We start from the raw sequence: 72,089 nt of genomic DNA on the forward strand, positions 1-72,089 counted from the left end.
ACCCATTTATGATAAAAACGCTCCAGAAAGTAGGCATAGAGGGAACTTACCTCAACATAATAAAGGCCATATATGACAAACCCACAGCCAACATCGTTCTCAGTGGTGAAAAACTGAAACCATTTCCACTAAGATCAGGAACAAGACAAGGTTTCCCACTCTCACCACTATTATTGAACATAGTTTTGGAAGTTTTAGCCACAGCAATCAGAGAAGAAAAAGAAATAAAAGGAATCCAAATCAGAAAAGAAGAAGTAAAGCTGTCACTGTTTGCCCATGACATGATACTATACATATATCCTAAAGATGCTACCAGAAAACTACTAGAGCTAATCAATGAATTTGGTAAAGTAGCAGGATACAATATTAATGCACAGAAATCTCTTGCATTCCTATACACTAATGATGAAAAATCTGAAAGAGAAATTAAGGAAACACTCCCATTTACCATTGCAACAAAAAGAATAAAATACCTAGGAATAAAGCTACCTAAGGAGACAAAAGACCTGTATGCAGAAAACTATAAGACACTGATGAAAGAAATTAAAGATGATACAAACAGATGGAGAGATATACCATGTTGTTGGATTGGAAGAATCAACATTGTGAAAATGACTCTACTACCCAAAGCAGTCTACAGATTCAATGCAATCCCTATCAAACTACCAAAGGCATTTTTCACAGAACTAGAACAAAAAATTTCACAATTTGTATGGAAACACAAAAGACCCCAAATAGCCAAAGCAACCTTGAGAAAGAAAAGCGGAGCTGGAGGAATAAGGCTCCCTGACTTCAGACTATACTACAAAGCCACAGTAAGCAAGACAGTATGGTACGGGCACAAAAACAGAAATATAGATGAATGGAACAGGATAGATAGCCCAGAGATAAACCCACGCACATATGGTCACCTTATTTTTGATAAAGGAGGCAAGAATATACAATGGAGAAAAGACAGCCTCTTCAATAAGTGGTGCTGGGAAAACTGGACAGCTACATGCAAAAGAATGAAATTAGAACACTCCTTAACACCATACACAAAAATAAACTCAAAATGGATTAAAGACCTAAATGTAAGGCCAGACACTATAAAACTCTTAGAGGAAAACATAGGCAGAACACTCTATGACATAAATCACAGCAAGATCCTTTTTGACCCACCTCCTAGAGAAATGGAAATAAAAACAAAAATAAAGAAATGGGACCTAATGAAACTTAAAATCTTTTTCACAGCAAAGGAAACCATAAACAAGACAAAAAGACAACCCTTAGAATGGGAGAAAATATTTGCAAATGAAGCAACTGACAAAGGATTAATCTCCAAAATTTACAAGCAGCTCATGCAGCTCAATGTCAAAAAAACAAACAACCCAGTCCAAAAATGGGCAGAAGACCTAAACAGACATTTCTCCAAAGAAGATATACAGATTGCCAACAAACACATGAAAGAATGCTGAACGTCATTAATCATTAGAGAAATGCAAATCAAAACAATAATGAGGTATCACCACATACCAGTTAGAATGGGCATCATCAGAAAATCTACAAACAACAAATGCTGGAGAGGTGTGGAGAAAAGGGAACCCTCTTGCACTGTTGGTGGGAATGTAAATTGGTACAGCCACTATGGAGAATAGTATGGAGGTTCCTTAAAAAACTAAAAATAGAATTACCGTATGACCCAGCAATCCTACCACTGGGCATATATCCTGAGAAAACCATAATGCAAAAAGAGTCATGTATCACAATGTTCATTGCAGCACTATTTACAATAGCCAGGACATGGAAGCAACCTAAGTGTCCATCGACAGATGAATGGATAAAGAAGATGTGGCACATATATACAATGGAATATTACTCAGCCATAAAAAGAAACGAAATTGAGTTATTTGTAGTGAGGTGGATGGACCGAGAGTCTGTCATACAGAGTAAAGGAAATCAGAAAGAGAAAAACAAATACCATATGCTAACACATATATATGGAATCTAAAAAAAAAAAAAAGATTCTGAAGAACCTAGGGGCAGGACAGGAACAAAGATGCAGATGTAGAGAATGGACTTGAGGACACAGGGAGGGGGAAAGGTAAGCTGGGACGAAGTGAGAGAGTAGCATGGACATATATACGCTACCAAATGTAAAATAGATAGCTAATGGGAAGCAGCTACATAGCACAGGGAGATCAGCTCGGTGCTTTGTGACCACCTAGAGGGGTGGGATAGGGAGGGTGGGAGGGAGACGCAAGAGGGAGGAGATATGGGGATATATGTATATGTATAGCTGATTCACTTTGTAATTTTTTTTTTTAAAGATGTAGACCCCTGTAATTCTTTTCTTTTCTTTTCTTTTATTTATTTTTTTGGCTGTGTTGGGTCTTCGTTTCTGTGCGAGGGCTTTCTCTAGTTGCGGCAAGCGGGGGCCACTCTTCATCACGGTGCGCGGGCCTCTCACTATCGTGGCCTCTCGTTGCGGAGCACAGGCTCCAGACGCACAGTCTCTGTAGTTGTGGCTCACGGGCCCAGTTGCTCCGTGGCATGTGGGATCTTCCCAGACCAGGGCTCGAACCCGTGTCCCCTGCATTAGCAGGCAGATTCTCAACCACTGCACCACCAGGGAAGCCCCCACTTTGTTATAAAACATAAACTAACACACCATTGTGAAGCAATCATACTCCAATAAAGATGTTTAAAAAAAAAAAGAAAATGGGAGAAATAATAGTATGATTGTATGTTTATGGGAAAGAGTAGAGAGGGAAAATCTGATGCTGTGAGAGAGAAGGTAGATTTACTGGAGAGATGTCCTTGAATAGGGGAGGGATTGGCTTTAGTCATGACCACAGATGGTTTATCTATAATCAAGGAGGTAATACAGAGTGTGCTGGCACAGATGTGGTAGGTGGGAGTCCAGGACAGTTCTTTTTTGGCAAATTTCATTTCCTCAGTAAAATGGGAAGCAAGGTCGCAAGTAAAGAGTGAAGCTAGGGCTTCCCTGGTGGCGCAGTGGTTGAGAGTCTGCCTGCCAATGCAGGGGACACGGGTTCGAGCCCTGGTCTGGGAAGACCCCACATGCCGCGGAGCAACTAGGCCCGTGAGCCACAGCTACTGAGCCTGCGCGTCTGGAGCTTGTGCGCTGCAACAAGAGAGGCCGCGATAGTGAGAGGCCCGCGCACCGCGATGAAGAGTGGCCCCCGCTTGCCGCAACTGGAGAAAGCCCTCGCACAGAAACGAAGACCCAACACAGCCAAAAATAAATAAATAAATAAATAAATTTATTAAAAAAAAAAAAAAAGAGTGAAGCTAAAGAAGGTGTTGGAGGTCTGAGGGGAAGACAGGTGAAGAAATCGTCATTCAGGGCTATAGGATTAGGATGTATTGGATGATTGCCTGGCTACAGCTGAGATGTGCTTGAGGTTCATGTCACAGATTTAGAGAGAAAACAGTCAGCAGTTTTGGATCTTTTTCTGCAGCCAGGTTCAGGTGAATGAGGGCAGGTGAGGAGTAGGTGGAGGGCTGGATTTAACCTGGTCTGTCATTTTTCTAAGTTAGTATCACAAAGTGAAAGAGGTGCAAAGGAATTAGATTGTGATAAAGAGAGAAATTATAAGAATTGGGTGAGGAAATTAAATTTGGCAAGGAGGGAAGAGGGGACATCTAGGGATCTAGGCACTGGGAAAGGTGGTAGGATCAGTGGATCTTAGGTCATTGTGGGGCAAAGCATTGCTGGAGTTTGGTAATGGGGGAGTGAGCTAGAAATATAGGAGATGAAGGCAGAAACTGGGATGCATGACTGAGATTGTTGGCTTTGATTACTGGTGAATGTAAATCTACAGAATGATTATGAAATGCATGGTGGAGGAAGGGTGGAGAACAAAATCAGGTACTGAGAATTCTGGGTGCTGGAGGGACGCTTGCCAGCTCCCCTGGCTCAGGATCCCAAGAGTGGTGTGTGTGTGTGTGTGTGTGTGTGTGCTTTCCTTATCATTTTATTAAAAATATAGAATACTTTAAATATGTAGAATCCACAACTCTCATATAAGCAAAAGAATAATCATTCTCTGGCAAGAACTACCTGAGTTGGAATGTTGGTTGGTTTTCCTCATGCAGGTCTCCAGCCAGCTGTTTAAAGTGTGGATCTGAAATACAGAAGTGAAGTTGGAGATCTGGGAAATAGCTTAATAAAAATAAAGATAGAAGCAATGTGAATAGACAAGTTTGTCCAGATCTGTTCCTGCCTTCCATCAAGTCCAATCCACCACAGAGACCCCGTCAAAATGTGGTCAGCTACAATCTCTGCAAGAACATAATATAAGGGTGTCAGTAGAACAAGCTATGGTCCCCACTGGTGCAGCTGGTCCCAAAACTGAAATTGGTATTTATCATCTCCTTCTCCATCACCATCATAGATTTCCCTCTTTGTCGCCAGCACTTTGACTGGTGTGGGTTGGTTGCCTGGTGGGGAGACCTAGTCCTTCATCCCAAAGGATCTGAGCCTTAGCTACCTTGCCTTTGTCGGGCAGTGGTTGCAGTAATTGACTGCTCACCATTATCACTGGGCATGGAACCTCTGTGTTTCAGCTGTAGTCCTTCCGTCCCCCATCATATAGCTACTCTAGCTCTTCATGGCTTTCAGAGTCAATCATCACTCCTGCCTGCCCGTAACCTATCCTTATTGGTCTACCAGCATGGGATTCCCAAGGGTCCAGGTAGTAGGTGTAGCTTCAGACCCTATGGTATGCCTGTCTGAAGTTTTCCCCTCCTTCCCCTACTATGAGAGCCAGATCTTCTGATACAATAGAGCATAAGGCTGTAGGTACCGGAATCACAAAGTCTGAAAGTAGGCCACTGGGATTGATGGTGGGAGGGATCAATCCCACTTCTCCCTCTTGGTTCCTGGATGCATGTTGAACAGCTACAGAGGAAACAACTCTGTATATCATCCATTGGCCAGTGCCTATACCTCATCTTAGAGGATGCACCTCAACCCCACAGGGTGTTGCCCTGAAACCTGTGCCTTAAATGAGACTTTAACAGGCCATTCCAACATTCTCTTCCGATGTTTGTTTCCAGATGCTAAGAACACAGTAAGAGCAATAGATCCTGTGATCCTATGTCCATTTCATACTTCCTTTGCCATAAGATGGGTTCCTCGTTCTGAAGTAATGACGTGTGATACATCATGCTAATCGATAAGGAATTTTGTAAGCCCGAAGTTGGAGGTACTGGTGGAAGAACTACAGGCAGGGACGGGAACCAGGGAAGATGCTGACCTTTGGGTGGTAAAGGACAGTCAGGTGGAAATCAGTATGATTGTTCTGTGGCCCCTGGAGGCCTGGTGCAAGTTCCTTGTGCCATCAGTTTGCTTGAAGGGCCTTCCCTTCAGGACCTCAGAGAAGATGACCCACAGGGAGCGTGTGGCCACGGCCTCAGCCTCCCTCAACTGGGCAGGGCTACTGCGTATGGCTGCACAGGCTGTACATTGCACAACACCAGGGAGGGCCATTTGCAAAACTGTGACGTGCATTGAGCCACCTGGAATTGCACAGTGCGGAGATCCTGTACAAGAGCATCCCATTTCAGCACTGGTCAGTGTCAAATGTGTGCTGCGGAACAGTGTCACAGATACGATGCTAAGTGAACCCCGACTATCAGCTTAATCTGAGGGCAGAGACAGGGTGTAGGTCTTAACATCTGCCCTTGCCTTGAATCTCCCAGAGGTCCTGCCACCCCTGCTTACCTCCAGAAGTCTCTAGGCCTTCTTGTATTCCTCCACCCCTGTTTCCCTCCCTGCAGTGGGAGGGGTGGAAATTGATTAATGCAGAGATCTTTACGTAACAGTCAATTTTGCGAGCCACTTTAGTAGGTGGAATAGCTCCGGGAATTTTAGCAGCACCTCTCCACCGAGGAGCTCACAGTGCTTACACTTTATTCTTACAACCTCTCTGTGAAGGTAGTGGAGGATGAACAGACACACTCCCCATTTCATCCCAGGAGAAACCGAGGCCAGAAAGGAAAAGTGACTTTCCCAGTGTTAGGGACCAGATGTTTGTGTCCCCTTCTAAAACTCATATGTTGAAATCCTAACCCCCAGTGTGCTATTCTGAGGTAGGGTCTTTGGGAGGTGATTAGTCATGAGGGTGGAGCCCTAATGAATGGGACTGATACCCTTATAGGAAGAGACACAAGAGAGATGATCTCTTTCTCTGCCATGTGAGGATACAGCAAGGAGATGGCCGTCTGCAAAAGGGGACCTTCACCAAGAATTCCACCATGCTGGCACTGATCTTGGACTTATAGCCTCCAGAGCTGTGAGATATAAATGTCTGCTGTTTAAACTGTCCAGTCTATGGTATTTTGTTATAGCGGCCCAATGGACTGAGATACCCAGGATCACCCAGCAATTTGGTAGCAGAGCCTTTTACCTCAGTGCATCACCACTCCGACAATTGCTACTTCTACCTGTAAAAACCCCACATCCCCAAACCCCACAAGGGGAATGTATCAGTCAGGGTCCAGTCAGGAGACGGAAACCACACAGTGACTCGAACAGGGAAAGTTTAATACAAAGAATCATTAACTATAACAGGGGATTGAGATAAAGGCTGGCTAGTAATTGGTGGAGAAAACTCAGATGAATACAGTAGTAGCGGATATAGGGAGCAGTCACTATACCTAGAGCTGAGAGAGACAGAAAGAAGGAGCAATCTGCAAGAGGGTCTCCCTCCACAGGCTGGGATCCAGACCTCACTGAAGAAGGTGCAGCCAGGGCTCCTTGGATGGTGAGGTCTGCTGAGGTGCTGTGCTAGCTGGAGTCACTGAGGAACAGTTCCCTGGGGGTTTGAGGGGAGCTGCCCAGGGAGAAGTGCCGGTGCTGCTGGCTGCTAGGTTCTACAGAAACCATGCATGTACCTGGACAAGGTGCTGCAGAAGCCTCATGCTGCGGGAGACTGCCCAGGGGAGCACACTGGAACCTGGAAAGCTGGCCCCCTCCTCCCCCAGTCTCTTTCCAGAGCCCACTACTGAGAAAGCTTAGCATCTGGCCAGCTGGCAAAGGAGAAATATTTTAAGGTCCAGGTGCATTATCACCGAGGAACAGTCTTGGAGCTGAAAGGCAATAACCTGATAACTGGCACATGGAACAGAGAACCTGGAGTCCCTTGATTGAGAGTATTTTAACTCCATTTGGTAGCTCTCAGCTCCAGACAGAGCTTCCAGAAAGGAAAATTTCTAGGCTCAGGGAAGAGGAAAAGGACCCAGTAATTCCAGAAGACAGATCAGCAAGGGGAAACGTGTACCCAGTCAGGAAATACTGTTGTGGAAGGGAAGAACCCATAATAAATGTTTTTGTGCTTTTTAATCGAGGTATAAATTATATGCAATTAAGTGCACTAATCTTAAGGGTACTACTTGAGAAAGTTTTGCATATGTATAAACCCACGTGATCACGCCCCAGATCAAGAGAGAACATTTCCAGCATCCCAGAGGGCTCTCTTGTTCTATTCCTAGTCAACACAGAAATTCCACTATTCTGACTCCTATCATCATAGATTGGTTTTCCTTGTTTTTAATTTCACGTATATGGAGTTATATAGTATCTGCTCTTTGGTGTCTGCTTTCTTTATCATTGTCTCTGTGAAATTCATACAAGTTTTGGTGAGTAGGAAAACCAGAACAATGTTTAAGCCAAAAAAGAGACAGAAAGAAAATTCAGCCATGTTGCTTACTAGGCTGTTTCCTGTGGAGTCATGTATCTACATACCTGCTCTCCATGACGTAGATTGTGGCTATATTTCCAGATCCTCATGCGATCATCACTTTATTGGTTGTGTGATGTTCCCTTGTGCGGGCCCAGCAAGCTCAGGTAAATAGATAAGCCTCTGAACTGAGAGGTACCATCCAGTGGGTGGGGCAGTGCAGGCCTTGAACCATCTGTGTCACTGCTGAGTCTCCAGAGTCTGGAAGTGGCAAAGTGAACATGGAAAGGAGGACCTCAGGGAGCAGATTCAGGCACTCAACAGACAGGGCTTAGCTAGAGCAAAGTGGACTGGGGTGTACAGTGGGGCTAGACTTGGGGCATTCTGGAGGGGCTATAAGGTAGACCACCCCAGTTAAGGCCCTGTTTTAGCAAAGAATCTACTAAGTTAGTGTATTTATTTATTTTTTAAATAAATTTATTTATTTTATTTATTTATTTTTGGCTACATTGGGTCTTCGTTGCTGCATGTGGGCTTTCTCTAGTTGCTGCGAGTGGGAGCTACTCTTCATTGCGGTGCGCGGGCTTCTCATTGCAGTGGCTTCTCTTGTTGTGGAGCACGGGCTCTAGGCGTGTGGGCTTCAGTAGTTGTGGCTCGCGGGCTCTAGAGCACAGGCCCAGTAGTTGTGGCATACGGGCTTAGTTGCTCCGCGCCATGTGGGATCTTCCCAGACCAGGGCTCGAACCCGTGTCCCCTGCACTGGCAGGCGGATTCATAACCACTGCGCCACCAGGGAAACTCTAAGTTAGTGTTTTGAGAATACCCCTATCCTTGTTATCTGATCACTTTGGCTTGCCTACCAAGAATACTTCTACCCTTGATGTCCAAATTATTCTTAGTAATTTTTTTATCCACTGACCTCCTCACTCTGCTCATTGGCTCTAAATTCCTGACTGTCTTTGCTGTATTTGGAGTCTGAGTACCTCCTGAAATTATGTGCAAAATTATGTATATTTTTGTGTTATGAGTATTTTTTTTTACCTGGGAAGAGGATTTATACTGTTCATCACATTCTCCAAATGTTGGTAACCTTAAAAAATATTACAAACCACACCATACTTATTTTCAGGTAGAATACGTCTATTTTCATTGTTTCAAGTTGATAGTTCCCAAATGTATTTATCATATGCAAGTTCTCTTCTATATTCTATTTTTATGTCTGCCGCATTAAGATTCAAACTCCACACCCCTAACCCTTTCATTTCTACTGTCCCAACACCTATCCCAATTTGGTTCCTCTTTATTTTTTTTCCCTTGGAATAAACTTTTGAAGGTTTTCTCTGCCCTTTGCAGCAGTTCTGTGATTAAACACCAGAAGCGTTTCTTTGAAAATGCTATGTTTTGTCAAATTTTTCCTAGTCTCATTTTGGAGCATCTTCACTTTGTACTGAAATTTCTGGTCTCCTAGCCTCTAGCTTTTTTTTCAGAGTTAGTCCAGCCTTTATGGCATTGCTGTATTTTATATTTAATAGATTGTTCCCATACTCTCAACTCCATATCATTTATTGGAGTGTTTGTGACTCAGAGGTGAACAGGTGACAGGCCCTCAGAAAACTCACTTAAGTGCCACCGCCTGCCAGATCCCAGATCCGGATGGGGGTGAGAGGGTTGGGACTGATGAGTTGGTCCTTTTTGCTCCCGTCCTGGGGTTCAGCACCTGAGGCTGCAGTGGGGCTCAGCAGGTGATGCAGGGAACTTTGGTTGCAAGAAAGGAATCTATTGGAAGGATACTGGCAGATTTCATGAGGCCTAAGGATTGGAAGGGTAGGAGACCTCAGGAGGATTTGGGGACCAGAAAGGCAGGGACTGAGTTTCTCTCTCTTGTTTTTGTGCACATGCACTCTCCCTCTCTCTGGCTCTGCAAGGGATCTCTTGTTTGCTTCTCTCTTCCTGGGTCCCCACACCCTAGCTTCTCTCAGCTCTCTCTACCACATGCCCAATAAAATTTTGTTGTTTCAGCCTCATTCTCGGAGGCCTCCAGGTGAAGGGCCCGTGGAGCCCATCTCAGTCTCGAGCGAGGGGAACCAGCTGGTGACATCTGCTCCCCATGCTCTTTGGACCCTCGGGGGTTCAGGCAACCAGGCTGAGGGGAAATTTGGTGCAGTCATGGCCTCTGGGGTTGTGGGGAACTCTAAGAAGCATGGTCAACATTATAATTCAGCTATACTTCAATAAAATTTTTTTTGTTTGTAAAAAAAAAAAAAAAAGCATGGTCAGGAGAAGTGATGGGTGATTTTAGTGCCCAGGAAAAGAGGAGCAGGTGAGGTCTGGCATTGAGAACATCGTCTTCTGGAGTTCCCCATCCAGAACAACCTCTGTAGTTGGCTTTGCTCTAATGAGAGTCTGAGGGCTTAATCGGCTCTGAAATGGGATGACAGTGGCTGTAGGGAAAGAACTAGTAGCTGTGCCTCTTGCTGATGGGAACTGGGTGGCAGGACATTTGGAAACCTGCTGAGCTTCCATTAATAGGGAAGGAGTGTTAGGCAAAGAGACAGGAAAGCCCCAGGGGGCCCAAACTGAGATCACGGGGGCCGAGACTTTGGACCCCTAAGGACCAGGATTGAATTCTCAGCTCTGTCATTTCTTAGGCAATGTGAACATTGAATGAGTCACTTATTCTGATACCAGTTTCCTCTTCCATAAATTGAGATAATAACACTTATCCTACAGGGTGGGTGCTAAAATTAGAGATAACAATTGCATGGATCATGGTGCTCTAGAAGCTACACACTAAAAACCAGGAGAGAGAAGGTGAGTGCTGCTGTGGGTCTCCCTGATTGCATGGAAGGTGCTGTTGTAGGCTTTCAACAGTGCAGGCTTAGTATGAGGTCTGGGGGCCTTTTAAGGACCTTACAAGGATGTTTGAGACCTCAAATTAAATGACTGGCTCAAAACACTAAACAAAAACTCCACAACTGAAATTGACAAAGGTTAAGTCATCTGCAACTCAACTAACTCATAAGTGAGGTCTTAAATTATTCTTAAATACAAACTCTACAAGGGTTACACAGGCCATAGTATGTCCGCATCAGAGTGCCTAGCTTTGTATAATATTTTGGCTCCCCCACTTAGGAGCTGTGTGATTTTGGGCAAGTCACTGAGCCTCTCTGCGCCTGTTCCTCATCTGCAAAATGGGAATAATAATAGTGCCTACTTCAGACGGTTGTTGTATAATACTCAGAATGGTGCATGGCACTTAGCCAGTCTTGCTATTAGTATATTTACTGTAGGATGAGGGTGCATTTTAAATGCTTGATATAATTAAGGTAGGGCCTCCAAAGTAAGGGACTGAGCCTCATAAAGCTCTTAAAACAGCCCTGATCATGTTTGAGTGACCATATTTTTATGTAAATCAGGTGTAACTTAGATCATAAACCACAGATGTGCAATTGTATCTTCATAAAAATTAATGGTCCTCTGCAGGGCGCTACTGCTCCCCAGAGAATTTTGGAAATTTGTATTTTTTTTTGGGTCATAATGAATAGGGGTTACTGTCAGCATTTAGTGGGGCCACACTGGCACAACAAAAGATTTCTCCTGTGTCCCTCAGGACTTTTAAATAGAAGTGAAAAACCTGTTTATAATGATCCAATTCTAGAATCTAACTGAACCTGGAATTAGGTAGGTGAAAAACTTGCTTATAATTATTTGAGTCCAGAACTAATTCCATTTTACAAATGAACACAAAGTGTTTCTATGTTTTTTGGTTTTATTGGCAAGGTTTAGTTAAATAGCAGATTTCCTGGGAAGCAACAACGGCATACATCAAGGAAAGATTGTACTGTGTTTTATTTCAGAGTTCACCATTTTGAGAAGTTGCTGACGGCAATCCTCTTGTATTATTGGAGTCACCAAATCTGTCTGCCTTTTAACTGTCATCTTCATGGTGATTCAGCATTTACATAGGAATATAGTGATTTGGCCTGTATGACAAAATGTCAAATGTAAAGGAAAAGAGTTAACAATATTCAGCTGAATATTGAAAACTTGGTTTTGTATCTGCCCACGTTGAACCCTTGCGAACATGCCAACTCTGCAGTTCTTTTCTAATAAACAGTGACGCCCCCCCATCAAGATAAAGTGAAGATTTTACAAAGAAACACATTTATAAAATTGATAGCATATCATACTTCTGAGATTTAAAGGAAAAGTTTGAAAGCTGGAATTTTGAAATAATATAAAGGCTTGCAAAATAGGGTAAGCAACACATTGTAGGGGGAAAAAAGTCAAATTACCAGCAAACGATAGGTTATTAGAACGATGATAGGAAAAAATCCAACTGAAATGTTATTTTTATTCCACTGAATTCTGATGATACTGTTCTAAGAAAAATCAAAGAGATGGTGAAAGCTGTTGAACATCAGCTGTGAGTTGGGATCAGGCTAGGAAATTTTGATTTCTAGTGGACGAGAGCCCCCTGGGGGACAAGGAAGCGCTCTGCTCACATGGATGAGGTTAAGGGATAAAAAAGCCACAGCGGAAATTTATTTTCAAAGTTAATGACAATTCATACAGAGGCATTGACAGTAAAACGCAACCCTTGAAAATGATTTCATAGAAACAATAATTCCCTTTTCCAATATCACTGTATGTGCCACAGATTGAGCCTCAGCTATAATTTGCTGACAACATAGGTTTGTAGGCCATTAAAAAAAAATTAGCAACAGATGTTTAGCACAATGCAAAGAAAATTGTGTTTTCTTTTATTTATTTTGGATTCCTTGCTGTTTTTCAGGATTTTCACTGTTACTCTGATACTGTCCCAATGCTAACTTCTCTAAGACCTCTTGTCTTCTCTTCCAATTCAGCTTCTATTCTCCACCACCCGATGAAGCGAAAGAACCCCAGGCCACAGTGAAATAAATGGGGTCCAAAAGTCAAGCATGTAAAATGTAGGGCTGCAGTTTTTGCAATTAAAAAAAAATTATTTATTTATTTTGGCCGTGCTGGGTCTCAGTTGCAGCATGCGGACTCCTAGTTGTGGTATGTGGACTCTTAGTTGCAGCATGCATGAGGGATCTAGTTCCCCGACCAGGTATTGAACCCGGGCCCCCTGCATTGGGAGTGCAGAGTCTTACCCACTGGACCACCAGGGAAGTCCCTGCATTTTTGCGATGTTAATAAAAACTATTTTCCCAGAGGTCTGTACTATCAAAAAAAGGCACAGAGGTAAATATATTGAAGCATGTTGTACACAAGTATCCACATACCCAACTGAGCAAGTTCCAACTCAGTTATGTTCAACCTGTCCTCTCCATCTCCCGTGATCCCCCCATACCCGGCCTGCACTGTCAAAAGCCTGCAACAGCGTCGCCTGGGATTCTCCTGCAAACTCGACCACACACACTCAATCAAGCACCTTCCATGTAATCATGGAGACTCAAGCAAGCACACATCCTATCTCTCCATCTTTGTGTGTGTGTGTGTGTGTGTGTGTGTGTGTGCACGCGTGTGTGTGCGTGTGCACGGGGCCCAAAGACGTGTGTGTGTGTGTGTGTGCGCGTGCGTGTGTGTGCGCACGGGGCCCAAAGACTAAACTGATGACAATGGCTAGCTTTAGAGCACCATGAACTATACATGTTCCAAACGTTATCTTTTTTTAAAAAAATTATTTTATTGAAGCATGGTTGATTCACAATTTTTAAAAATATTTATTTACTTATTTATTTTGGCCATGCTGCCGCAGCTTGTGCAACCTTAATTGAACCCATGCCATCGGCAGTGAAAGCACAGAGTCCTAACCACTGGACTGCCAGGGAATTCCCTACAATGTTGTGTTAGTTTCTGGTGTAGAGCAAAGTGGTTCAGTTATACATACATATAATAGTTTGCAACTACTTGTCCCAAACTCCCAATCCATCCCTCCCCCCTTACCCTCCTCCTTGACAACCGCAAGTCTGTTTTCTATGTCTGAATCTGTTTCTGTTTCATAGAATAGTTCATTTGTGTCATATTTTAGATTCCATATATAAGCAATATCATATGGTATTTGTCTTTTTTCTTTCTGATTACTTCACTTAATCTGATAATCTCTAGGTCCATCCATGTTGCTGCAAATGGCATTATTTCATTCATTTATATGACTTAGTATCAGTAGTATTCCATTGTCTATATGTACCACATCTTCTTTATCCATTCATCTGTCGATGGACACTTAGGTTGCTTCCATGTCTTGGCTATTGTAAAGAGTGCTGCTATGAACACTGGGGTGCACGTATATTTTTGAATTATAGCTTTGTCTGGATGTATGCCCAGGAGTGGGATTGCTGGATCATATGGCAACTCTGTTTTTAGTTTTTTGAGGAACTTCCATACTGTTTTCCATAGTGGCTGCACCAATTTACACTTCCACCAGCAGTGTAGGAGGGTTCCCTTTTCTCCACACCCTCTCCAGCATTTATTATTTGTAGACTTTTAAATGATGGCCATTCTGACTGGTTTGAGGTGGTATCTCATTGTAGTTTTGATTTGCATCTCTCCAATAATTAGCAATGTTGAGCATCTTTTCATGGGCTTATTGGCCATCTGTAAGCCTTCTTTGGAGAAATGTCTATTTAGGTCTTCTGCCCTTTTTTTGATTGTGTTGTTTTTTTGTTATTGAGTTGTATGAGCTACCAAACATTATCTTTAATCATAGCACCAACCCTGTAGGGTTAGTGTTATTATCCTTTTAGTCTGCCTCAGTTTGAGACTCAGGTCTGGCAACAAGGGCTGGTCAGGGGCCTGGAGAGAATCCCATTATATTAAAATACACCTTATCTTTGGGTTTATTGTATATGATCTTCAAGGTCTTTTTTTTTTTTTTAAGTATTACTGGACAGTTCTCCAGCTGAGGCAACGTATTTTATCTATTTATTTATTCATTTTTATGGCTGTGTTGGGTCTTCACCTCTGTGCGAGGGCCCTCTCCAGCCGCGGCAAGCGGGGGCCACTCCCCATCGCGGTGCGCGGGCCTCTCATCATCGCGGCGTCTCTCATTGCGGAGCACAGGCTCCAGACGCGCAGGCTCAGCAATTGTAGCTCAGGGGCCTAGTCGCTCCGCGGCACGTGGGATCCTCCCAGACCAGGACTCGAACCCGTGACCCCCGCACCAGCAGGCAGACTCCCAACCACTGCCCCACCACGGAAGCCCCCAAGGTCTTTTAAAATAATAGTATGCATGCACTGAATGAGTATGGAAATTTCAAGACAGGAGATATGATCTCTGAGATATTTCATCACTCTTTTCCTCCATGTCATACAAAAAGGTTTTTTTTTTCTTCGCTACTCACAAGTAAGGCTAATGTCATGAGAATATTGTTCTTTATGTTTTCTTCCTTGACAGCCTATAATTTGCTTAACATGTTATTCCTGTTTCCATTAAGGTTATTCCTTCCTTCTCTTATCATATACAAATGAGCCTGGTGTGTTATTATATATCTTAACACTAATTTAAATTCTGATGATAATTGGAACCACTCTCTTTCATTCTTCTGCATTTATTGTAAGGAAACACTTCCAATATTCTTACTTTTAAATCCAAAATGACTCATATAAGGGAATGCAATCATCTGACTCTATTATGTATTCTAATATAGTTATGCTGGAGCATTTATATATCGAAATGTACATTATTTCATTATGGATCATTTTTATCTCTCCTTTTAATTTCATTTAGGATATGAACATGAGAAAAGCCATCCATGACACCTGGGAGTTGGCCTGGCACTCACTGCTCAGCATTGTGTTCTCCTGTTGCACATCAACAATTTCACAGATCGCCAGTATGAGGCGAAGCCACTCTGAGACCTTGATGGATCTAGATAAAAACAAGAACACTCTGTAATCATGTCTGAACACAGACGAATGTGAACGTGGTCACAAACCAGAGAAATGACTAAACATCTCCCTGTCTTGGCTAGTACAGGTGTCTGCTGCTCCTTTACAATGATACCTTTAGTCTTACTCTAATCTATTCTCCTTCTGGGTCACATTTATCAAAAGACCCAACTATAGAATGATTCCCACTTCTCAACAGCATCTAATCCAAAGCAAAGCACAACTTCCATGAATCCTCCTGAAAGTCACCTAACACAAACCTAAATCCTCCAAGTCCCTTCTACCACATTTCCCTGTGGTGCATATTCTCCCTCCTTGCAAAGAGCAATAGATTTAACTTATTCAACTGTAAGTGTGTTCCTGAGGGTCTCTGGCTGGGAGGCATTGACAGATATTATAGTGTCATCTATCTATCATCTATCTATCTATCTATCTATCTATCTATCTATCTATCTATCATCTATCTATCATCTATATCTATCTATCTATCTATCTATCTATCTATCTATCTATCTATCATCTATCTATCTCTAGTCTTTGCAATCATGTATGTAGACAGATTATATTATCTATGAATTTCAGTTCAAGATAGTAAAGGAACTTTACAAAATATTTGTTACAAAAAGAGGGTATTGAGTTTGGTAGGACAAAGAAACTGCAGTGTATATACGTACAATGGAATATTATTTAGCCATAAAAAAGAATGAAATCTTGCCATTTGCAACAACATGGATAGACCTTGAGGGCATTATGCTAAGTGAAATAAGTCAGACAGAGAAAGACAGGTACCGTATGATCCCACTTACGTGTGGAATCTAAAAACAAACAAAAAACAAACAAATCCAAGCTCATGGATAGAGAGAACAGATTGGTGGTCACCAGAGAGGGGGCAGGTGAAATGAGAGGAGAGGGGTAAAAAATATAAACTCCCAGCTATCAAATAATTAAGTCATGGGGATGTAATGTACAGCATGGGGGTACAGTTAATAATACTGTATTGTATATTTGAAAGTTGCTAAGAGGGTGGATCTTAAAAGTTTTCATCACAAGAAGAAGAAAGAAAGAAAGGAAGGAAGAAAGAAAGGAAGAAAAGAAACATGCCTGGGAAGGGCCTGTTTGGAGTTCCTCTTGTCTGGCGGTGCCCTGGTTTTGATCCCTTTGTCATTGCTCCACGCTTCCTGTTAATCGGACATTTGGGGCACAGTTGTCTGGTCATTAAACCTTATTATTCCCATTGAGGACATTCATGTATCCCTATCATTTGCCTTTCAAACCTGTGCTTTTTCTTCTGACGAACTGTCACCACATCTGGCATCTCAACCGTCTTGCCAGAAACTGTTAAATAACGAGTGAATAGAAGTGTTTTTATGACCTTGTGGAATGAAACTGCCATCCTTTCTTTCTTTTCAAATATTAGCGACTAAAAAAGACGTTGGGGCACTTAGGAAATTTTGAGAAGCCCCAATGATGATGATAAATGATGTTTTACGAATGAAAAAAATGTCTCTGCTTAACGTAGGCATTGTGTTTCCCAACCTCATACCTCTTCCTGCCCACACCCTCCCCCAATCAGCATGCTTTTGCCACTTGCTGGCTCCCTTGGTGCACAATGGAGACCAATTTGTCAAGGAAAGTTTGCTTTGAATAGGGTGTAGGAGGAGGTGGTGTAGACACTTAGGGCTAAACATCAATATATGAACTAATCAGGTCGCTGCCACCTCCCACTCTAGATCTGAGAGCTCCGGGGAGCTTTGTTTTGTTCGCCGATTCCTCCCGAGTGCTTAGAAGGAGCTGGAGAAATAGTGCACGCAGAAAAGATCTAAGAATCAGTCCATCCATCAGTGATTCATCCATCTCCCTCCTCATTTCCCCAGATAAGGCGTGTAACCTCTGAGTACCTGGGGCCGGCCTGCCCTCGCCCGGGCGGGCGTGGCATAAGAGGGCACAGCCGTGCTGGGGCCTAGCTTTGGGCACCCACGCAGAACGCGAAGCTTCCTCCGCCGCGCAGCCTCTGCCTCCCGAATCTGGTGTGGTGTCGGGCGCTGAGGATACAAACGACCCGGGAGGGGCGGGTACACCACCTCGTCCGGACACTCTCCCGGGCGAGCTGCGAGGCCGGACCTCCAGGGCGAGGCGGGAAAAGAAAGTGCGGCGCGGTGGGAGGCGCGCTCCTCCCTTGGGCGCCCGCTGGGGCGGTCGCGCCACGCGCCGCAGCGTCCCCGCAGCCCCTCACCCGCGCAGAGGTGGGCTCCGGGCTGAGTTCCGGACCTCCGCCCCAGTCCCGAGGAGGGGAGAGGAACTGCGCAGGGGTGAGGGCCCTGGCACCCCGGCCATCCTCAGGCCGGAACCCCTGTAACAAGAGGGTGGCCGTGGAGCACATCAGGCACAGCCGGGGGCAGCCTGGCAGAACTGGGCTCCGTGCGTTCCTCACGGTTTACTAGATAGTTCTGTGCCCTTAGTACAGTTTTAATTTTGATTTCGTTGAAAAAGAAATCGAGCGTATTACCCGTATTCTTTCTTTTGTACATGATGAAACAATCAGAAGTACAAAAGAAGTGAAGTGTCTCTCCCAACTCTGTCTCCCAGTCCCCACGCGCCTAGATTCTGTCCCAGGACAGCAGGACCGGTTGATGCGCTAGGCAGTGAGGATGCTGCCACGCGGAGACTGGTCCTTGGGGACTGTGTCCCTGGAGAGTGGGGTTGCCAGGGGAAGTTAAGGAACTGGTTTCAGGCGGGCGGAGGGCCGCCGAGGGTGGGCGCACAGTGCTGGGAGAAGGACGTTTTTTCCTGGTTGGGCGGGGGGAGGGCCTCTATGCAGTCTTTAAAGAATTGCGAATTAGAGAGGAAAGCGGCCTCGTTACCAGGGACACCATTGGCAGTGAGGAAGGCGGAAGGGTAATCTCTGGACTCTCCTGGAAACTGGAAGGCCCAGACCTTGTGGGTGAGGGGAGAGAAGAGAGAGGGTGAGAGGAGAGAAGAGAGAGGGAGAGGGAAAGTGGAGGCGGGCGGGGGGGTGGGGGGGAGAGAGAGAGGCTTGTGGGGACGGGGAGGGGTACCTCAGAGGGGGCTTAAGAGGTTGGGGGACTTGAAACATAAACCATTATCCTTCCCGTGGTCCCTTTTGTACCCACAGGCTATTGAAGAGAGAGGAAATATGATGGTAGGCACTCAGTAACCCGGGCTAATGAACTAAATAGTTATCTGTATACTGTTCAACCATCAAACTGGAATAATGCCCACGGTGGTCCTGGAATTAACTGCCAGTTCCACCTAACCAAGATACTAGTAAAATCCTCAGCTGGGCGTGACGTAGGGGTGATCCCAGGTGGCCTCGGCCTGCAGCGGCTTGAAGCAGGGTTTCGGTTCCTGGCCAGAGATTGAGTTTGGGTCACGGCAGTGAGAGAGCTGAATCCTAGCCACTAGACCAGGGGTCAGTGACAAGGCCATGGCCCTTTGGCTTTGCAGAAAAGAATTCCCACAAAGATGGAGAGTAGTGAAATAAAGTGTTTATTAGGAGGAAAAAGAGTACAATGCGGGTGGATAGACACACAGGCGGACTCAGAGAAAGAGTCGTGCCCTCATAGTAGTTTAAATCACTTATATGGGGCATTTCTTCCAGGTTTCCTTTGGCCAATCATTTTAAATTGCCTGGTTCTGAGTCTGTATTTGGTATATCTCAGGATCCTCCCATGTGTGCTCTCGCATCTCTCAGCTAAGATGGATTCCAGAGAAGAGGCCTATGGGTAGCTTAGCATCACTTCCCTTTTGACCTCCAAGGAGCTTTCTAGTCGGGAAGGTCTCCTTGACTTTGAGAATGAGAAATATGTGGTCCCTTATCTCTTATCTGGGCAGGGCCCAGCCTCCTCTCTCAATTGTCCTGCTATTTTCATATTGGAGTATTGGTCCACAGGGAACAAACTCCAGCTGTTTACCATGGGCAGGGAGGGTTCGGGAGGGGGGCTATCTATCTCCTGCCTCAGGGGGACGTCCTTGTCCTAAGCATGTGCATTTCTTCCCATTATTTCATCATCCAGTTTTACTTAATGATGTGTACCAACGCTAGCACTTTGTTGATGCAGCTTGGGCAACACTATGGGGCAATGCATGACCAGTTCCACTAGTAACTAGTAGAGTAAGCTCCCTCACAGTGTCCTGGGGACCATCCTTCTCTGGAAGGGGAAGGAGGAACTGGGAATAAGAAACGAGGCTTTGTTTGCTACTCCCTTTATTAAAACAATACCAATATTTAGTATCTATATTACAGCAAGGTCCTGGTTTTCCCCACATCTCCCTGGCTACTCTTTCTTGGTTTGCCTTACGAGTGCCTGCCTTCTTTTTTCCAGTTAGGTGTAGTGCCTCCCAGAGTCCCGTTCCAAGCCCTCCTCCCCGTACCCTATCCCTCGGCAATCTCATCCATCCCCATAAATGGCTTTAATGACCGTTTATGACTTTCAGATTGCCCTCTCTACCCATCCTTTCTCTTGAGCTCCAGACAAGTTCATCCACCTTCTTCCAGAACAACACCTTAAACTTCATGTCTCCATCCAGAATTCATCTCTTCTTCTCCAGCCCCCATTGTGGATTTCATTTTCTCAGTGACTGCATTTACTTTCTTCCTCAGCTGTACAAGCTTTGGCTTGTCCCACCCACTCCAACCCCCCGACCCTACTGACCTCCAGCCGTGATGTCCCGGGTGGGAACATCTAACTCATCTTCCCAGTCCTTGCACTTTTCTTCTCCTCCAGCCACCATCACCTGTTAGTCTCCTAACTGGTCTCCCTGCTTCCAGGTTTGCCCTCCAGGCCTCACTCCACATGGAGCCTGAGTGATGTTTCCAAAATGGAAATCTGATCATTACTGTCAGCTTTAGGATAAATGCCAAATGCCTTCATGTGGCCTAGAAGGATTCTGACCCTTGTCTGCCTTTCCACCTTCATGGTTCACCACTCCAGGCTCAAACACGGAGGTCCAGTCATCCCACTTTCATTCACTTCCTTCGGTGTTTATGCAATGGCCTGGGGACTTTTCCTATGGCCGTTTCACTTGTTCCTCACTGTTTCCCTCATCACTCTTCCCTTGGCCATACTCATCCTTCAGGTCCCTGTGGTGACATCACTTTTCTAGGAAGCTTTCCCTGATTCACAAGTCTGGATTAGCTGCCCCTCATCACAGTCCTTTTCAGACTGTACTTACCTTGCTGTTTATTTGCCTTTCTTCTCCCACAACCACAATGAGCTTGAAGGCAGGGACCTGCGCATCTGGGTCACGTCATTATTCTCATGTCCCAGCATGGGGTCTGGCATATAGTATCAACATATGCTCAATAAATATTGAATAACTGCTTGAATGAATAAATGAAAGAATTAAACATGTGAAAATAGATGAAAACCAATCAAAGGAGAACAAGAAAAGGCTTTATATTCAGGGCTTGCTATAGCAAGGGAGTTAGCCACCTTTATTTGCTTTTTGGCAAAGACCCAAAGACAGGCAGGGGAATGGGAATGCTTCATAGTGGGAAAAAAAAGAGAAGGCATCCGTTATGCCTTGATTGGAGGCTGTTGGCATAGGGAAGCTGCAGGCTGGCTAACTAGGAGTGGGGTATCATGTGATTGTTTAGGGATGCATATTTGGCTTTCTTTGGTTGGTCCTAAGTTGGAAGCAGGGCAAAAATTAGGGAAGCTGTTAGTTATTAACCAGGTCCTTCCCATTTTGGGTCAGTTGTTATAGGGGTTATTATTTGGCTACCTGGACTGATCAGTAGTGAGCGATAGCTGACTTTCTACAATTCTGATTTATAGATAGCAGGCTGGCTTCCTGGGCTGGTTGCTGCAGATTGTGGGTCAGAGTTTTATTTTTATATATGGTCTGGTCATTGTGCATATGTATATTCAGAATCTCAAGCTAATATGTATTGAGCATCTACTGTACACCACACTGTGTATTAAGTGTTGTTTATGCAGAACCTTATTTATTTCTCACAGTACCTCTGTGGGGTAGGTATTACCATGTCTGCTTAACCCTGATCACTTCCTCCTTTGAAGCTGATGTTAGTCACATTTTCTGTCTTCTGGCCATCCTTGATACCTTACCACCTCCTCCTCCTCCAAATTCGCTGCAGACTGGGCTCTGGGTTCTTCTCCAGCCCAAGGTTGCCATCTTCCAGGCATGTCAGTATCCTTACTCAGTTCCTTCCCACAGCGCTAGACTCCCAGTTCTGGATTTCCTTATCGTCAGTGACCTTCACCTGCAGCACTTTTCAGTCAGCCACGCCTTGGTCATCAGGCACATCAGTCATCTTCGGCAGGAAAGGCCTCATCTCTGATATGTAAACCCTACCATCCAACCTCTTAGTGTGGTTGAAATACATTCTACCCTTTTAGCCCTGCCAGGCAGTAATTAATTCTGGGTAAGAGCATTATGGTAGATTTCAAAATACTTTAAACTACTTTTTGTTATTTTCTAAGATGTCTAAAATATGTAACATGAAAAAGAAAAAATAGCCTCTAAGCATTATTCTTTTAATTGAAAATCGTCACCTACCTGCACACCCATCACTCTATCATTCTCCTTCTGGAGGATACAGGGAAGGGATAAAGTCCATAGAACATTATATAGTTGTAGTCACACTGCAGTCAGAACCAATAATGATGGAGTTCATTTAAAATGAAGTTACTGTTATTCTTTAGGAAGGTCTCCAACAATCATGACAAACACAGTTGACATAAATCATGTTTGAGTGGCCATGTTCCATTATGCTGAGTATGATGGTTAATTAACTTGGCTGGGCCACGGTACTCAGTTGTTTAGTCAAACAGCAGTCTAGATGTTGCTATGAAGGTATTTTTTAAAAAATATTTATTTATTTATTTGGCTGTGCTGAGTCTTAGTTGCTGCATGTGGGATCTTCCTTGCGGCATGTGGGATCTTTTTTCTTTGAGTTGTGGCATGTGGGATCTAGTTCCCTGACCAGGGATCGAACCGGGGCCCCCTGTATTGGGAGCGTGGAGTCTTACCCACTGGACCACCAGGGAAATCCCTGTGAAGGTATTTTTAACAAATGTGATTAACATTTAAATTAGTATACTTTGAATATGCAGATTACCCTCCATAGTGTGGGTGGGCCTCATCCAATCAGTTGAAAGCCTTAAAAGAAAAGTCTGCAGTGTCCTGAGGAAGAAGGAATTCTGCCTCCAGACTGTCTTCAGACTCAAGATGGCAACATCAACTCTCCCCTGGGTCTCCAGCCTGCTGGCGTGCCCTGGAGATTTTGGACTTGCCAGTCCTCACGATCTCATGCGTCCATTCCTTAAATTCTCTGTCTGTCTATCCACATCCTATTGGTTCTGATTCCCTAGAGAGCCATGACTGATTTGCTGGGCAAGGGCCAGATGTGCAGGACAAGAATTCCCGCACACAGCACAAATGAAGATAAACAGGACCCACCTCTGTAAATTACTTCCCATCTCTCTCCTAGCCATCAGTTTTCTGCACCTCCAATTACTCCTCTTTAAGTCAGGCCCAGCATCTGATAAGACTTATTTACATTTGTTGACTGAGGGATTCTACTTTAGCAGGTGGTTCTCAGCCAGTGTGTGATGTCATTAGCATTTTAAGCTTCTTGTTTCCAAGCTGAAGAAGGAAGAGTATTACCATTATCCTTGAATAAAGGATGTTCTACCAACAGGGGAAAGAGGTGTGTTTATCATAAGGCATCCTGAAAGTAAATCTGTGTTAAGTCTTCAGGGAGAAGGTGCAGCCAGATTTTATGGAGAAAAAAAGAATACAGAAATATATAACTTTTGCTAGTTTTCAGTGATAAACGATCATATGGACCCCTTGCTATGGCCTCACCCAGGGCTTTGGATGGAAGATATAAAATGAGGGGCCCTGGGAATTCCCTGGCAGTCCAGTGGTTAGGACTCGGTGCTTTCACTGCTGGGGGTGCACAAGCCGCCGGTAAGGCTGGCTCTGTTTCTGGGCTTTTTAGGGTGGGGACAGAAAGAAAGGTGCTGACCTTTCCTTAGGTTGGTTCCTGCTTTGCTGGGGAGGAAAGCTGAGGCTGGCCTGGTTCCAGCTGCTGCAGGAAGACATGTCTCTTCCTTAGACCCAGAGTGTCCCTCCTCTGCAAGCCCAGCCCATGTGACTTGCCAGACCCCTGCCCCACTTCCATCCTTTCCCTTGCTCCCCTTCTTTGCTTTAACCCCTGTCCTACTGTTTCCAGGGCCTGTTTCCACACTCTTGCACCCTGCTTCTTCAGGGAGTGTCCAGGCATATTTCAGAGGACAATGTGCAGCCCATCTTGCCCTCCATCTGCAAATGCAAATCCCTCTCTGTGCTTCGTAGAGCTTTTCTGTCTCTGAGGACAGCATCTCTGACTGCGTGTGCCATGGCAGAATTGCCGCTGCTTCATGTGTGGGCACTTTTCTCTGTGGTCCTTTGTCCACATCTATGGCCAGCATCTCCTCCCGTCTTCCTGCCTCTTCAGACTTCCAAATGCTGCGTTTATCATCTCACAGAAGCAGACACGTGCTATCAGAAGCAGTTTTCTGATTGTACCAGGGATAAGTATTTTTATATAGTTTGCTTTCATATATTTCACTGAGTATGTGAATTTATTAGCACCTCCTCTCCTCATTCTGGGAGGAACTCAGTGACTGGCTGGAAAGTTCTGCAGGTTCCAGGGGCTGCAGTTTCCCTCTTGGCTCTGAGTCCCTGCATCTTCAGAACCACTGAGGTCATCTGTGCCCCATGTTTCATGGCGGTTCTTCCCCTTCTGCTCCCACCACCTGAAATCTGGGCCCTTTCTTTGATCTTGCCCCAGAATCACTCACACAAGACACATGTATGTGTATCATAAGACTTTACTGAAAGACTCTGCATAAGCAATGGAGTTGTTTTATGTCACAGCAGAACCCAAACAACTTAAAATTATACAAATATAATCCTCATTTCTTACACCCACCTTTGGAAATTCCTCCCTTGCCTCCTTTCTCCCCAGACTTGAGCCCTGCTAAACTGATTGCCACCCCCTTTCCCCTCATCCCTTACTCCCTCAGGCAGAAGTGGCCCCGTCCAGTTTAGATTAGAAAACAGCAACAACAAAACCAGCTCTTCTTTCTGCTACACTTAGTGTGAATAAAAAACAGAGAGAAACGAAGAAAACAGAAGTCCTCACCACGATGTGAAAACAGAGCCCCTTCCCTTTCACACGTTTCACCACTTCAGCCGCCGGCGCACACACATGCACGCGCTAAGCCAGCCCCGCCTCAGACACGCAGAGCCCTGCCGAGTCCCCAGAGACCCTCCGTCTCGCTCTGTTCCCTCATTTCATTTCTTCCTCTTGGATCCCAAAAGCTGTCAAAGATAAACACTACTCCTGCTCTCACTTCATGTAAGTCCATGGTTAGGAACCATACTGAATAGCGAGACAGGAAAGAGACAGGCCTGGAGAGAACAGAGAGATAGATAGCAGGAATCCTAGGAGCTGGAAGGTTCATTCAGGAACAAGGAAGGGGACCCCTGTGATGGAAAGCCACATTGCAGATCCCAGGACATTTCTGCACTAGGCACACGGTGGGCACCCTCAAAGCTCTCATTACAAAGGGTGCAGCACAGGGACAGATTCTATACCTAGACACCCCCATCTCGTAGTTGGGCCCCTGCCCGGCGCTTCTCAAACTCTTCACTGCCCTCGCCTATGGGGCACAGGTGGTACTTGGCACCTGGGGCCTTTCTCCAGGAGGAGAAGCGATCATGCCGGAGGCTGCAGAGGCCGTAGATGGCGGCCCCTAAGGCCAGGTGCCAGCAGAAGAAGGTGGTGCGGAAGGCGAGGTCCACGGGGTTTCCCCCTCTCCAGGGCTGCCCAGAGGGAGGCGTGTACATCAGCATGCTCAGCTGCATCAGCCAGCTGCTGAGCACCAGCCCCACCCAAGTCTTGAGCACCCAGAGCTGGGCTGGCTGGGGACCCAGATCTCGATGATGAGCACAGGCCGACCAGGAAGGCAGGCACTGTGAACAGCGTGTGCACGCGGGTCTCCAGGGCGCCCGTGTGCTCGGCGTGGGTCACCGCCAGCAGCACCAGCGCACAGAAGGCCAGCGCCTCGGCTGCCTGCTCCAGCTGCACACGCCTGGCATGCCTGGCTCGCGATGTCCACCACGCCACCGAGGAGGAAGGACCCGTACGTGGTGAAGTGCCGCCGCTCGTCCTTGAACGTGAACGGTCGCCGAGGGGCCTCCCAGTCCACCGTCATCAGCCGCTTTGTTCCCGGCGGGTGGAAGAACTCGGGGAAAATGAGAATCAGGGGGAATCCACCTTCCCCACTCCTTCCACAGGGACCAGCTGCCACCACCTGTGCCCTCGCTTCTCCCTTGGGGGCAAAGGGGGTTTGAGGAACCTCTGTCCCCGTAGCAAGGCCAAGGACACCAGCACCGAGTAGTAGAGTGAGAAGAAGAAGAAGATCCCTGCTACCAGGTGTCCCCCGAGGGTTCCCATGGTCTCAGTGTGTATGTCAGGGCCACCAGGCGACAGCGGGAGATGAGCAGTAACCTTGCAGGCACGCCTCACAAGCAAGAGTGGCTGCTTTTGAACAGCGGGGAGATCTTCCCGATCCAGCCCCACCCACGCTTCCCACACAGGGAAAGGTGTCCAAAGCATCTGAGTCACTCCTGGGTGGGACCTCTTTCGGAGGCGTGATGGTGTGCGTGCGTTGCACCACACTCTGTTCCTTACTTAGATGCTAGGCCTGGGATTTCAACCTCTGCCCCTCACTGCAGGCACTGGTTTGCCCTTTCTCTCACAGGCTCTGCCCCACCCCTCCACAAGGAGAGGGAAGGGAAAGAGTTAGGTGCTCCAGGAAAGAGGCCTCTCTTCCACTGACGGTCTCTTGGTGCCAGGCACGTTACATAAATTTTTTCTCATTTAACTCCATCAACATTGGGAGATTGGGATTGACATATATACACTACTGTGTATAAAATAGACAACTAATGAGAACCTACTGTATAGCACAGGGAACTCTACTCAGTGCTCTGTGGTGACCTAAATGGGAAGGAAATCCAAAAAAGAGGGGATATATGTATACATATAGCTGATTCACTTTGCTGTACAGCAGAAACTAACACAACATTGTAAAGCAACTATACTCCAATAAAAATTAATTTAAAAAAATCCCTCAACAACTCTATAAGGAAGTTATTGCTAAACAAATTTTACAGGTGACATGAAGGCTCAGAGAGGGGGAAGAGACATGCATGAGGTCCCTTCTAGCAGCCAGCACAGCAGAGCCTGGATGGGGACTGGTCTATTCATTTATCTGCACAGTGACTGAATTTCAGCTCCAACACTTGCAACTCACATGACTGCGAGCAAGTTACTTTGTCTTCTTGAGACTCAGTTTCCTGATCTGCAGAATGGGAATAATAACTACTTCCTAGGTTTGTTGTGAGGATTAAATATAGACATACTTTATTTTATTGCACTTTATCAGGCTTTGTGGATATTGTGTTTTTTAAAAAAACTAAAGATCTGTGGCAACCCTGCATCAAGCAAGTCTATTGGTGCCATTTTTCCAACAGCATTTGTTCCCTTCGTGCCTCTGTGTCACATTTTGGTAATTTTCACAATATTTCAAACTTTTGGTTATTATTATATCTGTGATCACTGATCTTTGGTGTTGCTATTGTAATTTTTTGGTGTTTTTTAGTAATAAAGTATTTTTAAATTAGGGTATGTATATTGGTTTTTTAGACATAATGTTATTGCACACTTAATAGACTACAGTATAGTGCAAGCATAACTATTTTTGTTTTTCGGCCATGCCATGCAGCATGTGGGATCTTATTTCTCCAATGAATGAACCCATGCCCCCTGCAGTGGGAGCACAGAGTCTTAACCACTGTACCGCCACGGAAGTCCCAAGCATAACTTTTATATACACTGGGAAACCAAAAAATTTCCATGACTTATTTTATTGCGATATTCACTTTACTGTGGTAGTCTGGAACCAAACCTGCAATATCTCTGAGGTATCCCTGTAGAATAATGTATGTAGAGTGTCTGATACATAATAAATACTCAAAAAATTACAGTGATTATTAGTAATTTTGCTATTGTTATTACTAATATTCCTTGCTAAATTCCTATGATGCTGAAGTTGTTCAAGTATTTCTATGAATGATACCAAAGCAGGAATCATAAAGAAAAAAGTGAAAAGCTTAATTATATGTAAATTTTTAAAGTTTTTATTAATAGAAATTAAACATTAGAATTAATTTATTTATATATTAAAGTTACTGTTAAAAAACCAATTTCAAGAGAAAAACAAACTGTAAAATTTTACTCTATATGTAACAAAGTGTTAGTCTACTTACAATATAAAGAGCTCTTACAAATCAAGAAGTTACAAATGAACACCTCAGTAGGAAAATGGGCAAAGGCCATAAACTGGCTACTCATCTAAGAAAAACTATAAAGGTTTAACAAACCTATGAAATTCAAGATAATGAATCTCACTGGTAAGCAAATGAATAATAATAAAATCAACATGATACATGTCATGGACTGAAAATTTGTCTCCCCGCAAGATTCATATATTGATGCTCTAACCCCCAATGTGATGGTTTTCGGAGGTGGGGCCTTTGGGAGATGATTAGGTTTAGATAAAGTCATAAGCGTGGGACCCTTATGATGAGATTAATGCCCTTATAGACAGAGGAGGAGAGACAAAGATCTCTCAGAAGAGTGTGAATTCTGTTGTTGTTGGGTAGAGTGTTCATATATGTTTGATCTAGTTGGTTTATCATGTTGTTCAAGTCCTCTGTTTCCTTACCTATCTTCTTTCTGCTGTTTCTCTCCATGTGCATGCACTGAGGAAAGGACGTGTGAGCACACAGCGAGAAGGTGCCTGTCTGTGAGTCACGAAGAAGACGCTCATCAGAACCCAACCATCTGGACTTCCTTGGTAGTCCAGTGGTTAAGACTCCGCGCTTCCACTGCAGGGGGCACGGGTTCTATCCCCGGTCAGGGAAATAAGATCCTGCATGCCATGCAGTGCGTCCAAAATAAAACAAAAACAAAAACCCAACCATCTTGGCATGCTGGTCTCGGATTTCCAGCCTATAAAACGTGAGAAAAGAATATTTGTTGTTTAAGCCACACAGGCTACGGTATTCATTAGCGCAGACTGAGCTAAGACAGAACTTTGGTACTGTGAGGTGGGATGCTGCTGTAACAAATACCTAAAAATGTGGAAGCAGCTTTGCGACAGGATGATGGGTAGAGGCTGGGAGAGTTTGGAGGTGCATGCTAGAAAAGATCAAGATTGCCATGAACAGGCAGTTAAAGGTGATTGAGCTGAGGGCCTACAAGGAAAAGAGACCTATAGAGAAATGTCCATTTTCTTAGAGAAAGCATAAATAGTCATGAACAGAATGTTGGTAGAAATATGGGCTATAAAGCCTGTTCTGATGAAGTCTCAGATGGAATGAGGAACATGTTATTAGACAATGGAGAAAAAGTGATAAATTTTATAAAAATGACAAAGAACTCGGCACAATTATGTTCATGTTTTAGTGTTTTGTGGAAGGTAGAACTTGTGAGAAATGAAAATGCATGTTTAACTGAGGTGATTTCTAAGCAAAGTGTTGAAGGAGAGGCTTGGTGCCTCCTGATTGCTTGTAATATAATGTGAAAAGAGAGGAATGCATTGAAGAAGCAATTGTTAAGCAGAAAATATCCTGAGGGCTTCCCTGGTGGCGCAGTGGTTAAGAATCTGCCTGCCAACGCAGGGGACACGGGTTTGAGCCCTGGTCCAGGAGGATCCCACATGCCACAGAGCAACTAATCCCGTGCACCACAACTACCGAGCCCGCACTCTAGAGCCTGCGAGCCACAACTACTGAGCCCACACGCCACAACTACTGAAGCCCGCTGCGCCTAGAGTCCGTGCTCAACAACAAAGAGAGACCACTGCAATGAGAGGCCTGTGCTCCGCAGCAAAGAATGGCCCCCGCTGGCTGCACCTAGAGAGGGCCTGCACACAGCAACGAATACCCAAGGCAGCAAAAAATAAATTTAAAAAAAAAAGATCCTAACTTACGGTTTTGAAAATTCTCACCCTGTCCATATTGCAAAAAATGAGGAAGTTTTTCTGAAGAGAACAGTAAGGTGGGGCCCAACAACCCTTTGATAAGGGGATTAGTATGGGAATAGACTACAGACCTAATTAGCCACTCCATCAGCAACACTGTCAGTTTCAACCCAAAGGAATGGAGCTCAGACCAAATGAGGGAAGGCTATTGGGCTTGTTAGATCCTATAGACAGGACTGGACCATAAAGTTATTTGGCTGTGAACATGTGCTATTCTTTAAGACAAGGGAAAAATGACCCTGAAGGCAATTCAGAGATCATCAGGGCTGCTTCCTTGGTTTCAAAAGGTAGGGGTGGGGGGTGGGCATCACCTCAGTTTCAACAGGTCAGATAGTGGTCTTCTGGAGCCTTAGGGGTGGGGCCACCTGGAGGTGGGGGGTGGTAACCTGCCAAGCAGAGCAATAGGGATGGCGTTGCCAATCCACTGGGTCCTGAGGGCAGGACCATTGCTCCAAAGGACCAGAGGGCTGAGCATAGAACCAAAGAGAATTATTCTCCAGCCGTAAGATGTAAAGATATTTGCCTTGCTAGGTTTTGTACTTCTTTGGGACCACAACACCTTCCTTCCACTTTCTCCCTTTTGGAATGGGAATGTTTAGCCTATGCCTGTTCCAGGACTGTATTTGGAAGCAGGTAACTTTTCTGGTTTCACAGGTTCACAGCTGGAAAGGAGTTTTGCCTCAGTATGAATCATACCATGAATCTCACCCATACCTGATTTAGATAAGACTTTAGGCTCTTGATTTTAGAGTTGATGCTAGAATGAGTTGAGACTTTTGGGACTGTTGGGATGGGATGAATATTTTTGTATATCTTTATGAATTTTAGGGAGGCCAGGGGCAGAATGTTATGGAATGAATGTTTGTGTCCCCTTAAAATTCATATGTTGAAGCACTAATCCCCCAGTGTGATGGTAGTTGGTTGGAGGTGAGGTCTCTGAGAGGCAATTAGGTTTAGATGAGGTCATGTGGGTGGGGCCACCCTGGTGGGATTAATGTCCTTACAAGAAGAGAAAGAGAGATGAGAACTCTCTGTCTGCCATGTGAGGACACAGCAGAGAAGGTGGTCATCTGCAAGCCAGCAAGTGTGTCTTCACCAGGAACTGAATTGGCTAGCACCTTGGTTTTGGCCTTCCTAACCTTCAGAACTGGAGAAATAAATATCTGCTGTTTAAACCACTGAGTCTGTGGTATTTTGTAATGGTGGCCCAAGGAGACTAATAACATTGATCCATTGGTCATTTAAAAGTGTGCTAATTTCAAGATTGGTTCAAGATGGCGGAGTAGAAGGATGTGCCCTCACTCCCTCTTGCGAGAGCACCAGAATCACAAGTAACTGCTGAACAATCGTCGGTAGGAAGACACTGGAACTCACCAAAAAGGAAACCCCACATCCAAAGAAAAAGGAGAAGCTGTAGTGAGATGAAAGGAGGGGTGAAATCACAGTAAAATCAAAACCCATAAACATTGGGTGGGTGACTCACAAACTGGAGAGCAATTACACCACAGCAGTCCACCCACTGCAGTGAAGGTTCTGAGCCCCACATCAGGCTTCCCAACCTGGGCATCTGGCAATGGAAGGAGGAATTCCCAGAGAATCAGACTTTGAAGGCTAAGAGGATTTGATTGCGGGACTTTGACAGGACTGGGGGAAACAGAGACTCCACTCTTGGAGGGCATACACAAAGTAGTGTGCACATCAGGACCCAAGGGGAAGGAGCAGTGACCTCATTGGAGACTGAACTAGACGTACCTGCTAGTGCTAGAGGGTCTCCTACAGAGGCGGGGGGTGGCTGTGGCTCACCGCAGGGGCAAGGACATTGGCAGCAGAAGTTCTGGGAAGTACTCCTTGGCATGAGCCCTCCTGGAGTCCACCATTAGCCCCACCAAAGAGCCTGTAGGCTCCAGTGCTGGGTCGCCTCAGGCCAAACAACCAACAGGGAAGGAACTCAGCCTCACCCATCAACAGGCAAGCAGATTAAAGTTTTACTGAGCTCTGCCCACCAGAGCAACACCCGGCTCTACCCACCACCAGTCCCTTCCATCAGGAAGCTTACACAAGCCTCTTAGATAACCTCATCCACCGGAGGGCAGACAGCAAGAAGAACTACAATCCTGCAGCCTGTGGAACACAAACCACATCCACAGAGAGATAGACAAGATGAAAAGGCAGAGGGTTATGTACCAGATGAAGGAACAAGATAAAACCCCAGAAAAACAACTAAATGAAGTGCAGATAGGCAACCTTCCAGGAAAAGAATTCAGAATAATGATAGTGAAGATGATCCAGGACCTCGGAAAAAGAATGGAGGCAAAGATCAAGAAGATGCAAGAAATGTTTAACAAAGACCTAGAAGAATTAAAGAACAAACAGAGATGAACAATACAATAACTGAAATGAAAACTACACTAGAAGGAATCAATAGCAGAATAACTGAGGCAGAAGAATGGATAAGTGACCTGGAAGACAGAATGGTGGAATTCACTGCTGCAGAACAGAATAAAGAAAAAAGAATGAAAAGAAATGAAGACAGACTAAGAGACCTCTGGGACAACACTAAACACAACAACTCTCGCATTATAGGGGTCCCAGAAGGAGAAGAGAGAGAGAAAGGACCCAAGAAAATATTCAAAGACATTATAGTTGAAAACTTCCCTAACATGGGAAAGGAAACAGCCACCCAAGTCCAGGAAGCAAAGAGAGTCCCATACAGGATAAACCCCAGGAGAAAACACTGAGACACATAGTAATCAAATCTGCCAAAATTAAAGACAAAGAAAAATTACTGAAAGCAGCAAGGGAAAAATGACAAATAATATACAAGGGAACTCCCATAAGGTTAACAGCTGATTTCTCAGCAGAAACTCTACAAGCCAGAAGGGAGTGGCATGACATATTTAAAGTGATGAAAGGCAAGAACCTACAACCAAGATTACTCTACCCGGCAAGGATCTCATTCAGATTTGATGGAGAAATCAAAAGCTTTACAGACAAGCAAAAGCTAAGAGAATTCAGCACCATCAAAGCAGCTCTACAACAAATGCTAAAGGAACTTCTCTAAGTAGGAAACACAAGAGAAGAAAAGGACCTACAAAAACAAACCCAAAACAATTAAGAGAATGATAATAGGAACATACATATCGATAATTACCTTAAACGTGAATGGATTAAATGCTCCAACCAAAAACACAGGCTCGCTGAATGGATACAAAAACAAGACCCATCTATATGCTGTCTACAAGAGACCCACTTCAGACCTAGGGACACATAGAGACTGAAAGTGAGGGGATGGAAAAAGATATTCCATGCAAATGGAAATCAAAAGAAAGCTGGAGTAGCAATGCTCATATCATTAAGACTTTAAAATAAAGAATGTTACAAGAGACAAGGAAGGACACTACATAATGATCAAAGGATCAATCCAAGAAGACGATATAACAATTATAAATATATATGCACCCAACATAGGAACACCTCAATACATAAGGCAACTGCTAACAGCTATAAAAGAGGAAATCGACAGTAACATAATAATAGTGGGGGACTTTAGCGCCTCACTTACACCAATGAACAGATCATCCAGACAGAAAATTAAAAAGGAAACACAAGCTTTAAATGACACAATACACCAGATAGATTTAATTGATATTTATAGGATATTCCATCCAAAAACAGCAGATTACACTTTCTTCTCAAGTGCACATGGAACATACTCCAGGATAGAACACACCTTGGGTCACAAGTCAAGCCTCGGTAAATTTAAGAAAATTGAAATCATATCAAGCATCTTTTCCAACCACAATGTTATGAGATTAGAAATCAATTACAGGGAAAAAAATGTAAAAAACACAAACACATCGAGGCTAAACAATACATTACTAAATAACCAAGTGATCACTGAAGAAATCAAAGAGGAAATCAAAAAATACTTAGAGACAAATGACAATGAAAACACAAAAATCCAAAACCTATGGGATGCAACAAAAGAAGTTCTAAGAGGGAAGTTTATAGCAAGAAAATCCTACCTCAAGAAACAAGAAATATCTCAAACAATCTAACCTTACACCTAAGGAACTAGAGAAATAAGAACAAACAAAACCCAAAGTTAGTGGAAGGAAAGAAATCATAAAGATCAGTGCAGAAATAAATGAAATAGAAACAAAGAAAACAATAGCAAAGATCAATAAAACCAAAAGTTGGTTCTTTGAGAAGATAAACAAAATTGATAAACCATTAGCCAGACTCATCAAGAAAAAGAGGGAGAGGACTCAAAGCAATAAAATTAGAAAGGAAAAAGGAGAAGTTACAACAGACACCGCAGAAATACAAAGCATCCTAAGAGACTATTACAAGCAACTCTATGCCAATAAAATGGACAACCTGGAAGAAATGGACCAATTCTTAGAAAGGTATAACCTTCCAAGACTGAACCAGGAAGAAATAGATAATATGAACAGACCAATCACAAGTAATGAAATTGAAACTGTGATTAAAAATCTTCCAACAAACAAAAGTCCAGGACTAGATGGCTTCACAGGTGAATTCTATCAAACGTTTAGAGAAGAGCTAACACCCATCCTTCTCAAACTCTTCCAAAAAATGGCAGAGGAAGGAACACTCCCAAACTCATTCTATGAGGCCACCATCACCCTGATACCAAAACCAGACAAAGATACTCCAAAAAAAGAAAATTACAGACCAATATCACTCATGAATATAGATGCAAAAATCCTCAAGAAAAGACTAGCAAACAGAATCCAACAACACATTAAAAGGATCATACACCATGATCAAGTGCAATTTATCCCAGGGATGCAAGGATTCTTCAATATGCACAAATCAATCAATGTGATACACCATATTAACAAATTGAAGCAGAAAAACGATATGATCATCTCAATAGATGCAGAAAAAGTTTTTGACAAAATTCAACACCAATTTATGATAAAAACTCTCCAGAAAGTGGGTATATAGGGAATCTACCTCAACAAAATAAAGGCCATATATGACAAACCCACAGCAAACATCATTCTCAATGGTGAAAAACTGAAAGCATATCTTCTAAGATCAGGAGCAAGACAAGGATATCCACTCTCACAACTATTATTCAACATGGTTTTGGAAGTCTCAGCCATGGCAATCAGAGAAGAAAAAGAAATAAAAGGAATACAAATTGGAAAAGAAGAAGTAAAACTGTCACTGTTTGCCAATGACATGATACTATACATAGATAATCCTATAGACGCCACCAGAAAACTACGAGAGCTAATCACTGAATTTGGGAGAGTTGCAGCATACAAAATTAATGCACAGAAACCTCTTGCATTCCTATACACTAACAACAAAAGCTCAGAAAGAGAAATTAAGGGAACAATCCCATTCACCATTGCAACTAAAGAATAAAATACCTAGGAATAAATCTACCTAAGGAGGTAAAAGACCTGTACTCAGAAAACTGTAAGACACTGATGAAAGAAATCAAAGATGACACAAACAGATGGAGAGATATACCATGTTCTTGGATTGGAAGAATCAATATTGTGAAAATGACTCTACTACCCAGAGCAATCTACAGATTCAATGCAATCCCTATCAAATTACCAATGGCATTTTTACAGAACTAGAACAAAAAATCTTAAAATTTTCATGGAGACACAAAACACCCCAAATAGCCAAAGCAGTCTTGAGGGAAAAAAATGGAGCTGGAGGAATCAGAGTCCCTGACTTCAGACTATACTACATAGTTTCAGTAATCAAGACAGTATGGTACTGGCACAAAAAACAGAAATATAGATGGATCGAACAGCATAGAACGCCCAGAGATAAACCCACACACCTATGGTCAACTAATCTATGACAAAGGAGGCAAGAATATACAATGGAGAAAAGACAGTTGCTTCAATAAGTGGTGCTGGGAAAACTGGACAGCTACATGTAAAAGAATGAAATTAGAACACTCCCTAACACCATACACAAAAATAAACTCAAAATGGATTAAGACCTAAATGTAAGACCGGACACTGTAAAACTCTTAGAGGAAAACATAGGAAGCACACTTTTTCACATAAATCACAGCAAGATCTTTTTTGACCCACTTCCTAGAGTAATGGAAATAAAAACAAAAATAAAGAAATGGAACCTAATGAAACTTTAAAGCTTTTGCACAGCAAAGGAAACTATAAACCAGACGAAAAGACAACCCTCAGAATGGGAGAAAATATTTGCAAACAAATCAATGGACAAAGGGTTAATCTCCAAAATATATAAACAGCTCATGCAGCTCAATATTAAAAAAGCAAACAACCCAGTCAAAAAATGGGCAGAAGACCTAAGTAGACATTTCTCCAAAGAAGACATACAGATGGCCAAGAGGCACATGAAAAGCTGCTCAACATCACTAATTATTAGAGAAATGCAAATCAAAACTACAATGAGGTATCACCTCACACCAGTTAGAATGGGCATCATCAGAAAATCTACAAACCACAAATGCTGGAGAGGGTGTGGAGAAAAGGGAACCCTCTTGCTCTGTTGGTGGGAATGTAAATTGATACAGCCACTATGGAGAACAGTATGGAGGTCCCTTAAAAAACTAAAAATAGAATTACCACATGACCCAGCCATCCCACTACTGGGCATATACCCAGAGAAAACCATAATTCAAAAAGACACATGCACCCCAATGTTCATTGCAGCAGTATTTACAATAGCCAGGTCATGGAAGCAACCTAAATGCCCATCAACAGACGAATGGATAAAGATGTGGTACATATATACAATGGAATATTATTCAGCCATAAAAAGGAATGAAACTGGGTCATTTGTAGAGACGTGATGGACCTAGAGAATGTCACACAGAGTGAAGTAAGTCAGAAAGAGAAAAACAAATATCATATATTAATGCATATATGTGGAATCTAGGAAAATGGTACAGATGAACTGGTTTGCAAGGCAGAAATTGAGACACAGATGTAGAGAACAAATGTTTGGACACCAAGGGGGGAAAGTGGAGGGGGCGTGTGATGGTGGGATGAATGGGAGATTGGGATTGACATATATACACTAATACATATATACACTAATATGTATAAAATAGACAACTAATAAGAACCTGCTGTAAAAAAAAAAGTGTGCTAATTTCCACAAATTTGTGAATTTTCCAGTTTTCCTTCTGTAGTTGATTTCTAACTTCATCCCATTGTGGTTGGAGAAGATACTTGGTATGATATCTATCTTTTTAAATGTTTTCAGACTTGAATTGTGACCTAACATATGGTCTATCCTGAAGAATGCTCCATGTGCACTTGAGAAGAATGTGTATTCTGTTGTTGTTGGGTAGAGTGTCCATATATGTTTGCTTTTAGGTGGAGATCCGTGTAAGAGAAGACCTTCCAACTGGCACAGGTTGCAGCACAAGCAGCTTTATTATTGCCTAGTGGATCCAGAGGTAGTAAATTTCCTGGAGGCTGTGTCAAGTCCAGATAGGAGAATCACAGTGAAGGCGCCATAATTCTGGAGCAAAACCATGACTATGTTGGCAAATGACCATCCATCCTCATTTTGAGAAACTGTTCTTAGCTTGCTATTGGACTCTTCTGGAGAGTGAACACTTTCCATATTGGACATCAGGTAACCATGTGATCTGGGTGCTTTCTGAGTCTAAAGTCAGGCATGCATAACAATGCTCCATCATCAAACAGATATGGTACAATGAGGCCAGGTTTGAGCATGACCTGAAAGCACAAATAAATGGCATGAAAGTGTTGCTCACATTCCCAGCATGCTTTCTCTGCCCTCTCCTCCCTCAGCCAACACGTAGGGCCACGTGTAGAGCTCTCTATGACTGCTTGATGAGGGGGAAACATTCAAGCTTGGTTCCAGATGTCTCTACCAGGGATGCCCTGAGCAGTGCTATAGTCCCGCTCCAGATGGTCCAGAAGAACAGCAGCTAAAAGAAACACTTCTAGGAGGCAGAACTTTGAACAGAGTATTTAAATTTTTAAAAAAATTTCTACTTTTTCTGGAATGGCTCAAGGACCACTAAATCCTGGGGTGGGATTAAAATCTCATCATATGATCAATGACCTAGAAGAACTAAGATTAGAGGATTTATGACAAAAAAAGTTTGGGGAAGAGTTAATGTCTTGAACTCTCAGAATGGGCCCAGAATATGCGTCTCATGTGAATGCTGAACAAAATATTCCCACGGTGGAGGTTTTCAGTGACCAGGGACCAGGACAGTCCACTCTGCGGATGGCATTCTGCTCCCTACCCCTCCACCCCGTGTGTGCTCAGTGGGGTCATGTACGGTGTGGCCATGGTGGCTGGGGTGGAGCTTATCTGTGGCCTTAAGAATACAGACTTCCGGGCTTCCCTGGTGGCGCAGTGGTTGAGAATCTGCCTGCCAATGCAGGGGACACAGGTTCGAGCCTTGGTCTGGGAAGATCCCACATGCCGCGGAGCAACTAGGCCCGTGAGCCACAATTACTGAGCCTGCGCGTGTGGAGCCTGTGCTCTGCAACAAGAGAGGCCACGACAGTGAGAGGCCCGCGCACCGCGATGAAGAGTGGCCCCCGCTTGCCGCAACTAGAGAAAGCCCTAGCACAGAAACGAAGACCCAACACAGTCATAAATAAATAAATAAATAAATAATAAAAAAAATTGCATTAACTATATGTTTAAAAAAAAAAAGAATACAGACTTCCCCTCACAGAGGATGACGTAGTTCCTCCCACTCCTCAGTGGCAAATAAGAAAAGTGGTAAAGAATGATAAATGATAAGTCAAAAAAATCTTAAGACTGCTGCAATAGTGAATGGCTATAAAAAATATTTTTTCCCATACTAGCAACACTGGACCCTGAGGGTAAAAGTTTTAGCACCAAAGGGAAGAATATACTCATCAAGGGACACATTGATTATGTCATTGAACTGGAAGCTGAGGCTTCACATGGATATTTCAGGCTTCTCAAGGCACAAGGCAAACAGGCAAAAAAAGAGGGATATGGTGTTGGCTGTGGCTAGTGGACACAGGGATGTAGAATTGCTGCTCTACAGGAGGTGGGGGGCAGGGATGCAGATGAAACACGGTGCTTCACCAGGTTGCCTTCTTAGGCTACATGTCCAGTGGTAGTTAAAGGAAGATGCTTCATAGGCAAGACCACCAAAGACTCTTTGATTCATTTATTCATTCAACAATGAATACTGCTAATGTCAGATGCTGTTCCAGGCCCTGAGGATACAACAATGAAGAAGAGAGACAAGAAACAAATACTCAAGAAAACAAGAAAAATGCTAGAGGATGATAAAGGGTAAGCCCTCTCCTCTCCAAAAAAAAAAAAAGGCTACTGCAATAGTGAGCGACTCCTTCAGATTAAGCCATCAAAGAAATAACATTTAAGGTCAAATTGGCATTAGGGTCCAGCCATTCAAAATCTGACTAAATGTTTGGGTCACATATCACATATCACATAAAGACCAGAGGAGGAGATGAATGAAATAAAAAACACCGGTAAACCCATCTCCACACTGACGATGAATGCTACTCCAATCTTTCCAGTAATGTCTTTCTCTTCCTAACTAGAATCAGATTTGGGGTTTTGCCATCAAGAACGTTGATAGGGACATTCCAGGTAGTAAGACCATGGGTAATTTATTTCTTTATCTTTTTCTGCATTTTACAATGAACAAGTATTTTTTTTTAAATCAGAGACTACCTGAAAACTTGAAATCAATAATTTTTTTTTTAATGAAGGTTTTTATTTATTTATTTATTTAAGCTGTGTTGGGTCTTCGTTGCTGCGCGCGGGCTTTCTCTAGTTGTGGTGAGGAGGGCTACTCTTCGTTGTGGTGCGCAGTCTTCTCATTGCTGGGGCTTCTCTTTTTGCGGAGCACGGGCTCTAGGCGCTCAGGCTTCAGTAGTTGTGGCACATGGGCTTAGCTGCTCCGACGCATGTGGGATCTTCCCGGACCAGGGCTTGAACCCATGTCCTCTGCATTGGCAGGCGGATTCTTAACCCCTACGCCACCAGGGAAGTCCCAATGATGCAATGATTTAATGCATGGAGAAAAAGCTTAGATATCAAGACATCACAATGTGGCAAATTCTGGATGGTAGTTTTATGGGAAATGTTCATTTGTGTCTCTACTTTTGGTATTTTTCAACTTTTCTGTGAGGCTTTATTAATTTAATTTTATGGTGAAATTATTAACATAAAAAACTTTGTCAGAACTCTCTTTAGTCATCAAAATATTTCTTTATACATGTATATTCATGTGTACAATTATTTATAAAGATATATTTGCAATACTGGCAACTTTTAAAGACACCAAAAGGCACAAAGACAAGTAAAAAGAGTGATATAACAGCAAATGCCAACACAGAATGAATAAGTGTTAACATTTTGTCATGTATGCTTCAGGATTTTAAAAAATAAACAAACATTCAAATCCTTCCAGCCCCCTTCCCATACCTTTCTCCCTTCATAGGGAGAACCAGCCTTAGGAGCTTGATGCGAATCTTTCTTGTCATTCTGTCATTCTGTATATGCTTGTATCTCTGCCCGTCTCTCTCTGTCTCTCTAACCCAGCGGTCCCTAACCTTTACGGCACCAGGGACCGGCTTCAGGCAAGACAATTTTTCCACGGACGGGGGGTGAGGAGGGTGGGGAGTGATGGTTCAGGGGGTAATGCGAGCCATGGGGAGAGGCAGATGAAGCTTCTTTCGCTTGCTGGCCGCTCACCGCCTGCTGTGCGCCTGGTTCCTAAGAGGCCAGGGACCGGTACCCGTCCGCAGCCTGGCAGTTGGGGACCCCTGCTCTAACCCATCTGATTGTTTTCTATGTATTTCTAGTTCTGCAGAAACGAGCAACACAAGGGGCTCTTTTCTGAACAAGGCACTGGTCATGCCTCAGAACCCATGGAAGTGAAGTTCCTTTGCAATGAAGTCAGTGCAGTCAAATAAAAAGAAAGGGGAGGGATTCAAGAATCATGCAAAAATACAGTTGATGGGAACCATATGTCAGGGTGGCCACGTTCCAGTAAACCAGGCAAGTGCACAGCTGCGTTGGACCTAAATTCCTCTACTCCCAACTCCTATTTTGTCCACAGGGTAACTAAAGGTAAACAGAACTAACCTTTATTCCCACCCCCCACCAAAAATGACCATGAGTCTCCAGTGTGTCTGTCTCACCCCATCTCATCGTCTGCTGCTGTCTGAGTGCTCCTGGCTCTCCAAAGTAGACAGTGCCTGATAATAGTCATTTATGCTTGTTGACTGATAGATCAATCTTTAGCAGATGAGTTTCAGTCACTGTGATACCTCAATCAGTCATTTTAAGCCTCTCATCTCCAGCTGAAAAAGGAGAAATCCTTAGCTTTACCCACAACTAAAGGAACTGTAGGCATCAGCCAGCAGGTGCTGAGATGTATTTGCTATGGGGAGGGGCTCCTGCCCCCACCCCAAGTTCTGATTTATTGATCAGGGGCTGTTGGGCCTGGGCATTCATGCTTTTAAAATCTCCCCTGCAGACACAAAAGGACAAGCACTGTATGATTCCACTTATATGAGGTACCCAGAGTAGCCAGATTCATAGAGATGGAAAGTAGAATGGTGGTTGCCAGGGACTGCGGGAGGGGGGAATGGGGAGTTAGTGTTTAACGAGGTTGGAGTCTCTGTGTGGGAAGATGAAAGAGTTCTGGAGGGGGATAGTGGTGATGGTTACACAACAGTGTGAAGGTACTTAAAGCCACTGAACTGTATCCCTCAAAATAGTTAAAATGGTACATTTCATGTTATGTATTTTCTACCACAAGTTTTTAAAAAGTGAAAAGTAAACTCTCCCTTGGTGACTGTAATTTGCAGTCAGGTTGAGAACCACCTTATGCTATCTGATCTGCAGTTACTGTCAGAAGGGCGGGTCCTGCCCTCTTGCTCGAGTTGGCTTCCTACACCCCTGGGAGGCTCAGCTGGGCGCTGTTCTGGTTTTAACTCTTGCTGCTGCTGGGTGGGGGGTGGGTGCACAGAAGTTTCACTTTTCTCTTTTGCTTTGCGATTTGGTCCGTTCGCTACCCAAGACTGGCCCCAGAGACCCGCTCCGTGCCCTCTGCAGCACTTCTGCATAGGTGGCTGGATGGCTAGCCCTCTGCCAGCAGGGTTTTTTTTTCTGGTCCCTTTCCATACCTGTGGCTGGATCCTCCTCCCTCCCCTCTCTTTTTCCAGACTCGCTTGGTTTGCTTCAGCCCTGAAACCTGACTCATGCAGATGTAACTCACACAGGAATAAACCTGCCAGTTAATGTCAAATAGAGATGCCTATGGGTGGTTCTTTGTATCTCCTCTAATGAAATGTCATGCTTATCTAGTTTGTGACCCAGATGCTAGTGGAGCATCACCCTATCTTTTGAAATGTAGGTGAAGTTGACTCATTGCCTACGCATCCCATACTCTCGGAAATCCAACCCTCTGTCCACGGTTCCTGAGCATTCCAGGGCCCCCATCAGACTGTGAGTGTGTGAACCTGCTCTAAACACGTTCTGCAGCAGCGCTGTTTGCTCTGTTTTTGTACTGCCCAGAGGGGAGGCTCAGCCGCTTTCACTGATTCCCACCTCTACCCTTTAGAAAGCAAAACGAAAGACACACAAAAGGCATTCATCTGTGCAGCAGGCTTTATTACAAGTGTGAGGATGATGATGGTAGGGGATTATATCATCCCAAAGCAAAACTCTCAGTATTAGGTATTAGACATTTCTGTTCTTTAAAGTCCATCAGTAATATCTTAGGATTCTATTCTTATTAAGTCCTCAAATTGGCAAAACTAACCTAAGGTGTTAGAAGTCAGGAGAGTGGTTAGCGTGAGGGGGAGTGACAGGAAAGAATCAGGAGAGGCTTCTGGGATTCTGGTACATTTCTATTTCTTGATTGGATGCTGGTTACACAGGTGATTTGGGGAAAAGCTATTAAGCTGCACACTTGCAATTTACCCACCTTTCTGTATTTTTGTTATGCTTCAATAAAAGAAGAAGTCAGTCCGCAACCTCATGTCCAGACAAGTTGCTCAATCCTCTCTCTCCGTCCAGACCCTGCCCGGATCAGGAGAAAGAATCTGCATCTCCACACCCAGCATCTGCCTCCTGGAAGATGGTTTTGGTTCTGACCTGTTAGCAAAAAGTTTCAAAAAAGACAGAAAGAAATGCAGACACACAAGCGTGTTGTCAATGATGAGCCTATGCAGAGACGGCTCTGCACATACACTTCTTCCTAAACATCACTGTCACAGTCACGCCAGTGATAACTGGAAAGACTCGTCCAGGTGCCCAGGGCCAGGGTGTCCACTGGCCCACCCTGATTCCCCACACTCCTCCATATCAGCCTACCTTCTAGAACCCCCAAGCCTCCAGAAAGGCCCGGAAACCACCTCCATACAGTGAGACAGACAGACAGACAGACAGGTTCTGAAGCCATCCCAGGAGCTAAACAACCCCAGGAAACAAGAACACGATTCACGGGATAGGAAATCAAACTGTGGCTCTCAGGACCCTATAGTCTGTCCACCTGTGGGCATCCTCCAAGGACAGGTCTGAGTCAGGAGGCCCCATCCTGCAGCATGACCTCTGCCCTAAGCTTCTTGAGCTCTACCTCTGGGGCCTGCCAGGCATGGTGGGACCTGGCACCTGCCCTTCCATCGGAGGGGCAACAATGGTGCCAGATGCTGCAGACGGTGCCGGCACGGTAGCCCCAAAGGCCAGGCGCCAGCAGCAGAAGGTGGTGAGGAAGCTCAGGGTCTCCAGTGCGTAGGAGACACATCATCACACACAGCTGCAGCAGCCAGGTGGCTGATCAACGTGCTGTTCAGGCCCTGAACACCAACGCCAAAGGCCTCAGCTGCCCAGCCCGTCTTCATGTGCCTCTCTGCCCAGTTCATTACGGCCCCACGTGCTCAGCAAGAAGAACACAGCAACCTGCTGCCCTGGCGTATGGAGAAGGACCAGCTCCTCATCCTCTTCTTAGTCCTCTATTACCATCTGCTTTATCCTTGAAAAACAGAAGAACTTAGCACGGCTGGAATTAAGAAGGCAACTGCTTCCCCCACCTCTTCCAGGGGTACCTGCTGCCACTACCTCTGCCCTCGTGTCTCTTAGTAGGACATGGGCCCAGCAGGGCAGGGACACCAGCCCTAAGGAGAAGAGCCCAGGGGTCTTCACAGGGGACAACTGCCCCTTCCATCCCACCAGGAAGAGCCGGACGACGGACCAACAATTGGTGAACGGGTAGGCTCACCTCTCAGGTAGGTGCTCCCGGGGGCAGGAGGCGGTGCCTCAGTAATAACGCTTTGCTCCCTGTGCTTTCACTGGTGCCTCTGTCTGCCCGGCATGAAGCTAATGCATGAGAATGCGACATGACATGACAATTGTGTTTGTTATTACAATTGTGGTACCAGCACACCAGGTTTCACCAGTCTGGGACTACAAGTCCAGTCTGATTAACACGAGTGTCCACATATTAGTGACTCTTTGCCCCCAACATTTGCAAGGTCACAGAGAGTCTACGGATCTTGCACAGTTTGTCTTCTGTGGAGTCTCATCTGCCAAGAGTCAGCTCTGGTTACTGCTCTGTCAACAGGTTGCTGGTCAGGTGTAGACGTACTACTGCCCGAGCTGCGCGCGGGGCACTGATGCTGCAGCTGCCACCATCAGCCGCCCGCCAGGGATGCCGTAGCCTGCTGGGCTGTAGGCTTTCAGCCCTGTCTTGGCCTGTGGTGCTGCCATTGCTGTGGGGAGCCCACTCTTGCTGCTGGCTGAGCTGGGTCTCTGGGGCCGGGGCTCCACAGGCAATGGCCCCGACAGCTAGGAGGGGTCCTGGTCTTGTTGGTTTCGGTCTCTGGCAGTTCTCCCCAGGGATCGATGCTCGGGCCAAGTGAGGTGGCAACAGCTCTGCTTCCACTGGAGGGGGGACCCCGCAGGAAGTTTCTTTGAGCTCTGTGGGGCTCTACTGTTCTGTGAGGCCACTCTCCTAGGCCCTCCACCTAGACTGTCTTCTCAAAGTGCACACCTGTGGTTGTGGGAGGCTGGATGGGGAGGAAGGCTGAGGGCCAGCCTCCCAGTTTTCCTGAAGCCACTATCATGTGGACCCTCAGGGTCTGAAGATGAGTGGGGTTTGTAGTACGAGGTGCCTTCCTCCTTTGTAGCAAATATTCTCTTTGGTGTCATACTGTTTCTTCTTACAGTGGCTCTTGTCAAGGATTCCAGGGTGTCAGTGATCTTTGAACCCTGACTGTTAACAGAGCTCAAGTTCTTATTTTTCCAGACATACCTCATGCCCACACAGTTCAGGGACACAGATGGGTAGAGGAGAGGAGGAGCTTAGTGGACATAGTTATTCTGTTTGTCTGCTCAGTATTTGAACCCCCTTCCTCTATGTAAGGAATTCCCCACCTAATGGGTAGGTAGCGGGGAGGGCCCAGATCCCCACAGGGACCTAGAAATGCTAGGTTCGTCCTTCATGGCCTCCCTTGGAGTGGGCACAGGCCTTACACACCTGCCCTGGACTCTGCCTTGGCTCTTAGCCCTCCAAATGACTCCTTTTATAAACCTCCTTTCTAGTTAAATCTGCCAGAGCCAGTTTTCGTGGTTTGTGGCTAGGAACCCTGCCTGAAGCAAGGGGTTTCATCTCTACCTGAGCCCAGCTCCACCCTATTGCCTAAAGATACATTTCCTTGTCTCTTTTCCTCCCTTCCTTTCTCCCTCCCTTTCTGCCCTCCTTTCTATTATGAATGGGCTCTTCTCCTGTTCTTTTTCCCTAGAGCTCATCTTAGAATTGACCCAGCGTGGCTGCCTCAGACCCTGCGTTGCCTCTCTGGAGTTCCTTAGCTCCAGTTCCTTAGTTCCTTAGCTCTGGAGTGGCCTTTCTGAGCCTCGTGGGGGCCAAGACCAGCCCCTGCTGAGCTCCGGCCACGCAGGGGCCTTGTCACTGCTCCACAGGCCTTTCTTTGGGGATGATTCAGCCCCCCAAAGACCCTCAGCCTAGCCTTTGTACACCTGCGGAGGTGAGAGTCACGAGTGGGCGTGGGCAGGGACTTGCGCTAGAGGCGCAGCTGGGGCTCTTTTCCTGCGGTTGGCCTGCCTGGCTACGGGAACTTAATCGACAAGGGAGCGCCACAAATCTAAGAGGAAAGGATGGATTGTTTAGTAGGTGATGTTGAAAAAACAGACTCACTCTAGGGAGGAGCATAAACATGGATCTCTACCTAACTCTACATACAAATGTGGACTCTAGATGGAGTTATGAGCTAAAAGTGAAGGATAAAACTATCCAGTTAGCAGAAGACAGTGGAGGAAAATATTACATCCCAGGGGCATGAAAGAACTCTTTAAAGTTTCAAAAGCTCAAATCATATGGAAAATGATTAATTTATTTAATGAATTTGATTACATAAAATGAAGGAGCTCTGTTCTATAAAGGACATTATAGAAAAGTTAACAGGCAATGTGGGGCTTCCCTGGTGGCACAGTGGTTACGAATCTGCCTGCTGATGCAGGGGACAGGGGTTCGAGCCCTGGTCTGGGAAGATCCCACATGCCGTGGAGCAACTAAGCCTGTGCTCCAGAACTATTGAGCCTGAGCTCTGGAGCCCGCGAGCCACAACTGCTGAAGCCCGTGCCCCTAGAGCCCATGCTCTGCAACAAGAGGAGCCACCGCAATGAGAAGCCTGTGCACCACAATGAAGAGTAGCCCCTGCTCGTTGCAACTAGAGAAACCCTGCACGCAGCAACAAAGACCCAATGCAGCCAAAAATAAATAAATTAAATAAATTTAAAAAAAAATGTTTATAAAAAAATAGGCAATGTGGAATTGGAGAGAACATTTGCAATGTCTAAAACTGACAAGGTATTAAAATTATTCTAGACTACGCAAAGAAATACTGCTGATCAATAAAGAAAAAAATCCAGCAACTTCAATAGAAAAAATGAGCAAAGAACATGGACAAGCAAACAACAGAAGAGAAACCCAAGAAGCTACTAAGCATATGACAGGATGCTCAAAAATCACTGATGGTAAGAAAAATGCAAATTCAATACTCCACAAGGTATCATTTGGCACCTATTAGACTGGCAACAATTAGAAAGCTGGGTAATGTAAGTTGGAGGGGATTTGGTAACATAGAAGTCAATCATGTATCACTGTTGGAAGTGTAGGTAGGTGCAGCCATTCTGGAAAGGAGCCTGGTTCTACTTTGTCAAATTGAGTCCCACATGAGCACACTCTATAACCTAGCAATCCTGCTTCTGGATACACATCCCAGGAAAGTCCTCATACAGACCCATAAGGGAACTCTCATAAAGGTGTTCATCCCAGCATATTTCCATGGTGACCAGTAGTTGAAGGCCAGGAGTTGAAGGCAACCTGAGTGTTCATTGCTGGGAGAGCGGAGCACGTGCACATGATGGGATATTATGCAGAGGTTAGATGGCTTGAGTTAGATATTGTACAGAACATGGTTGGATGTTAAAAACACAGAGAGAAGGAAACAGAATAGAATATATTTCATAGTATCTTTCACATTTAAAAAATATACACATATAAATCAATAATGCACATTTTTAAGAACACATTCAAATAAAGATGTCCATTAACACAGTAAAATAATGACCTGTGGAGAGGGGGTAATAAAAGTAGGAAGTAGAAATAAAAGGCAATAAGTTAATTAATAAAATGACTGATGGACTCTGTGCAGACCAAGAAAAATAATATGGCATGGACTGAGCAATAGGAATAATCCAAGCCTCTTCAACCAAGGCAAACAAAATGAAACAGAAACAACCACCACCACAAAAGGGAAGACATGACGTGCACATAAAATCTTGATCATACAAGGTGGAGGGTGATGTAGGCTCCAGACCAGGTACTGAGAAAGAGCCACGGACACAAGGCAGGGAGAGACTCTGTCCGTGTTAGAGGAATCAGAGCAGGCTTCATGTTTGAGTTAATGTTACCTACCTAAGAACAGGCCTGTTTCCCAGGTGGCTCACATCAGAGAGGTCTGCTCATCATAGAACCTGTCTACACATAGACATAGAACCTGTCTACGCACTTATACAGACCTTGGAATCAAACCCATATCAGATTGCCACACCAGAAGCCCAGCACTCACACCAGCGATGCTGATGTATCCTGATGATGGTCAGGGAGAAAGGAAGACGGCCTCCTGGCCTCTAGTGGACCCAGGGGTAGGGACCAGGATGTCTCTAGTGGCCAGTTGTACATTGCTCTCTGTATTGTAATGCCCTCCTGTTATCTCCATGTAAAGCTCAACTGTGGATGAATAAAAGGAAGGATCTAGGTTCAGCCAGGAAAGAAGTGGTACAAGGGCCTTAGTGATTCCCTGGCATCTGCTTCCAGTAGTGGTAGACTAAGGGATGAACCACCCTCCCTCTAAAGAAACTACAAAAGTTAAAGGAGGAGACATCAAACTTCTTCTTAATAACATTGAAGGCCTAACAGAAAAAGAGGAATTAATACAATAGAACATGGAGGGGGTAAGACCCTAAATGGGTGACCCTTTGCTCCGTATCTTAGCTGTGTTCACCCAATGGGAGAAGGCAGCAAACGGGCCAAGCTTCTTGGGCGAGTGGGAGGGGTGATATTGCATCTATTCCACAGTATCCTAAAGATACGTGAGTGATCTGCTGCAGGGACAGTGTTCACCGTCCATCATGGTGGAAACCTAGTATATGCCCACTCTCTGCTCTGGACAGGGTCCCCAAAGGGCTGTAACTGGAAATGGGTCAGGGACTGACTCTGTGGTCATCTGGAATATTCTCAGGGCCCATTCCTGGCCTGAGTGTCCTCAGATGCTGGCAGAAGGAAAGGAAGATCCTCTCTGGAAGAAGAGCCTAGGTTTCAAATTAATTTTCAAAATAGTAATGTCAAATAAAAGGTCCAGGAAGTACACAGGCACACAGGCATGTAAAACAAACAAACAAACAAAATATGTGGCAGAATTAACAGAAGCCATAGAAACAGACCCACCAGGATCCCAGATACTAGAGTTACTAGATCCAACTTGTAATAAAGCAATGCTTATTGTGTCCATGGACATAAAAGCAGGATTTAAAGTTTTAAGTAAGGATATGGAAACTTTGAAAGCAACATTGCAGAGTTTTAAAAGAATCAACTAGATATTATAGAACTGAAAAGTATGATTATGCAATAAGAATGCAATAGTGGGTTAATAACACATAGTGGAAAGGAAGATAAGTCAGAAGAAGCCATCCAGAATGAAGCCCAGAGAGGCATAAAAATGAAAAATATAGATGAGAAGATAAATGAGATAGAAGATACAGTGAGAAAATCCAGTATATATTTAACTGGAGTTCTGGAAGGAGGGGAGAGAGAAAATGGAGCAGAGAAAATATTTGAAAAGATAATGGTTGAGAATTTTCCATAACTGATGACTTAAGCCAATCCTCTGATTCAGAAAAGCCAAACGAGAAATTCCCACAGGAGACAGGAATTTGGGAGAACCAGGCATTGGTTAAGCCAAGGATTCCCTCCTGTGGAAGTTCTCCTTTCCTGACAAGGTGTGAACGTACTTGAGGGAGCTGGTGGGTTTTCTTACAGAGGGTATTTTTTTTCTTTTTATTTATTTATTTAGTTTGTTTGTTTTTAAAGATGGGGGAGGTTTGACCTTGTTCATAAGCTGAGGGAAGAAACCAGTTGAGAGTGAGAGGTTGAAAACGTAGGAGAGAGGAGAGGTAATGCATGAAGTTTTTAGAGGGAGCAGGGACCCCTACCATGAATAATTATAATAGTTACCATTTACTGAGCATTACATGTCAGAGTCTGTTTCAGGAACTTGTCACACGTCAATATTTTTTTAAAATTAATTAATTAATTTATTTATTTATTTTTGGCTGCATTGGGTCTTCATTGCTGTGTGCAGGCTTTCTCTAGTTGCAGTGAGCAGGGGCTACTCTTCGTTGCAGTGCATGGGCTTCTCATTGTGGTGGCTTCTCTTGTTGCAGAGCACGGGCTCTAGGTGCGGGGGCTTCAGTAGTTGTGGCTTGTGGGCTCTAGAGCGCAGGCTCAGTAGTTGTGGCGCAGGGGCTTAGCTGCTCCAAGCCATGTGGGATTTTCCCAGACCACGGATCAAACCTGTGTCCCCTGCATTGGCAGGCAGATTCTTAACCACTGCGCCACTAGGGAAGTCCCTGTCACACATAAATATCAATTCTTAAAATCTTTAACAATTAGTATTTCTATCCAGACATCGCTGAAATGTTCACTGATGCTCAGAAAGTTCAAAGAAAAAAAAAAAGTGGTCGTATAGTTAGTAAATGGTGGCACTAGGATCCAAATCAGACCTGACTTTCTCCAAAGCTGCCGTTCTTTCTACTTTACCAGGAGGTCTCAGAGCTCCAGCTGGCCCCAAAGGCCTTTCCTAGTTGTCTGAGATTGGATGAAAGGAGGAAAGGATGCTTTGTGGAGGTGGAGATGTTTGGAAAACACAGAGGAAGAATTAGGAAGTTAGCGTATGATCAGGCCACCCAAGATGGTTGTTCTTTTGCTGACCAGCACCTGCTTCACCTACACCCTGTTCACCTGACTGACCTTCCTACATACTTGCTCCCGCCCCAGCTAATGATTGCTCTGACTTTAGATCAGAACATCTCCACCTGATAGCTTATCAAAGGGGGCGGTAAGGGGCATGCCCCTCTGCTAGTTTTCCTGGTAACTGATGAGACAACCTGACGTCAATTCCCCCATAACTGGTAATCTCTCCTTGCCTCCGGGAGTGAAGCCTGCCGCCATGTCCTGCCTTCCCTCCGCCCCACACGGTAGGGTATCGCTCCAGGACCTGGCTTCGGACATGTAAGCTCCCCTGTCCATTAAACCACTGATGTTTCTGTCGCTGAATCTGGGCTCTTTCTTCGGTCTTGAAGCTGGGCAAGCACAGGGCTTGTAGGCCTGGGGGGTGCAGCACAACAATGCAGTTCAGGCTCCAGGCTTGGTTATTCCCAGAAAATGGTAAGAGATACTATTTGCAGAGTTTGAAGGATGTGGGAATTCAACAGAGAAGGAGCTACCAAGGAAGAATCCACTGGGGGAGGGGGGCGGAGGGGAGGGAAGGAAAGGAGAGGAGTTAAATGAAAGAGGAAGAGGCCGGCAGAGGGGTCCAGGAGCCTGGAAGTCAAAAACACTTGGGAGTGCCAATGCCAGGTGCAGGGTGAAAGGCATTAAGCAGAGAAGGGGAGTTGACGGGGAGGGAGATGCAAATACAGTGATTTACTCAGGCAGGACTGGGGTGAAAGGAAAACTGTGAGCCAAGAGCAAAAACTGTCAATGCCAGCGTGAAGAGGTGTCCCAGAGGTAGTCCAAGGACACTGAGAAGTGGGGGGGGGGAAGTTTGAGGATAAACAGAATATTGCAGTCTCAAAGTATCTCCCCCTAAATATTCATTAATTACAAAGAGAAAAATAGTAACTTTACAGTGGAAAAACCCAGCAGACCAAGTGATCTCAAGATGTTGTTTTATTAGAAGGGATAATGCGACAAAGCTCTCAGGTGCCTGGCAAGGAACAAGTGAAATAAACAATGACCATCGTTGCAATCCTTGAGGTAATAACAACATCCCCAATGACCTACAGCCTAAAGATCTCCCTGCCCCAATCCCACTTCAGTGCAAAATTAATCTGTGCTAACGTGTCTTTGTGTCCCAAGGGATTAATGAGTTGTCCTTGGGTAACAGTGGTTAACACATGAGCATTTGACTGGGGGCTTCCGTAATAATTGGAGTGATTCTAATGGTGGGGATTCAGGCATGGTGGCAACACTGGGAGAACTGCTTTGAGGCTGGGATGAGAAGAGTTTTGGTCTCAAACTGGACTAGGTACCCCTGCTGCCCTCCACGTTAAGAACCACCGCGTGCTCTTGGCTTGATCCCTAACCAGGCTTCTTCCGCGGGTCGCCCCGCGCCCCCGCCTCCTCCACTCGGGCCTCCAGATGCCTGTGTGTATGTCGTGGGGGTCAGGGGGTTGGCGTGCCTGGGCTCCGCGTCCTCCCCGACTTTGGCTGGCCTGCGGGGTCTGTGAGCTCCTTCACCCTGCATCTCCCACACCAGGTGGAACCAGTCTAACCGGTCGTGGGACTCTGGAGAGGGGACCGAGAACTAAAAGCCCCCGGGCGGTCTCTTCTGGGAAGCGCGCCACTGCCCCCTAGTGGGCAAGCTCTGAACTTCCCGAGGTCCCGGTACTCTTGACTGCGGGGAGGTACGGACCAAGAGCGCCAGACCCGGGTGTTCCGCCCACCCGCAGCCTGCAGAGAGCCGGCCGCCAAGTAACCCTGGGACGGTGCAGACCCGGGGCTGGGTCGGTGGGGTGGGGGCAGTGAGGACGGTGCGGTGGCAGCCTCCATCCGGGGAGGCGGGGAGGCCTTCTGCCTACACTCTTTCAGGTCTTCATTCTCCTTGAGAGACAAGAAAGGAGAAATGAATATGTATATGCCAGGCAGCGTCATCACATGTTCTCTGTGGAAACTCACTACTAAAAAGAACTCGAAGTGATCACAAATGTTTATGAGGACACTAAAGAAAGGGAAAGGAACTGGGCGGGGGGGTGGATGGTGGAGACGAACAGAGGGGTAAGGTTAATACTTAACGTGACTCAAGACTTTGAACAGTTACTAGACCACAAGACTAAAAATAGGATGTTAAACTTCCAAATCGTTAAAGCTTTAAAAAAGGAGAAATCAAGAAAACTCAGGCAACCCTTCGAGAATCAGGGACAAAATACCAGGGGAAAGGGAAATCCTGGAACTAAAAACTACAAAAGAAAAAGTAGAAGATACATAGCAGAGATCATAATTACTTCAGATGGATTAAATCCCAGTATTAAAAAAAATCCCCCAGTAAAAACCTATCACAACCCATCTACCTATTTTCTGTTGATAAAACACATAGCTAAAACAAAATGACACTTAGAGTTTGAAAACAAAGAGGTCAGTGAAGATGTACCAGGGAAAACTAACATTCCTCCATCTGTCTAGCCTGAGTCCAGCTCCAAAATACATCTCACGTCCACCCATTTCTCTCTTCACCCACTGCCATTCCCTAAGTCAAACCATGGTGATTTCCCACCTGGACTACAGCAATAGCTTTCTAGTTGGTCTCCCTTTGCTCCTCTTGCCTTCTTCTCTACAAGCAGATAAAATGTTCTTTTAAAAACATAAATCAGATTTTTAAAAAATTTTTTCTTCCCATTTTATTGAGATATAATTGACATGCAGGATTGCATAAGTTTAAGGTGTACAGCATAATGATTTGACTTACATACATCATGAAATGATTACAATAAGTTTAGTGAACATCCATCAACTCACACTGATATAAATCAGATTTTAAAAACCTAAATCTCTCCCCTGCTTGAAGTCCTTCAATGTCTTCTCATGGCACTTACAGTAATAGTCAATCTCCTTGCTCTTGCCAACAGGCTTTTACCCCCACCCCACCCTATCTCACAACACCCCTCCCTCCCTGCTGCTGCCATAGTGGCCTTCCTGCAGTTCCTCAAGCTCCCGGTGTACACACTGTTCCCCCTGGCTGGAATGCCACCCCAAGCTCTTCCTTCTCGTTCGTTGCCCAGGTCCAGCTTCAGGAGCGCCCCCTACAAAAGAGTCTTTTCTGGACAGTCTATCTAGAGTAGGGCCCTTTGCCTAGCTACTCTTTATCATTACTCTATTTCCTGCAGAGTAGTTATTACAGTCTGTAAATACCTTGTTTATTTATTTCTTCTCTGACAGTTTTTTTTTTCTTTTTACTACAGTCCCTTGGGTCCTTCTCAGTATACAATCACATCATCTGCAAGTATAGATAATTTTTTCTGCTGTCAGAATTTGTTCTTATAATTTCATTTTGTTTTAATAATGCTATAGAGCCTTTAAAATAAGCTTAACTAATAATGATCATGGTGAGCATCCCTTCCTTGTGCTTACTATTAATGGAAATAGCTTGAAGGTTTCATTGTTTAAGTAAGATATTTGCTACTGAGTTTTGATAAATGTTCTTTATCATAGTTAAGAAGTGTCCTTCTATTCCTATACTGTATTATTTTTACTTTTCCAGTCTCTTCTGTAGTAACTGATCTGTTTAAATTTTGTTTCTTTTGGTGTCGATTTGTAGTTTTCCAGGAATTCAACAATTTTCTCTAGATTTTCGAGTTGGTTGTTTTAGAATTGTTTATAATATTGTCTTATGATTATTTTTCTCTCTTTTGTATCTGGAGTTATATGGCTTTTCTAATTTCTACTATTGTTTGTATTTGATCTCTCCTTTGTCACTAATGGTGGGCACGAGGTATCTTTTTTTTTTTTTATAAATATCTGTTGATCTTACAAAAAAATTAGATTTGGCATAGAATTACCATATGACCCAGGAATTCCACACCTATGTATACGTTCAAAAGATTTGAAAACAGAGGCTCAAACAGATACTTGTACACCAATGTTCATAGCAGAATTATTCACAATAGGCAAAAGGTGGAAACAACCCAAGTGTCTGTCAACAGATAACCAAAATATGGATAAACAAAGTCTGGAATAGGCATACAATAGAATATTATTCAACCATAAAAAAGAAATGAATTTTTATACATGATACAACATGGATGTATCTTGAAAACATTATGCTTAGTGCAATAAGCGAGACACAAAAGGACCAGTACTGTATGATTCTACTTATCTGAGGTACCTAGAGTAGGTAAATTCATAGAGACAGAAAGTAGGAGAGATGTTCCCGGGGCTGGGGGGAGGGAAGAAGGGGGAGTTATTGTTTAATGGGTACAAAGTTTTTGTTGAGGATGATGAAAAAGTTTTGAATATGGATAGTGGTGATGGTTATACAACATTGTGAATGTATTTAATGCCATGGAATTGTATACTTATGAATTGTTAAAATGATAGATATTATGTATATTTTACCAGAATACAAAAATTAGATTTAGGATTTATTTATTCTTTCCACTATTTTTTTGTCTGTTTCACTATTGTTGGCTTTTACTTTTATTAATCCCTTTGGCTGGATTTTTTGTTGTTCATTTTTAATTTCCTAAGAGGAGTTCTTGATTCCTTTAATTTCAATTTTCTTGAACGCATTTAAAACTAATTTTCCCTGGAATATAGGTTTAACATATCAAAACATAAGTTTCATTACTTTCTGGATAGTTTTTGGTTTCTATTTTGATTTCTGTATTGATTTAGAAGTTATTTTTATTCTAAGTAGTTAATAGTTTGGGGGTCTTCTATTTATTATTCATTTGTATTCTACAACATTGATCAGAAGAATATATCCTACAAAAATCTTCACTTTTTTGAATTTGTCAAGTTTTATTTGTGGCCAAGTACGTGATGGATATATATATGTATGTGTATGATATAGAAATATACATGATATTGAAATATATATAAATATATAAATGTTTTATTGACATAAGGTTAAAAAAAGCATACCCTGTATTTGTAGGTTTCAAAGTTCTATACGCATCTATTAAATTGAGCTGGTTGATTTTAATACTCAGATCCTCTATGTCCTGGCTAAATTTTTATCTTCTAGATCTGTCAGATTTTGAAAGATTTATATTGGAATCTGTTACTGTAATTATGCATGCATGTTTTTTAAAATTTATTTATTTAATTTATTTATTTTTGGCTGCGTTGGGTCTTTGTTGCTGTGTGTGGGCTTTCTCTAGTTGTGGTGAGGTGAGTGGGGGCTACTCTTCGTTGCATTGCATGGGCTTCTCATTGCTGTGACTTCTCTTTGTTGCAGAGCAGGGCTCTAGGCACGTGGGCTTCAGTAGTTGTGGCACGTGGGCTCAACAGTTGTGGCTCGTGGTCTCTAGGGCACAGGCTCAGCAGTTGTGGTGCATGGGCTTAGTTGTTCTGCAGCATGTGGGATCTTCCTAGACCAGGGCTCGAACCCATGCCCCCTGTATTGGCAGGTGGTTTCTTAACCACTGTGCCACCAGGGAAGCCCATGCATGCATGTTTTAAAATGAGGTTCTTCTTGTATTTCTAACAGTTTTTGCATTATATATTTGGCTGCCAAGATGTTTAGTTTTAGAGGTTTATGAAGAATGCCTTCTTGTTAAAATGTGCCTTTTGTCATTGCACATTATCTCTGTCTTATTTAATACTTTTTATCTTAAATTTCAGATCATCTGTGTTGTCATTTCTGCTTTCCTTTTGTTTGCATTTGTCTAGAATTTCTTTAATCATCAATCTTTATCGCTTCGTCTTAGGTGTGCTTCCTATAAACATTATATATTTGGATTTGGTTGTTCAATTTGACAATTTCTATATTTTATGTGGAAATTCAGCTCATTCACATTTAGTGTCACAGTTGATATACTTGATTTTATTCTTTCCATCTTATTTTATTTTTAATATTTATTTTAATTTTTCATCTTTTTCCTTTTTTCTAGTTTATTCCCATTCTTATTTATTTCTTCCTTCCTCTTTATCAATTTGGAAGTGCTACTGGGCTTTTCTAATCAAAAGTATATTTCTTGGGAATTCCCTGGTGGCACAGTGGAAATTCCCAATTTCACCACTTCTATCTAATCTATTATTTGAAGTCCTAGACAGTATAATAAAGCAAAACAAAGAAATAAAAATTTAAAAGAAGGAAATAAAACTGTCATTAATTTGTATTCTACACATTTGTATTTTTCTTTACATTATAACAGTTATATAAAACTCAAAAACATACAAAACTTAACAACATTTCATTATGTTGTAAAACTATAATAATGAGGAAGAGAATGACAAACACAAAATTTAGAATAAAAATTCCTTGAGAAGGAGAGGGCATGTAGGGGACTTCTAAAATGCAGGCAATACTTTGTTTCTTAAGCTGGCTGATGGGTACACAGGTATTTATTATTTTTTATACCATATATATACATGTTTGTGTATTTTTGTAGATATTAAATGCTTCATTTTTAAAAAGACTGGAAAATATGAAAGACTTTAAAAATGAAGACCAACAAGAATTTAGTAAAACAAGCTAATTCTAAAATGTGTATGAAAATGTAAAGGGCCCCAAATCATCAAGATAGTCTTGAAAAAATGTGGGAATACATGCTTATGCAGAAATCAACTTATTTATCAAGTTACAGTAAAAGAGTGTGGTATTGCTCAAGGAAGACAAATACACCAATGGAACAAAATAAAGAGCCCTGAAACAGACCAACACATTGGGGAAATTTGATTTATGGCAAAGCTGGCTTTGCAGATGACTGGAATAAATGATTCTAGGACGATTGTTATCCATATGAGAAAGAAGATTCCCTCCATAACTACCTTCACAAAGAATCAAATCCAGGTGGATATATGTAAGACCAAATATAAAACAACAAAATTTTAAAACTTCGAGAAGAAAATATAGGGAGACTTATGACCTTGGAATAAGAAAGGGTATTTTAACCAAGTCACCCAAAGCACAAACTATAAATAAATAAATAAATTAGGCTATGTCAACATTTAAATTTTCTGTGCCTTAAAACAACATAAAAAGTTACGGCAAGCCACGATGTGAATGATAATATTTGCAACATTTCCAACTGACAAAGCATTAATATCCAAAATATATAAGAATTCTTATAAATCAAGAAGAAAATTACAACAACCAATAGAAAGATAGGAAAAGGTGATGAACAGGAGTTTACAGAGTAAAAAATACAAATAACCAGTAAATGTATGAACAGATACCTAACCTCTAAACTCATAGTTATCAGGGAAATGCAAATTAAAACCATAAAGAAATAGGGCTTCCCTGGTGGCGCAGTGGTTGAGAGTCTGCCTGCCAATGCAGGGGACACGGGTTCGAGCCCTGGTCTGGGAGGATCCCACATGCCGCGGAGCAACTAGGCCCGTGAGCCACAATTACTGAGCCTGCGCGTCTGGAGCCTGTGCTCCGCAACGAGAGAGGCCGCGACAGTGAGAGGCCTGCGCACCGCGATGAAGAGTGGCCCCCGCTCGCCGCAACTGGAGAAAGCCCTCGCACAGAGACGAAGACCCAACACAGCCATAAATAAATAAATAAATAATAATAAAAAAAAAAACATTAAAAAAAAAAAAAAGAAATATACTACAAACCCATTAAATTGGGGGAAAAAATTAACAAATCTGACCGTAGCAAGTGTTGATGGGGATTGGGAACACAATAACACATCCGTTGGCAGTAACTTGCCATGTTGCAGCTAGGCATCCTTAGCAACACTGCAGCCCCAATTCTAGATGTGTACTCTATAGAAACTGACACACTCTCACACATGTGCACAAGGAGACATAGACTAGAATGTCCATAGCAGCATTGTTTGTAATCAGGGCAAAATGCAAACAGTCTGATTTTTTCATCAGTAGGAGAATGGATAAATAAATGCAATATAATATTAACACAATAGTATACTGCAGGGGAAATAAATTTTTGTTTATCAAAACCCCCCAAAACTCATGTAGCACCATGTGCCAGACCCTGTTCTAAGTTCCTTATTAATATTAACTCATTTACTGAGTGAACCAGATTTGGCTTTATCAACAATGAGTCAGGATGGATAAATCCCCAAAGAATCATGTTGACTGAAAAAAGCAAGTCACAGAAGTATACAAGTAGTACTTTACCATGTAAGAAAGTTTGAAATATTTAAAACAGTGTTATATAATGTTCAGGAATCTGTTCACGTGTAATAAAAGTATATAGAGTTTTGCCTCAGGGGTGAGGGTGAGGATGGGGAATAAGGAGAGTCCCTGAGGGGCTGCATCAGGAAGAATGTTGCATTTCTAATGCTTAGTGTGGCTAAATTATTCTCTATACCTCAATGTATCTCTGAAATAATTCATAAAACAGTAAAAGGTAAAGGGGAAAATCACCCACTCCCATTTAATTGATTTTCTTCTAGTCTTCTATGTTCATTTTATATACTTGTGATTATCCTGTATATACGAATTTATATCCTGTTTCTTTCTCTTGGGAAGACATTTCCTCATGTTATCAAAAGCTCTTCATAAATGTTGTTAATGACAGAATGATATTCCAACTTGTAGATGTATCATAATATACCTACCTAATTCCCAACATGTTGATCCCAATTTTAATAAGCTCCTTCTCATTTTTCAGCACAAAGAACGTCTGTGCTTTGGGGAATATTTGGGATTATTCCTTCTGATACATTTTCACCTGTGGAATTACAGTATCAAACTGTGTGAGCATTCAAAGACTCTTAGTACTGGATATTATTACGTTTTGCGGAGAGTTGAGCCCATTCACTTCCCCACCCCCAGCAGTGCAAGGTTGACTAAGTTTCTTTGTATCTTTGTCAGCGCTAAATATTCTCGTTAAAAAAAAAAAAAAAATCCTTACTATTTTGATCGGTGAAAATAGAAGCTTATCGGTATTATTTTGAAAATATCTCCCCCGATTACTTATCAAACGTGTATAAAGGGGAAAAGCTTTACTGTGGAGGGCGCCGTGGGACCCATCGTCTCTCCTGCGGCCCCGAGGCAGGTGCAGCTCAGAGCATCCGCCTTTGGTTCTCGGGGACTCTGGTTCTCGGTGCCCTGGGGAAGGTGGCTCTGATCCGGGGAGCCCAGCCCCCACGGAAGCCCAGCGAGGTGGTCGGGGTCATAGTTTACTTTTCACTGTCATTCTTTCTTGCCTGACGAGTCGCATCTATCTGGCTCACCCCCGGGCTGGTGGGCCGGGGTAATTTTCAGGGCTGCCTCACAGCCATCACTGGCCTATTTTCACCAAGTCACACACTGGCCATTGACATCCTCCCACAGAGCAGGGGCACACAGGGCTCCATTCACCCTCCCCAGGCCGGGTGGGCGGACTGGGCAGGGCATCCTCCCCCCCACCCCGCTGGGGGCGGGAGCGACCTCCACCCCACCTCAGACCACACACAGGCAGGGTGGGACCAGAGGAGCTTCTCCTTTCCCAGGGACAGGACTGGAATTTGGGGGAGAGGTGAAAATTGAGGAAGTTGGAAAGGGAGGAGTGAGGGGGCGGGTGAGAAGTGGGAGGCTGTTTCTAGGGATGGGGAGAATGGCAGAGGAGAGGAACACAGTGGGGTGGAGAGGAGGGGCTGAGAGGAGGTTTCCGGACCAGAGAGGGGACCTGAGGAAGGGAGGGGCGGAGGGTGGGATAGGGAGACGGGGTTGGGGGGGGCACGGAGAGGAGGCTCAGGCGGCAATTAGGGGGCAGTTCACAGTGAGCTGGAGATTACAGGAGTGAGAAGGGATTTTGAGAGCAGCAGGTTGAAAGGAATTTCAGGAGGGGCTGAGGCATTGCCAAGCCTGGGCTGCCCGCCCCGCAGGGGACTGGGCATTGCTTTTGCCAAGGGCTCTGCTCGAAGCCTGGGACTTGAGGGAAGTCTGGGGCCCCAGGCCGGGGTCCAGGCGGAGGAAGGTGATGACAGAGGTGGGCAGTGTGCGTTCAGCCCATGGAGAACGTGCAAGGATGTGCTTCCCCAGCTGTCAGGAGTCTCCTGGGGGTGGCCTCTGAGGGGGCCAAGAGGTCATCTGGGAAGTGGGGAGAAGTGAGGGGGGACCCACAGCAAGGGAAGAGCACCCTGCTAGAGGAGGATGGGAAGAAGGTCAAGGGCAGCTTTGGGAAGCCCAAGATCCTCCAGGGATCAGCTTCTTGTCATAGGGGAAAATCCCCACCAGTGAGAGGTGAAATCGATTATGGTTCAGCCGTGCTATGGGGGACTGTGGCCTTTAAACACGGTGCTATCAGATGATCCTCCTCAAACTGTGTGGGGCACAACCTCTGGGGGAGCTTATTCAGCAGCAGATTCTGACTCAGCAGGTCTGAGGTGGGGCCTGGATTCTGCATTTCTCACTAGCTGCCCTGTGATGCCTGTACATCAGGACCACACTGAGCAGCAAGGATGTAAGGAATTGTGTATTGACATGGAGAAATATTTACGTTTATGGTAAAGTGAGAAAATAGTCTATATGGGATGAACCCCATTTTGTTTCTTTTTTTTTTTTTTTTTTTTGGCCTTGCCGTGCAACATGTGGGATCTTAGTTCCCCGACCAGGGATCGAACCCATGTCCCTGGCACTGGAAGCATGGAGTCTTAACCACTGGACTGCCAGGGAAGTCCCCCATTTTGGGTTTTTAAAAAGTGTGTGTCTTACACAAAACATAAATGCATACATACAGGGAAAAAAAGATGCAAAAAAATACACCAACTCTTTTTCCCTAGGAGATGGGATTACAAATGATATTTTCTACTTTTTGCTTATCTCTATTTTCTGAATTTTCTTCAATAAACATATACTCCTATTGCAAGAAAAAATATTTTCTTAAAACCACAGAAGTTACTTATTTTAAAAAGAGAACTCAGGCAGAAGTTCACAGATTTCCCTCAACTGGATTAGTTGCTCATCTAACCTCCTGGAGCATCTATTTACACACTACATGGGGAGGGGGCCCTCAGCCCCTGAAACTTGGCCTCTGGGCTCACCTTTGTCCTGCTAAAGCTTTGCAAAGTCCCCCAATAAATGTGTGATCACCTGTGTGAGCGCACAGGACAAGGTCCTATTGAGGTAAATTTGGTTACGGCAAACTCTAGGAGTAAGTTTGAATTGAAGCGTTAAAGAAAAATGTTCTTAGTGTCTATTACTTATGTTGCTTGTATCATATGGGCTCGCCGAGCCTGGAGACCTTAATGCTATGAATAGATAACCCCTTCCATTTATACGTCATCTTGTAATTTATTCTTTCATATCGATCACTTCATTTTATCATCTGAGGTAAGTGCTCTCATTGCCTCCCTTCTATAGGAGAAGAAACTAAACCTCAGGGAGTTAAATAAACTTGCCCAAGGCCAACAGCTGGTAAGATGCAGGGTACTGGGGCTTTTAACCCAGAATGTCTGACTCTAGAACCTAATTCCTTGACTACTGTGTTGTACTGCATCTCACAAGATACTGGACTCAGGTTCAGAAACCTACCCCATATCTCTGGCACTCTGTTTTCTCATGTGTGAGCATGTGTGTGTGTGCGTGTGTGTTGGGGGGGTGATGAAGCATCTACAGCACAGCTCAGGCTGTGGTGCGGGGGAGTCGCGTGGGCTCCCTTAGAGCGAAGCTGGGCATGTGGAAGGGGTGATGTGATGATGGCAGGGATGGTGCTGATCAGTTTATTCGTGTGACTATGAAACCTAGAAGCTGACTACTTGGAATTAACTGTATATCTTTGAGATGATCTTTTTCCTTCTCTGGACTCTCTGCAAAATAAGAAACACTTTTTTATGTTTTCCCCTGTCTTTGATAAGATTTAGTATATCAAACCAACTGCATTTGTTGACTAATAATTGCTTGTCTCATTCTTTTATTAAAATCACTAGTAACTACCACATCTTCTAATCAACATGAAATGTAAATGTCACCACACTGAGCAGCTGCAATTCTACGCAAAAGAAGGGAGTTTGGCATTTTAGTTGGCCTGTGCAACTTTATAAAAGGTAAATATTTCACTGTTGTTAAGGCTTTTAAAATAGTGAAAAAGACCCATGAACCTCCTGAGAATCTATCCTAAAGAAGTGGTTTAAATCACAGAAGAAAAAAATGTATTTACAAAGATGTTCATTACATTATTTATGATATCTTAAAAGCAGAAGCAGACTAAGTATTCATCTGTAAATAAATTAGGACACATTTGCATGTTTTCACATGGCATATTTTGCAGCCATTAAAAGTTCTGTTCGGTTTTAGAGTGAAGAAAGATTTCCTATGCCGGGCACCAAACCCAGAAGCCATTAAAAGAAAGCTAACAGATTTGACACCATAAATATTAAAAAGCCTTGTCCTTGAAAGACACCATAAACAAAGTGAAAATATGAGCGATGAAATGAGATAAAATATGCAACAGGAACAATATTAAACTCATGTATTTTAATTTTCCCCATAAATCACTCTCTCTTTCAGCTTCTCTCCTCCAAGGCTGAGCCATGAAGCTCATAGCCCAGAAAAAGAGGGGCAGGGACTGCCTGGGGCAGAGAAGCCCTTGAGAAACTGGGTCTCAACGCTGACTTCCTTCACCCCATTAGCAAGACAGGGGTCTCAGATGCCAGCCTTTGCAGAGAAAAGAGAAAGAATGATTTTATCCTGAAGCTTACCCTTTAATAAATCAAGGACCAGCCTGGGTGGACTTCATCATAAATGTCTATATAGGGAGAACTACTACCAAGTAGAAGTGGGAAAAATAGCCAGCCCTTCTCCAGGGAGGATTATGGGCAGAAAAGGAGGGGAGAAGAAGCAGAAGAGGAGGTGAGAGCTGTGCATCCTGACTGTCCAAAGTTGTAGACAGGTAGATGGAAGGAAACATCAAAAGCAGAAGAGAGGTCTCTGATCCCGTTTTCGTTTGGGATTCTGGGAAAAGAAGCCTCACCACGTACCCGCCCTGAAGCAATTCTTCTCTCTGTTTAAGCAGAGAGAAGGGCAGCATTTAGCTACCCAAAGTCTTCCCTGGCATTCATTGGCATGAAAGGTGTCCAGAATTTCCTGCATATCCTTGGGAAGGAAGAGCTGACCCTATAGGTGAGGACTGGGAGGTCTTCCAGTCTGGGAGCCAAATGGGAGTTGCAGCCAAGCCTCACGGGGCAACAGTAGGACTGAAGTGGAGAAGAGTCCATTGAAAGGACCACTGGACTCTGAGGAAGCTAAGAAAGACTTCGAGTTTATTAGCCAGAGATGTAAGCAACAAACGTCAGCAAGATGTGTGCATAGTGACCAACAAGAAACATGGCTACAAAAATCAGAGGCAACAAGTACCTATGCTCAGGAACTTAAGGCCCCTTCCACACCTTCACCACGAGACCATACAAACCCCATCTCCTATACACCCAAGTGCTATCTCAGAGAATTAGCAGGAAGAGGAGCATTTGAGTTAAAATAGTGGATAGGGTAGTGCAATAAAAAGATCCTAAAATATGGTGCCTTAAAAAAATAGAAGCTGGTTTCTCTGTTGGATGAAAGTCTAGGTGGGCAGTGCAGATCTGATATGGCAGCTTGAGGGGTTCTGGACTGAAGCATCTATCTTGTTGCCCTCCTGTTCTCAGCATGTGATTTCTAGCTCACTGTCTGAGACATCTGTTCTAACTCCTGGTATCCTGTATGCATTCCAGCGAGTGGGAAGAGGAAAAACAACGCATTGAAGGCACACCCCTCCCCATTCCCTTTAGGGGCATGACCTGGGAGTCCTGCACGTCACATCTGCTCACGTGCTGTTGTCCAGGATTAGGTCACATTGCTGCACCCAGTTGCAAGGAAGGTTGTGAAAGTCTTCACCTGAGCAGCCACCCAAATATCCATATATCTCACCCACAGAATGTACTTGCCCTCCTCCAGCTCAAAGTTCAGGATCTCTGGGTGCTGCAGGGGTCTCTCCTGCAGGTCCAGGTGCAACTCTTTATTGTTGGTGACCTGTAAACAAAGAGAAAAGTTACCTATCTCCCTCCAATCACACACATACCCAACATGCACCTATGGAGAAAGAACAGAATACCTAATTAAAACTTCCACTCAGAAAAGGGAAGGATGGAAAACACACAGCAGTCTCTAGTTCAGAGCAATTATCAAATTCTACCACACAGGAATGATAAACACTCCCTTCCCTGGCAGTGGAGTTAGTGCCTTAGTTTCTCCATCTGGTAGCCACTTGTCCATTGACTCCCCCCAGAGGGGATAGGCTAGTTTTCAGGAAGGTTATTCCTTATCTGTTTTTCTCCATGGCCTCATCCCAAGTGGGCACTGGAGAGTATGCCCTTTTGGGGGGCTTGTAGATCTCACAGCCTGTTTCCTCTGGTGACTTTTGGGGGCCTAGGTGTTACTTTAGGAGTCAAAACGATCACCTGCTTTTTCAGGCCACACTTGAGGATTTTTTGGCAATAAAATTCCCTCCAAGAGTTAATAGGCTTCTAGTACATTTGTTTCCTGTCAGTGCCATGTGCAAGTAACCAGTCAAAGTTCTTCTTTAGGCATGGTTTTTACACAGGAGAATTCTGTCCTTTAATTTACTGGCTTCTGACTCTGCCCCTTTTGTTCTGAAAGGCAGTTAAATTACTAGTGGATCTTATGGACTCTCAGACTTGTTGTGTTTTGGCTTAGTCCTTAGTCCTAAGGAATTGTTTTTACTCTAGGGCATGGTCCTCACTCCTAACCATGGATTGGTTAGAACTCCCCCATCATTCAACACCGTGCAACCTCTGATACTCCCATTCAGCTTGCAGCCCCGTAGCAGCCACGTTCTTTTAGGCCTCTTGGTGTCCTACCTGCACGTGCTCAGCCAAGCCCTCAGCCAAGGGCCACTGGAGAACCCCCATGTAAACGTTCTAGCACCCTTCTCTCCATGCAGCTCCCTCATCTTTGTTACCTTGCCCTGTAAATTTTAGCCAATTCAGCATCCCTGAATTTCTACACTCTTCAGCTCAGCAAGATTGCTTAGCTCTGCGTAAACTCCGTCTCCCTGCACTGGGCCCAGGAGGTGCCCCCAGGAAGAAAGCCAGGGCCAATGTGGGATTCGCTGCATGTGTTTTCTTTCTGTCAAGGATTGCAGTCTGGTACCGCCTGTTGTCCAATGCCTGAAAACAGTTGCCTCACACATTGTGTCTAGTTTTATAGTTGTTTATGGTGGTGGTGGTGGGAATCTGATATCAGTTACTCCATCAGGGATATCATCAAAATCACTTCCTTCTTTAGGTAGAGAATTTTATTTGGATACCCAGCTGTCCAGGGAACTGGCCAAGGGAGTATGAGCAGAAGCAAATGAGTTGTGCCTCTAGTTCTCTTTGCTTTCTTTTCCTGCTGCCTGGAATGTGAAGACTGTAATTACTAGCTGTCCCCCCCACCCCCCACCCAGATCTACTCGCCATAACTAACATAGTTAAAAGCAGAGATCTCAGAAAGAAAAGAGAAGGGAGAATGCGGCAGAAAAAAAAAAGTACATGAAGAAATAATGGCCACATTTTCCCAAAATTTCATGAAAACATCAACCTACAGATCCTTGAAGTTCAGTGAGCCTCCAAGCAGGATAAATAAAAAGAAAACCATACCCAGGTCCATCATAGTCAAACTGTTGAAAACCAAATATAAATAGAAAATCTTAAAAGTAGCCAGATAAAAGACACATTATACACAGGAGAGCAATGGAATGAATGATGGCTGACTTCTCATGAAAAACAATGGAGGCCAGAAGATAGTGGAATAACATCTTCAGATGGCTGAAAGAAAAACCTGACAATCAACAATTTTCTATTCAGTGAATATACCCCTCAAAAATGAGGATAAATTACAGTCATTTAAAAGTAAATGATAAAACAAATGATAGCTGAGAGAACTCATTGCCTGCAAAACTGCAGTACAAGAAAAGTTCAACTAGGGACTTCCCTGGTGGTCCAGTGGTTAAGACTCTGTGCTTCCACTGCAGGGGGCACAGGTTCAATCCCTGGTGGGGGAACTAAAATCCCACATGCTGTGCAGCATGGCCAAAAAAAAAAGTTCAACTAGATAGAAACTCATTTATAGAACATCACATCCAACAACTGCGCGTCCTTTTCAAGTGCACACAGAGTGTTCAAGAGGACAGACCAGATGCTGGAGCATAATGTAAGTCTCAATACATTTTGGAAGACTGAAATCTTATGAGTATGTTCTCTGACTATAACAAAAGTAAGTTAGAAACCAGTAACAACATGATAGCTAGAAAATCCTCAAATGGGGACTTCCCTGGTGGTCCAGGGGTTAAGACTTCACCTTCCAATGCAGGGGGTGCAGACTTCCCTGGTGGTCCAGTGGTTAAGACTTCACCTTCCAATGCAGGGGGTGCAGGTTTGATCCCTGGTCGGAGAGCTACAATCCCACATGCCTTGTGGCCAAAAAACCAAAACATAAAACAGAAACAATATTGTAACAAATTCAATAAAAACTTTAAAAATGGTCCACATCAAAAAAATCTTTTAAAAAAATTAAAATAAATTAAAAAAAAAGAAAATCCCCAAGTATTTGGAAATTAAACAAGATAATTCTAAATAAATTAGGGGTCAAAAAAGAAAACACAAGAGGAATTAGAAAATAAGACTGAATGAGAAAGGCTTAAATTATAAAACAGCAAAAAAATCAGTGAGATGCATCTAAGCAGCATTTAGAGGGAAGTCTACAGGTTTAAATGTTTACATCAGAAAAGCAACAAGGGTTTAAAATCAATGATTTAAGTTTCCAGCTTAAGAAATAAGAATTATATGGGTAAATCAAAGTCAAAGTAAGTAGAAGGAAGGAAATAATAAAGATAAGGGTGAAGATCAATAAAATAGACAATAGTCAAACCATAAACAAAACAAACAGAGCCAAAAGTTGGTTCTGTGAAAAGTTTAATAAAAACAATAAACCTTTTATAAGATTCGTCAAGAAAAAAAAAAAAGAGAGAGAAAACACAAATTACCAATATCAGGAACAAAGGATGGAGGTCAATAAGGATTCTCAGATTTTGAAAAAATTAAAAGGGTCTATTATGGAGCAATCTATGCCAATAAATTCACCAACTTAAATGAAATGAACATTCCTTGGAAAACAAAACTTACCTAAACTGACACAAGAAGAAAGAGAAAATTTAAATATCCCTATGCCAGACTACTACAAGCCAATAAAATGGACAACCTGGAAGAAATGGACAAATTCTTAGAAAGGTATAACCTCCCAAGACTGAACCAGGAAGAAACAGAAAATTTGAACAGACCAATCACAAGTAATGAAATTGAAACTGTGATTAAAAATCTTCCAAAAAACAAAAGTCCAGGACCAGATGGCTTCACAGGTGAATTCTATCGAACATTTAGAGAAGAGCTAACACCCATCCTTCTCAAACTCTTCCAAAAAATGGCAGAGGAAAGAACACTCCCAAACTCATTCTATGAGGCCACCATCACCCTGATACCAAAACCAGACAAAGATACTCCAAAAAAAGAAAATTACAGACCAATATCACTGATGAATATAGATGCAAAAATCCTCAACAAAATACTAGCAAACAGAATCCAACAACACATTAAACGGATCATACACCATGATCAAGTGGGATTTATCCCAGGGATACAAGGCTTCTTCAATGTATGCAAATCAATCAATGTGATACACCATATTAACAAACTGAAGCAGAAAAACGATATGATCATCTCAATAGATGCAGAAAAACATTTGACAAAATTCAACACCAATTTATGATAAAAACTCTCCAGAAAGTGGGCATATAAGGAACCTACCTGAACAAAATAAAGGCCATATGTGACAAACCCACAGCAAGCATCATTCTCAATGGTGAAAAACTGAAAGCATTTCCTCTAAGATCAGGAACAAGACAAGGATGGCCCCTCTCACCACTGTTATTCAACATAGTTTTGGAAGTCCTAGCCACGGCAATCAGAGAAGAAAAGAAATAAAAGGAATACAAATTGATAAAGAAGTAAAACTGTCACTGTTTGCAGATGACATGATATTATACGTAGAGAATCCTAAAGATGCCACCAGAAAACTGCGAGAGCTAATCATTGAATTTGGTAAAGTTGCAGGATACAAAATTAATGCACAGAAATCTCTTGCATTCCTATACACTAACAACAAAAGATCAGAAAGAGAAATTAAGGAAACAATCCCATGCACCATTGCAACAAAAAGAATAAAATACCTAGGAATAAACCTACCTAAGGAGGTAAAAGACCTGTACTCAGAAAACTATAAGACACTGATGAAAGAAATCAAAGATGACACAAACAGATGGAGAGATATACCATGTTCTTAGATTGGAAGAATCAATATTGTGAAAATGACTCTACTACCCAAAGCAATCTACAGATTCAATGCAATCCCTATAAAATTACCAATGGCATTTTTACAGAACTAGAACAAAAAATCTTAAAATTTGCATGGAGAGAAAAAACACCCCAAATAGCCAAAGCAGTCTTGAGGGAAAAAAACAGAGCTGGAGGAATCAGACTCCCTGACTTCAGACTATACTAAAAAGCTACAGTAATCAAGACAATATGGTACTGGCACAAAAACAGAAACATAGATCAATGGAACAGGATAGAAAGCCCAGAGATAAACCCACGCACCTATGGTCAACTAATCTATGACAAAGGAGGCAAGGATATACAATGGAGAAAAGACAGTCTCTTCAATAAGTGGTGCTGGGAAAACTGGACAGCTACATGTAAAAGAATGAAATTAGAACACTCCCTAACACCATACACAAAAATAAACTCAAAATGGATTTGAGACCTAAATGTAAGACCAGACACAATAAAACTCTTAGAGGAAAACATAGGAAGAACACTCTTTGACATAAATCACAGCAAGATCTTTTTTGATCCACCTCCTAGAGTAATGGAAATAAGAACAAAAATAAACAAATGGGACCTAATGAAACTTAAAAGCTTTTGCAAAGCAAAGGAAACTACAAACAAGACGAAAAGACAACCCTCAGAATGGGAGAAAATATTTGCAAATGAATCAACAAAGGATTAATCTCCAAAATATATAAACAGCTCTTGCAGCTCAATATTAAAAAAACAAATAACCCAATCCAAAAATGGGCAGAAGACCTAAATAGACATTTCTCCAAAGAAGACCTACAGATGGCCAAGAAGCACATGAAAATCTGCTCAACATCACTAATTATTAGAGAAATGCAAATCAAAACTACAATGAGGTATCACGTCACACCAGTTAGAATGGGCATCATCAGAAAATCTACAAACAACAAACGCTGGAGAGGGTGTGGAGAAAAGGGAACCCTCTTGCACTGTTGGTGGGAATGTAAATTGATATAGCCACTATGGAGAACGGTATGGAGGTCCCTTAAAAAACTAAAAATAGAATTACCGTATGACCCAGCAATCCCACTACTGGGCATATACCCAGAGAAAACCATAATTCAAAAAGACACATGCACCCCAATGTTCATTGCAGCACTATTAACAATAGCCAGGTCATGGAAGCAACCTAAATGCCCATCTACAGATGAATGGATAAAGAATGTGTGGTACATATATACAATGGAATATTACTCAGCCTTAAAAAGGAACGAAATTGGGTCATTTGTAGAGATGTGGATGGATCTAGAGACTGTCACACAGAGTGAAGTAAGTCAGAAAGAGAAAAACAAATATCATATATTAACGCACATATGTGGAACCTAGAAAAATGGTACAGATGAACTGGTTTGCAGGGCAGAAATAGAGACACAGATATAGAAAACAAACATATGGACACCAAGGGGGTAAAGTGGTGGGGGGTGATGGTGGTGGTGTGATGAATTGGGAGATTGGGATTGACATATATACACTAGTATGTATAAAATAGATAGCTAATAAGAACCTGCCGTATAAAAAAATAAATAAAATTAAATTAAAAAATTTTTAAAAATGAATTAAATAAATAAATAAATAAATAAATATCCCTATGCCCATTAAATAAATTGAATTTCTAATAATAATTTTTAAAAAAACTTTCCACACAAGAAACTGGAGGCCCCGATGGTCTCATCAGTGAATTCTCTCAAGCATTTTAGGGAAATGGAAGGCGTGGCAAGACCATATTGTAGAAGAGCACGTGGATAAGAAATATTTTTGCAGCTGTATTTGGAAATTACAGTCTGCCACAGTGAGGCTGAGATAGGCAGAGATTTTTTAGGATACAAAAAGAACAAACCATAAAAGAAAATAAAAGTAAATTGAACTTACCAAAGAAAGTCTACTCACTGTAAGATGCTCTGAAGAAAATGAAAACTCACCACTCAGACTGGGAGAAAATATTTGCAATTGTTGGGCCTTGGAGCAGGCTGCCCAAGATATGCCACAATGGCATATTAATTATTTTGAATTAAAGTTACTTGAGAAATAGCGGGTGGAAAAAAAATATTAAAAAAACACTCTGACACCCCAATCCCCACCCCTTTGCCCCTGAAAGCGGAAACTAAATCTCCCATGTGAATCTATCCTCCCTGTACCAGGAAGATAGAAAGCATCCTTATTACCAGAGTTAGGGTATTGAAGGCTAAGAAAGCTGGATAAACAAACTTTGTTGTTTCTTTTTTATTTATTTATTTATTTATTTATGGCTGTGTTGGGTCTTCGTTTCTGTGCGAGGGCTTTCTCTAGTTGCGGCAAGTGGCGGCCACTCTTCATCGTGGTGCGCGGGCCTCTCATTATTGCGGCCTCTCTTGTTGCAGAGCACAGGCTCCAGATGCGCAGGCTCGGTAATTGTGGCTCACGGACCTAGTTGCTCCGTGGCATGTGGGATCTTCCCAGACCAGGGCTCGAACCCGTGTCCCCTGCATTGGCAGGCAGATTCTCAACCACTGCGCCACCAGGGAAGCCCCTGTTGGTTCTTTATTAGTCTGCTGCTTCAAGCACAAGTCCTTTTGCTAAATCTTCACAAATAATTGTTTCTTTGTCTAAAAATTTTATACAAAACACCCTGCTTGTTCACCTTGGGGGTCCCATTTCTGTGTCATCTCCATGTGTATGAATTAAATTGTTTTTTTCCCCCCTCCTGTTAACCTGTCTTGTGTCAATTTAATTATTAGACCAACCAAAAGAACTCAAGAGGGGTGGGGGGGGGAAATTTCCCCTTCCCCAGCAGTTGGCATAGTGGGCAGGATATCGGCTGGACCAGGCTCCCCCATGAGGCTGCTGCAGCTGAGAAATCCTGAAACCTCTGACAAAGGCTGGCAGAATGTAAGAGTTCTTACCTGGGTCTCTGGTGGAACGGAAAGTGATGAGAGTCCCTTTTCTTTCTTTCTAAACTTAGATTAACAGGAAAAAATATTTGTGGAACTGATTCCTTGGACCTACCAACTCTGGTGTTTGGGAAATGAGTACTCTAGGTTTTTATGAATTCTCTCCTTTCAGAGATGGTCTCTGTTTTTGTCTCCGTCTGTTGTATTGTTTGTCATTAGGAGGAAGAATCAGAGAGAAAAATGCAGGCATTAACCCTTTATAATCTTGCTGTTTGAGCTGGCCTCACAGACTGGGTGAGTTAACTGTTCTCACCAGAATGGCGTCTGTTTAGACAAACTTTGCTGTGGGTTCCCTATGTAAACTAGATGAGGTTTTTCCTTCCATCTCATTTTACGTCCTGAGAGCTTGGCTTTGTGACCAGTGAGAATAGTCTCTATGGTCTCCACCATCCGTAAGGTGCACTTACCGGGGTGGATCTGGTGGACAGTTGAATAGACTGGGGTTCTGAGACAAGACGTCATAAGCAGCACTCTCTTTGTCCAGCCGTGCCAGGTCATAGGGGTGTTTGTCATAAGGGGCCCCAGTCCAT

The 72,089-nt window shown here is 43.5% G+C and overlaps 1 pseudogene; it reads right to left on the reverse strand.

Moving 5' to 3' along the window:
• Nucleotides 1-25,196: 25,196 nt before the first annotated feature.
• LOC102999524 (transmembrane epididymal protein 1A-like) lies at nucleotides 25,197-26,058 on the reverse strand (annotated as a pseudogene).
• Between the last annotated feature and the right edge of the window lie 46,031 nt (nucleotides 26,059-72,089).

The sequence above is a fragment of the Balaenoptera acutorostrata genome, chromosome 4 (assembly GCF_949987535.1).
Source record: "Balaenoptera acutorostrata chromosome 4, mBalAcu1.1, whole genome shotgun sequence".
In the NCBI taxonomy this organism is placed as follows: domain Eukaryota; kingdom Metazoa; phylum Chordata; class Mammalia; order Artiodactyla; family Balaenopteridae; genus Balaenoptera; species Balaenoptera acutorostrata.